Source organism: Arachis hypogaea, chromosome 12 (genome assembly GCF_003086295.3).
Source record: "Arachis hypogaea cultivar Tifrunner chromosome 12, arahy.Tifrunner.gnm2.J5K5, whole genome shotgun sequence".
Taxonomy (NCBI): Eukaryota; Viridiplantae; Streptophyta; class Magnoliopsida; order Fabales; family Fabaceae; genus Arachis; species Arachis hypogaea.
In genome coordinates this window covers 40,948,099-41,020,187 of record NC_092047.1, presented here as the reverse complement: position 1 = coordinate 41,020,187, position 72,089 = coordinate 40,948,099, and the positions used below count along the sequence as shown (strand labels likewise).

Below are 72,089 nucleotides of genomic sequence, written 5' to 3'. Positions count from 1 at the left end.
CTGAAAGGACTCTGACGAGGAAGCTAAGAGAAGCTAAAGCACAACACTCTAGAGAGGACCTTACAAAAATTTTCGAAAAAGAAGTAGACATGGCATCCAAACCCAATAACAATGGTGGAGATGCAAGAAAGATACTTGGTGACTTTACTACACCAACTTCCGACTTCTATGGAAGAAGCATCTCAATTCCTGCAATTGGAGCAAACAACTTTGACCTTAAGCCTCAATTAGTTTCTCTAATGCAGCAGAATTGCAAGTTTCATGGACTTCCATTGAAAGATCCTCATCAGTTCTTAGCTAAATTCTTGCAAATCTGTGACACTGTTAAGACCAATGGGGTTAATTCCGAGGTCTACAGACTTATGCTTTTCCCTTTGCTGTAAGAGACAGAGCTAGGATATGGTTGGACTCACATCCTAAAGAAAGCCTGAACTCTTAGAAAAAGTTAGTCAATGCTTTCTTGGCCAAATTCTTTCCACCTCAAAATTTGAGTAAGCTTAGAGTGGAAGTCCAAACCTTCAGACAGAAGGAAGGTAAATTCCTCTATGAAGCGTGGGAAAGATACAAGCAATTGATCAGAAGGTGTCTTTCTGACATGCTTTCAGAATGGAGCATCTTATGTATATTCTATGATGGTCTGTCTGAATTGTCCAAGATGTCATTGGACCACTCTGCTGGTGGATCTCTTCATCTGAAGAAAACGCCTTCAGAAGCCCAGGAACTCATTGAAATGGTTGCAAATAACCAGTTCATGTACACTTCTGAAAGAAATCCTGTGAATAATGGGATGACTAAGAAGAAAGGAGTTCTTGCGATTGATACTCTGAATGCCATATTGACTCAGAATAAAATATTGATTCAGCAAGTCAATATGATTTCTCAGAGTCTAACTGGAATGCAAGCTGCATCCGGCAGTACTAAAGAAGTCTCCTCTGAAGAAGAATCTTATGACCCTGAGAATCCTGGAATGGAAGAAGTGAATTACATGGGAGAATCTATGGAAACACTTACAATCCTTCATGGAGGAATCATCCTAATCTCTCATGGAAGGATCAACAGAAGCCTCAACAAGACTTCAATAATAATAATGGTGGGAGAAATAGGTTTAGCAATAGCAAGCCTTTTCCATCATTTTCTCAGCAACAGACAGAGAATTCTAAGCAGAGCCTCTCTGACTTAGCAACCATAGTCTCTGATCTAAGTAAGACCACTCACAGTTTCATGACTGAAACAAGGTCCTCCATCAGGAATTTGGAGGCACAAGTGGGTCAGCTGAGTGAAAGAGTTATTGAAATCCCTCCAAGTACTCTCCCAAGCAATACAGAAGAGAATCCAAAGAGAGAGTGCAAGGCCATCAATATGTCCAAAATGGCCAAACCTATAGAGGAGGGAAAGGTAGTGATCTCCAGTGAGGAAGACCTCAATGGATGTCCACTGACCACTAAGGAGTTTCCTAATGAGGAACTAAAGAAATCTGAGGCTCATACAGAGACCATAGAGATTCCACTGAACTTACTGTTGCCATTCATGAGCTCTGATGATTATTTGTCCTCTAAAGAGGATGAAGATGTTGTTGAAGAGCAAGTTGCTTAGTATCTAGGAGCAATCATGAAGCTAAATGCCAAGCTATTTGGTAATGAGACTTGGGAGGATGAACCTCCATTGCTCATCAATGAACTGAATGCTTAGGCTCAACTGAAGTTACCTCAGAAGAAATTGGATCCCGGAAAGATCTTAATACCTTGTACCATAGGCACCATGACCTTTGAGAAGGCTTTGTGTGACCTGGGGTCATGCCACTCTCTGTAATGGAGAAACTAAGGATTTTTGAGGTACAAGCTGCAAGATTCTCCCTAGAATTGGCAGACAAATCAAGAAAATAGGCTTATGGACTTGTAGAGGATGTCTTAGTGAAGGTTGAAGGCCTGTACATCCCTGCTGATTTCATAATCCTAGACACTGGGAAGGATGAGGATGAATCTATTATTCTTGGAAGACCCTTCCTAGCCACATCAAAAGCTGTGATTGATGTGGACAGAGGAGAGTTAATCCTTCAATTGAATGAGGACTACCTTGTGTTTAAGGCTCAAGGATCTTCTTCTGTAACCATGGAGAGGAAGCATGAAAAGCTTCTCTCAATACAGAGTCAAACAGAGCCCCCACACTCAACTTCTAAGTTTGGTGTTGGGAGGCCACCATTAAGCTCTGAATCTCTGTGAAGCTCTCTAAGAGCTCACTATCAAGCTATTGACATTAAAGAAGCTCTTGTTGGGAGGCAACCCAATGTTATTTAATTATATTTATTTTTATAAACATTTGTTTTTCATTGTCATGTTATGTTTTCCTTAGGTAGATGATCATGTGGAGTCACAAAAACAACTGCAGAATTAAAGCGGAATCAAAAACAGCATCAAAAACAGCACACCCTGGAGGACAGGCTTACTGGCATTTAAACGCCAGTAAGGATAGCAGAATGGGCGTTTGACGCCCAGTCTGGTAGCATTCTGGGTGTTAAACGCCAGAATTGGCAGACAGACTGGCGTTTAATGCCAAAAAAGGGTGTCTGGTGTCTGGTTGGCGTTAAACGCCAGAAAGGGGCATCAGCTTGGCGTTTAACGCCAGAAAAGGTAGCAGAGCTAGCGTTAAATGCCATAAATGGCACACAGAGGGCGTTTAAACGCCAGAAAGGTGCAGGAAGCAGAATTCCTTGACACCTCAGGATCTGTGGACCCCACAGGATCTCCACCTACCCCACCTCTCTTTCTCTCCTCTTCACACCTTTCCATAACACTCTTCCCCAAATACCCTTTACCAATCACATCAACACCTCTTCCCCAAACACCATTCACCTATCAAATCCTACCCTCTTATCCATACTCTTTTCACCACTCACATCCATCCATCATAAAATCCCACCTACCTCACCATTCAAATTCAAAATATTTCCCTCCCAAACCCAACCCCTTCTTCCACGAATTCCCTCTCCCTCTTACCCTATAAAATACCCCTCCTTACCACCTTCATTTTCACACATCATACACACTAAAACCCCCTTGGCCGAATCCACTCCTCCCCTCCATCTCTTTCATTCCTTATTCTTCTCCTCATTTCTTTCTTCTTTTGCTCGAGGACGAGCAAACATTTTAAGTTTGGTGTGGAAAAAGCCCTGCTTTTTGTTTTTCCATATCCACTAATGGCACCTAAGGCCAGAGAAACCTCTAGAAAGAGGAAAGGGAAGGCAATTGCTTCCACCTCCGAGTCATGGGAGATGGAGAGATTCATCTCAAAAGTCCATCAAAACCACTTCTATGAAGTTGTGGCCAAGAAAAAGGTGATCCCCGAAGTCCCCTTCATGCTCAAAAAGAGTGAATATCTGAAGATTCGACGTGAGATTCAATGAAGAGGTTGGAAAACTCTCACCAACCCCATCCAACAAGTTGGGATCTTAATGGTTCAAGAGTTCTATGCTAATGCATGGATCACTAAGAACCATGATCAAAGTATGAACCCGAACCCAAAGAATTGTCTCACAATGGTTTGGGGAAAATACTTGGATTTCAGTCCGAAAACTGTAAGATTGGCATTCAACTTGTCAATAATTAGAGGAAATTCTCATTCTTTCACTAGAAAAGTCAACTTTGATCAAAGGTTGGACCAAGTCCTCATGGACATCTGTATAGAAGGAGCTCAATGGAAGAGAGACTCAAGAGACAAGCCAGTTCAATTGAGAAGGCCTGACCTCAAACCCGTGGCTAGGGGATGGTTAGAGTTCATCCAACGCTCTATCATTCCTACTAGCAACCGGTCTGAAGTTACTGGGGACCGGGCTATTATGATCCATGGTATCATGATTGGAGAGGAAGTAGAAGTTTATGAGATTATATCTCTAGAACTATACAAGGTGGCTGACAAGCCCTCCACTTTGGCAAGGTTAGCCTTCCCTCATCTCATCTGCCACCTATACATTTCAGCTGGAGTTGTCATAGAGGAAGACATCCTCATTGAAGGGGATAAGCCCATCACTAAGAAGAGGATGGAGCAAACAAGAGAGCCCACTCATGGACCTCAACAAGAGCATGAGAAAGCCCCTCATCAAGAAATCCCTAAGATGCCTCAAGGGAAGCATTTCCCTCCACACAACTATTGGGAGCAACTCAACACTTCTTTAGGAGATTTGAGTTCCAACATGGAGCAACTAAGAATGGAGCACCAAGAGCACTCCATTATCCTCAATGAAATTAGAGAGGACTAAAAGGCCATGAGAGAAGAGCAACAAAGGCAAGGAAGAGACATAGAGGAGCTCAAGCACTTCATAGGATCTTCAAGAGGAAGAACTAGCCGCCATCACTAAGGTGGACCCGTTCTTTACCTTTCTTGTTCTTATTTTTTTATTTTTCGGTTTTGATGCTTTATGTTTTATCTATGTTTGTGTCTTCATTACATGATCATTAGTGTTTAGTGTCTATGTCTTAAAGCTATGAATGATTCCATGAATCCCTTACATTTCTTAAATGAAAAATGCTTTATTTGCAAAAGAACAAGAAGTGCATAATTTCGAAAATTATCTTGAAGTTAGCTTAATTATTTTGATGTGGTGGCAATATTTTTTGTTTTCTGAATGAATACTTGAACAGTGCATATTTTTTATAGTGAAGTTTATGAATGTTAAAATTGTTGGCTCTTGAAAGAATAATGAAAAAAGAGAAATGTTATTGATAATCTAAAAAATCATAAAATTGATTCTTGAAGCAAGAAAAAGCAGTGAAAAGCAAAGCTTGCGAAAAAAAAAGAAGAAAATTTGACAAAAAATAATGAAAAAAAAGAAAGAAAAAGAAAGAAAAAGCAAGCAGAAAAAGCCAATAGCTCTTTAAACCAAAAGGCAAGAGCAAAAAGCCAATAACCCTTTAAACTAAAAGGCAATGGTAAAAAGGATCCAAGGCTTTGAGCATTAATGGATAGGAGGGCCCAAAAGAATAAAATCCTGGCCTAAGCGGCTAAACCAAGCTGTCCCTAACCATGTGCTTGTGGCGTGAAGGTGTCAAGTGAAAAGCTTGAGACTGAGCGGTTAAAGTCGTGGTCCAAAGCAAAAAGAGTGTGCTTAAGATCTCTAGGCATGACGTGGTGGAAATTGGCGGATTAAGAAATTAATATAAGAGATACGTTGCAAGTACAGTTCTTAACCAACAAAAATCCGCTTATCAATTTAGAAGGGTTGTCACAAAATTAGAATTAAAATACTGGGGGTATGAGTCCCAGGTCGTCTCCCAACGAGTTGTAGAAAGATATGCTATTTTATTAATCAGGTGTTTTCCAAAATGGTTTTGAGTTGATAAACAGGAAATTAAATCAGAGAATTTATGTAATTTAAATAAAAATCTTGACCGGGAGTAGATTAGTCGAAAGCTCTATCCTTGTTGGAGTTCTCCCAAGATTAATTGATAATTGAAGGTTATTCTGCTTAGTTATCCTCTACTAGATGGAGGAAAGTCAAGCAAGTTGGAAGTCTACTTCTATTCACAAGTTCTAATCCTCTCTCTTGGGAAGGATTAGTGTCAATGACTAGAGGGCGATCCAACAATAAACCCAATTACAATTTTACTCTTGAGCATTCCAACTCAAGGTTTTCCTTTCAATAAACTCCCAATCAAGTTAGGGAACTACTCGCTCATTATGAATGTAAACTTCACAAAATAAGAAAGGGAAATAAAGGAAGACATGATAAATAATAATCAAAAAGACCAATTAAAAATAAAAATAGTTCTTGTATTAATAAATTCTGAAAATAATCCAATAGTAACTCTGAACAAATTAAGGATATGGAAGAGTAAGAGACAAGTAAAGAAAACAAACTAGAATGATGAAGTCTTGGCGGAGGTAATAACTCTTCTCAATATCCCAATCCAAAAAGCAATAAAAAACAAAATCCTAAGAACTATGAATGTGTAGAGAGAAAAACCTAGAGGAGGAGTAAAATCAGATCTAAAACTAGAAAATTATGCGGCATGAATGTCTCCCCTGGCCTCTGCATGTTCCCTGGCTCTAATCTGCTTTTCTGGGCCAAAAACTGGGTCAAAACATGGCCCAAAATCGCTACCAGCAAATTTTGCAAATTCTACAGATCACGTACGTCACGCGATCGCGTCATCCACGCGTTCGCGTCATCCAGTGTTTTGCCTTGCCACGCGTGCGCGTCGTCCACGCATTCGCGTCACTTGTGCAGTTTCCAATCCATGCGTTCGCGTCAGGCACGCGAGCACATCACTACGATTTCTCCATTCGCGCGGTCGCATGAGCCATGCATCCGCGTCGTTTATCGCTGGTCATCTCCTAAATATTTTGTGTTCATTCCATTTTTGCAAGCTTCCTTTCCAATTTCCAAGTCATTCATGCCCTATAAAGCCTGAAACACTTAACACAGGGATCACGGCATCGAATGGAATAAAAGAAAATTAAAATACATAATTAAAAGTCTCTAGGAAGCAAGTTTTCAACCATGGAGTAATTTTGGGAAGGAATTGTAAATACATGCTAATCATATAAATAAGTGGGTAAAGATTTGATAAAACCGCACAATTAAACACAATATAAACCATAAAATAATGGTTTATCAACCTCCCCACACTTAAACATTAGCATGTCCTCATGCTTAGTTGAAGGAGATAAAATAAATGAGTAGGAACATGTAAAACTCATGCAATGCAATGCAACCTATACATATGAATGCAACTATATGATTCTTGTCCACTTGATTAAAAGAAAATAAGCTCTTCAAGGCAATCACAAATCAAATTCCACTAATTCAATTCTTATACAGTAAGAACAGATAAAAATGCAAGAAGGTAGCTCATGAAAGCAGGGAACATAGAATTTAAGCATTAAACCCTCACTATTGATGTATGTACACTCTAGTCTCTCAAGTGTATAGGGTAATCACTCTACTCCTCTCTAATCATGCTTTCTAAAACTTGTTCTACACCTAACCAATCAACAATATTTAACGTACCAATGAAAACATCATGAGGTCTTTTCAAGGTTGTAATGGGGCCAAGGTAAGGGTAAGGGTACATATATGGCTAAGTAAGCTTATAAATTGAATCTTTAATTAACCTAAGCTTTCACCTAACACATATATATTCTATATAACTTTAAATTTCATACCTAGCTGCCCAAAATTTCCCTTTCACATTCCATACTCGTGTATCAACTTTATTTTAATTTTATCATATATGCATTGATATTTGAATTTTAAATTAGCATTGGGGTAATTTTGTCTCCTTATTTATTTATTGAATTTTTTTTTGAACATGAAAATAAACACAGCTTATCAATGCACATGGATTTTCAATTTTTATAGTTTCACATGAGTAGGTACCCAATTTCTCATTATATTATCATGCAACATTCCCTTATTATCTTTTGCTCCCATAATCTTCCCATACTCAATTAACTCACAATTCTATCTTAAGCTAACCAAAGATTCAATTGGGATATATAATTATTTTTCCACTTAAGGCTAGTGATGTGGTAAAATACAGAACAAATGGGATTTAGAGGCTCAAAGTGGCTAACAAAGGTAACTTAAGGGGTAGGCTTAATTAGGGTAAGTGAGCTAAGCAAATAATGGCCTCAATCATATGCAAGCATATAAATAAATTAAACATTGGACATACAGGATGAAACAAAATATAGATTACAATCATAGAGAAGTAAACACACAAGAATAAAATATTTATAGTTAAATAATGTAACCATGTAACTAAGCTCAATTCTTACGGGTTGTGTGTTCTTAGCTTTTTTAAACTATGTTCCAAATACAACTCCAAGCAAATTTAACATAAAAGTTTTGATTAAAATTAGTAAAATTTTGTTCAAAAAAAAAATAGGGTCTTAGAAGAAACTTATTATCTTTTCAATCAAGTAGAACATGCATGCAACTAACCTATTACTATGCAATTTATCCTATTCTACAAAAAAAACTAACTAAATATCCTATTTTATTGGTGTTAAGGAAGAGAAATTACATCCGAAAGTCAGGTATTGACCGACCTCCCCACACTTAAGGCTTCACACCGTCCTCGGTGCCATCTGTCAGGAATAAAGGGGGGGTGGTAGCAGTATCTCCACCATCGGGACCGTCATGGCTTCCTGTGCTGGTAAATGAAGTGGAGTCCGAGGTGTTTGGGTCTTTGTAGTTCCCCATAAGTAGCTCCTTGAGGTATGTGAATCGGCGCTTGTTACAGCGCTCTTTTAGCTTTGCTTTGTGTTCTTGTCGGTCCAACCTTTCAAGTATCTGATGGAGCAGTTGGGTTGTTGTGGGTGCTTGTGGTGTTGAAGGAGGAATGTCTTCATCCGGTTCAGTAGGTTGGCTTGTAGTGGCTGCTGGAGGCCTGATATATTTCCCGTTAGGGACGTATTGATCATCCCGTGGAAGCATGGCTTTGGTGTCCCCAGCTCTGTAGGAGACTCCGGCTGCTGAGACGAGATCTGAAACCAGGGCGGGGAAAGGTAAGTTGTTCGCAATTTGTACGTGTCCCATTCCATTCCAGATGTGTCTTGGTAGGTTTAGAGGCTGGTTTGTAAGGATGCACCACGTCTGCAGTAAAGGAGGATTCATGAGTGCTCGGAAAGACATAATGGGACATGATCTGTGCCCATACTCGAGCCTGATAAATCCCGATTTTTTGGTTTATCTTATGCTTAATTTGGGGGATTTTATCACATTTTCTCACATTTATTCAATGAAATAGCATGGTTTTGTAATTCTCCCTTGATTTGTGCTTAAATGTGAAAACATGCTTTTTAGGCCCTAAAATTGGTGATTTTAATTTACTTTAATTCTATTTGATGCCTTGATATGTTTGTTGAGTGATTTTAGGTTCATAAGGCAAGTATTGGATGGAAGAAGTGAGGAGAAAAGCATGCAAAGTGGGAGAACTCATGAAGAAATGAAGGAACCGTAAAGTTGTCAAGCCTGACCTCCTGGCACTCAATTGACCATAACTTGAGCTACAAAGTTTCAAATGAGGGGGATTCAGTTGCATTGGAAAGCTAACATCCGGGGTTTCAAAATGATATAAAATTTGACATATGTTACTTCGCTTTCAGGGGCGCACACGCGCCATGTACGCGTGCGCGCCGATGCTGCTCGTGGCCTACTAAAGTGAAATCGCCCCCAGCGATTTCTAAAGCACTTTGGGCCCAACCCAACTCATTTCTGAAGCTATTTCATGCAAAATTCAAGCTTGGGAAAGAGGGGAGCAATTGTTTGTAGCATTAGCATCATATAGGTTAGTTTCTAGAGAGAGAAGCTCCCTCTTCTCTCTAGAATTAGGTTAGGTCAATTCTTCTAGATCTAGGTTCAATCTCATATTTTCATCTTGTTTCTTTTATGATTTCTTACTTCTACTCCTTCATTCTCATGATTTGTAGTGTTAATTTTACTTTTATACCTCTTTTATGTTCATGGATGCTCTTGTTGGATTTGATTTACTTTTAATGCAATTTAATGTTTGATGTTTCTTTATTGTTGATTTGAGTTGTTGATCTTATTTTTCTTGCAATTGGTAGTTGGTAGATTTATTATTCTTGCACATTTATTATGCTTTCTTTTTATACACCCACCAAGTGTTTGACAAAATGCTTGGTTGGGCTTTAGAGTAGATCTTGAGCATTCTTGGCTTGGAAAGAGTAATTAGGCAACCTTGAGTCATAAAAACCCAACTCATGTTGGTGATCTAGAGTTGTTAGCTAATATTGTTTCCATTGACGCTAATCTTTTGCTAATTTAATTAGTAAGTTGATTAGGACTTTTGGATTGAGATTAGCTAGTCTTATTAGACTTTCTCTCATGGAAGATAACCTATATCTTCTTCCAATGTTGGAGATGACGTAATAAGATAAATTCTTGTTTATTATTGTGATATGATTGATTAATCTTTTTTGACTTTCTCCCTGTGTGTTGGAGTTGACTAAATAAGATGAATTAATCATTGTATGACTAGGATAGAATGCCTATGATCTCAATTCTTGCCATGAATGTCTCTCTTTATTACTTGCTTTCTTTAGCTACTTGTTTGATTTACTTTTCTTGCCATTTAAATTCTTGCCTCTTTAATTTCTTGCCCTCTTGTCAATCAAAAACCCCCTTACCCCTTCATAGCCAATAAGCATACACTTCATTGTAATTCCTCGTGAGACGACCCGGAGTCCAAAATACTCCGGTTATTTCTTATTTGGGGTTTGTTCTTTGTGACAACCAATATTTTTGATGTGGGAATTGTTTGTTGGTTAGAACTATACTTACAACGAAGTTCTTATTTCTAGAAGAGAAATTCTAAACCATCGAGCAAATCTCTATCATCAAAATGGCACCGTTATCAGGGAGTTACAATGGTGTTTGGCTATTGTGAATATTGTGAATATGTTTGCCTTTTGCTTATTTGTTAGTTTTTGTTAGCTTTAGGACTTTGTTACTTATTTTTGTTAGTTTTTGTTTTTGTTTGCTATTATGAATTCTCATCCTCACTTTGGCTATGAGTTTGGCTCAAATTATGTTGTAGGAAATGAGAGCTTCAATGACAATATGCATCAAGGATGGAACAATCGAAGGTGGGAGGAGCCTCAAGGGATTGATCACCCTTCTTGGCAACAACAACCTCCGGTTTCTTATGGGTATAATTCTAATCCTAATGCATATCAATCTAATGGATGTGGTGACTCTTATTGTGATTGTCAACAACCACTACCACATGCCTATGAACCACCCCCTCAACATGATTTTGAACCACCTTACTCACAAGCCCCACACCACCAAACACCTCCATATGGCCATAATCCTTATCCACCATACCAACCACCTTATGAGACATATGAACCATACATAGAACCACCACCATTCCAACACAATTACTCTCAAGAACCACTTCAATATACACCATCTCCATACCCTTACCAAGATGAACCAACTTCCAATTATGAAACTTTCCTCCCAAACAATGAACCTTCTTTTTCCACACCATCTCCAATGGATGATTCTCTCCAAGAATATGTTAGTTCTTATATTCGAAGGCAAGAAGAGAACCAAAAGAAGTTTAAGGAGCTAGGAGCCCAGATGGCTATCCTAGTGGAAGCCGTTAGCAATATAGCCTCCTCCCGGCTAAGCCTAAGCAACCAAAGCACTCCCATTGACGAATGTGGAGAATCAACCAAGGAGATTAGTGAGGGAGTGAGTTTAGAGCTTCAAGTCGAAGAAGAGGAGTTGAAGCAAGAATTACCACAAGGGGAGGAAGTCGAGATAATTGAGCCGGAAGAAGTGGTTGAAGCCTTTGAAGAGGTTGACCAAGAGATGGATTCAATCATTGAGGAGTTCCTATCTACAATTGAATTCTCTCCCATTGGGCTTAACATAGAGGGTAAGGAAGAAGATACCTCACCTCCCATACCCTTGGTAAGCAATGAAGAAGAGATTGAATTGGAAGGAAGCTACCAAGAGGAGGAGGTTGAGCAAAGAGCAAGCTCCATCATTGAAGATGATTCTACACCAACTAATGAGTCTTTTGGAATTGATGAATCCCCTTCATTGTGTTGTGAAATTGATGACAAGGAGGACCGTGCACAACCTCCAACACATGGTTTGAGCAATGAAGGGTGTATAGAAGAAGTTGGTAAGCAAGGAATTGAAATTGAAGAAGCTTGCAAAGAGGTGGAAGATGCAAAGAAAGAGCACAAGGGAATGGATCTCACATTGGCTAAGTGTGGGGAGGTCCCCCTTCCTAAGTCACCATCCTACACAACATTCAAGTGGGTAAAATTCTTATTTCTAATCTTTACTTTCCCACTTGAATATGGTTTGATTGAAAATGATGGTCAACTTAGAGCTCTTTGTGGAGTTAAGAGTAAGAGAGAGTTGTGTAGTGGTTGGAAACATCACTCTAAGTTCATGATGGTTGTATGCTCAAAGTTGAATAGCAATGGTTGGTGTAGTACCAAATTGCATGGGTCTAGGAGAATGTTTGGATGCTTAGTTGAGAATTCACCCCTCTTGCCACCCGGAGGAAATCACCATGATCAACACAAGGACGGGTGTCAAAACAAAGTGTGGAATCCGGATCGCACAAGGAGAATCAAATTTGGGAGCTCATGGTTTGTGAAGAACTCCATCAAAGCTTGAAGATATTAAAATTGAAGAATGGAGCTTATTGGAGACTCAAGCATTGGTGGATGTTCAAGGATAGCTTCAAGCACAAGCCACCTTAAGAGGAGCTCCCCATAAGTCCAACTTAAGAACAATAAACAAAAGTGCTAGGTGGGAGACACCCCACCATGGTAACATCCTTCTATTTTTTTCTTTTGTATATATTGGTAAAACTAGTTTAATTTCATGTTTTGATTAGTTAGTTGAGTTTATTTGGGAGTCTAGTAGGTTAAATAAGGTTTTATGATGTTTTGGTAGCTGTTTGGAGGTTTGGAATGCTTGCATTGGTGCAAAAACATAGAAAATTTTGAAAAATAGAGCACCACCCACGCACACGCGTGGTTCACGTGTACGCGTGACCCAAGTATTTTCGGCCATCCACGCGCACGCGTCATGTATGCGTACGCGTGGATTGAGTTTTTTCCACTTCCCATACATTTACCCGAGAGTTGTGCCTGGAGTGTGCCAACCTTGTGCCCCAAGGCACGCGCACGCGTACCTTGCGCGTTCACGTCAACTCTCTGCCTTGCCATGCACGCGTCCGCGCACTGCGCACATACGCGCCGCTTCCATTTTATCAATCCACGCTTGCGCACACATGACGCGCACGCGTGGATTGCCCTGTTTCACTCATCTTCTTTTCTTCTCCTCTTTCCACTTCTTTCCTTCTTCTCTCTTCTCCTCTTTTCTTTCCACCCTTCAAACATCATCCAACACTACCAAACATCATGTAACACCATTTCTTTTAGTTAGTTAGTTAGTTTAATTTTTGTTTTCCATTATAAGTGTTGGAATACTAATCTTGTTTACTGTTTATTGCTGCTTATTACTAATAGGATGTTAGTTTAACATCATTAATGTTAATCATCATTGTTGGATTCTTTGTTGAGGTTATATTCGGTTATTTGGTTCGGAACTTTTCATGTTTAATGCTTTTGAATACCAAGTACATGTTACATTGCCTTCATGCATCTTAACTCTTTGAATTGCATGTTTTGGCCACCATGCATTCATCATCCATTGTTAGGCAATTGTACATTATCAATGTATTTTTTTATGATGCTTGTTCTAATTGATCATCACCTATTTCATGCATTGAGATTGTGGAATTGTGAAATTGGATCGAAAGCTTATCTAATGACATATTTTTGAGCTTTATAAAGCTTTGTGGGCCATGCTTGCTATGTGATTGATTTTCACTTCTATCTTCTTTTTCCTAAGTTCCATAGCATCCATGTGTTTCACCTCTATGTCACTTAGATGTTGCAACAACTTTAATATGTGTCATTGATTATTGTGTGAGTTTCATATACCATTTTGTTCACTAAGTCTACCTACACATCAATCAATGTCCATGCATTATCCAATCTCACAATTGCTTGATTTTTGCTTGAATGCTTTTATGCTTCTTCACTACTTGTTTGGTTGCCTTAACCTACAAGTCTTTTAAAGTATCTCAAGCACACTAGAATGAGTGAAGTGCATGTTTTCTTTTGTGTAAATGTGACACAGCTTTTTATACTAGTATGTGTGTATGTATTCTAAACCGCGCACAATTTTAGAACCCACACACCTATTTTTCATCAATGTCACACCAATTCACCCGCTCAATTCTAGTGATTTACCTCATTCCAACAATACACGCTTCCTTGCTTTTGTATTTTCTCATCTTACGGTGTTTATTTTGTTTTTCATTATTGATACACCACAAGCAAAAACGGAAGCGGAAGAAAGAACACGCAGCATCGGTTGATCTACCAACTGAAGGTAGCAACTAGGAAAGTCACCGAACTCCCTTGTTCATCTTTGGATGCACCGAGGACGGTGCAAACTTTTAAGTGTGGGGAGGTCATCCGACCGCTCGGTATTTTTGGGTGACAAGTTTCTACTCCCAATACTTTTGTATTTCATTTTTAGGTCTTTTAGGATTTTTGGTTGCATTGTATATGTATATATTAAGCTTAGTCAAAATCATGATATTTTCCAAGGTTTTATCTATAGTGCACCCCAATTGAAAAAAAAATTTAGAACTTGCTTGAATTATATACTTTGTGGAACATGATTTTTGAGCTAAGAACACAAGCATGTGAGATTTGAGCTTAAGTGTGTGGTTACATCATATAACCACTTATTTTCATTCTTGTGTGCATTATTCTCTTCCTATGATTGTAATCTTTGATTTGTTTGATTCTATATGTCCATTATTTTGTGTATACATGCATTTATATGATTGAGGCCATTGTTCAAATAGCCCACTTACCCATATAGCCTACCTTCTATCTTCCATTGTTAGCCAATTTTGAGCCTATGCTTAACCCATTTGTTCTTAATTGTAGCACATTACAAGCCTAAGTGAAAAACAATAAATGTCCTTAATTTGGATCTTTGATTAGCTTAGACTAGTGAGAGTGTTTATCATTTGATTTTGGGAGAGTTGGGAATATTGGGTAGAGATAAAAGTATAGTTTGTATTTGTGTTGAAAATTTTGGGAATTGGGTACATACTCATGCATCAATCATGTTTATACCATATGCATTGGTGTTCTTGTATATATTTTAGTTTGAAAAAAAATGAGAAAAACAAAAAGAAAAAAATTATATATATATATATATATAAGAAGAAAAAGAAAACATATAGAAAAGAAAGAAAAAGAAAAGCAATAAAAAGGGGACAAAATGCCCCAAAGAAAAGCTCAATAAAAATCAATGCATATGTGTGGTGACCAAAAATAGAATGCATGAGTGTGTGAAAAAGTGAAAAAATGGGTAGTTAGGTTTGTTTAGAATTGTATAGGTTATCGTAGGTTAGGTGGGAAGTTTAAGTTAATCAAAGATTCAAATCTCAAGCTCACTTGACCATATGCATCCTACCTTGACCCTAGCCCCATTACAACCTATGGGAAAGTCCTCATGATTTTTGTATGCATGCATGAAATAATTGTTGATTGTTAGATGAAAAACAAATCTTGGAAAGCATGATTAGGGGAGAATTGAGTGAATTAACCCCATACACTTGAGCGATTAGAGCGGATACACATCCGGTGAGGGTTCGATTGCTCAATTACATGTTTCCACCCATGATCATCTGTTTTCTTGCAAGTTTGTAAAATCTTTTTAATAATTCAATTCAATTGTGGGTTGAGTGATTGCTATTGCCTTATCCCTTGTGTTTGTATATGTATTCTTGGAAATTGATTTATTTTGACTAAGTGGATGCATTCATGTAGATAGATTGCATATAGATAGGTTGCATGTAGTTAGTTTGCATTGAATAAATGTTGATGTCCCTTTGCTTCTTTCTTGATTTTAGCATGAGGACATGCTTGGTTTAAGTGTGGGGAGATTTGATAAACCCCGATTTTGTGGTTTATCTTGTGCTTAATTTGGGAGATTCTATCACCTTTTCTCACATTTATTCAATGAAATAGCATGGTTTTGCAATTCTCCCTTGATTTGTGCTTAAATGTGAAAACATGCTTTTTAGGCCCTAAAATTAGTGATTTTAATTCACTTTAATTCTATTCAATGCCTTGATATGTTTGTTGAGTGACTTCAGGTTCATAAGGCAAGTATTGGATGGAAGAAGTGAGGAGAAAAGCATGCAAAGTGGGAGAACTCATGAAGAAATGAAGGAACCGTAAAGCTGTCAAGCCTGATCTCCTAGCACTCAATTGACCATAACTTGAGCTACAGAGGTCCAAATGAGGCGGTTCTAGTTGCGTTGGAAAGCTAACATCTGGGGCTTCGAAATAATATAAAATTTGCTATATGTTACTTTGCGTTCAGGGGCACGCACGCGCCATGTACGCGTGCGCGCCGATGCTGCTCGTGGCCCACTAAAGTGAAATCGCCCCCAGCAATTTCTAAAGTACTTTGGGCCCAACCCAACTCATTTCTGAAGCTATTTCATGCAGAATTCAAGCTTGGGCAAGGGGAGAGCAATTGTTTGTAGCATTAGCATCATGTAGGTTAGTTTCTAGAGAGAGAGAAGCTCCCTCTTCTCTCTAGAATTAGGTTAGGTCAATTCTTCTAGATCTAGGTTCAATCTCATGTTTTCATCTTGTTTCTTTTATGATTTCTTACTTCTACTCCTTCATTCTCATGATTTGTAGTGTTAATTTTCTTTTATACCTCTTTTATGTCATGGATGCTCTTGTTGGATTTGATTTACTTTTAATGCAATTTAATGTTTGATGTTTCTATATTGTTGATTTGAGTTGTTGATCTTATTTTTCTTGCAATTGGTAGTTAGTAGATTTATTATTCTTGCATATTTATTATGCTTTCTTTTTATACACCCACCAAGTGTTTGACAAAATGCTTGGTTGGGCTTTAGAGTAGATCTTGAGCATTCTTGGCTTGGAAAGAGTAATTAGGCAACCTTGAGTCATAAAAACCCAACTCATGTTGGTGATCTAGAGTTGTTAGCTAATATTGTTTCCATTGACGCTAATCTTTTGCTAATTTAATTAGTAAGTTGATTAGAACTTTTGGATTGAGATTAGCTAGTCTTATTAGACTTTCTCTCATGGAAGATAACCTATATCTTCTTCCAATATTGGAGATGACGTAATAAGATAAATTCTTGTTTATTATTGTGATATGATTGATTAATCTTGTTTGACTTTCTCCCTATGTGTTGGAGTTGACTAAATAAGATGAATTAATCATTGTATGACTAGGATAGAAAGCCTATGATCTCAATTCTTGCCATGAATGTCTCTCTTTATTACTTGCTTTCTTTAGCTACTTGTTTGATTTACTTTTCTTGCCATTTAAATTCTTGCCTCTTTAATTTCTTGCCCTCTTGTCAATCAAAAACCCCCCTTACCCCTTCATAGCCAATAAGCATACACTTCATTGTAATTCCTCGTGAGACGATCCGGAGTCCAAAATACTCCGGTTATTTCTTATTTGGGGTTCGTTCTTTGTGACAACCAATATTTTTGATGTGGGAATTGTTTGTTGGTTTAGAACTATGCTTACAACGAAGTTCTTATTTCTAGAAGAGAAATTCTAAACCATCGAGCAAATCTCAATCATCAGAGCCCCCAAGGTAAGTGCGGAAGCCGATATTCCCTTAGGTCGGGAAATATGGTATCCATAAATCCATCTGCTGCCAGGTAGTGCGATAACTCTAAGAACGGCGTCCCAGTCAAATTGGTATGTCTAGCGCTTGAGTGAGGCTTCTTGGAATGCGTCCAATCCTTCTAAAGAAGGGGGAAGATCTAAAGCTCGCTGAATGGCCTCTTCAGTTATGGAGACTTGTTTCTGACGGACATAGACAGATTGCAAGGTCTGCATGTGAAAGTTAGAGTAGAATTCTACTACCCATGAAAGATTAACCTACCGTGACTGTCTTTGTAAGAATCCTTATTGTTTTCGTTCAATTTGTGGCTCAACAAAGGTAGCAATTTTGGGCGGGAGGATAAGAAGGTGTTCGTTGTTGTAATTCCTCTCAGCCAGGATAGGGAACATCTGCTCACAGTAGCGGTTAGAAAACCGCGCAGTGTCCTTTGCTGGGTAGGCTTTTTCTTTTTCATCGACCTTAATGATCCTCTTAATTCGTTTTGTTGAGGGCTTAACTGCAGTTGAAGATGGCTTAGCCACTAATGCTCTTTTTGTTCCTCTTCTTGCTGTTGATTTGGGAATAGCTTTTTCTTTTCCTTTCTTGGTGGCCATCCTGAAAGGGAAAGAGTAAGGATGTTAAAACTTCAAATGATAGAGCAAGGAAGAGAACGGGAAGTGTGGTAATTAATGCACATTAAAGATGAATGATGTTAACACATGGTCATGACTACATGTGAAAAATCATCAATGAAAATATAGCAAGTGCATATGCTGACAATTAAATGCAAGGTGTTTATTGGCATGCTGGCAAAGGCATGAGTAGCATATAACAAGCATTCAATGTCCAAATTAGATTACCAAGTCTGTCAAACTAGCAATGTATTTTTAATAACAATTATATTTAAATAATATAATATAAAAAAGGGTTTTGTGAAAGGCAAACATTTAGAGTAGTAGATTAAAAGAAATCTAAAAATAGTGCACAATGCCATATGGGCGTTTTCACAAACACATAGCATGCATGTTAACTAAGGTATTGAAAATATTGGATTGAACATGCAAGCACCCTTAAAAAAATAATATATAATTGTCAAATACTTCCTTAACAATCCACAAGCATATCATAAGAAACAATGACCCAAACAAATTTCCAACACTAATTAAAAGAAAAAGAAAGAAAAAGAAAACATGGATAATGAAAGTAAAAAGAAAAAAAGAAAAGAAGAGGAAAACATAAAAACAAGAAGAAGAATAGAAAAGTAAGGAGGGAAGAAGAAAAGAAAAACCTTGATAATGGTGGTAAGAGAGAGAAAGTAGAAAGTGAGAAAGAAGGAAGAAGGAAGAAAGGGGAAGAAGGAAATAAGAAGGGAAAAGAAAAAGTAGGATTTGGGGAAGAGAAAGATAAGATATTTTAGCAGATATGGATATGTTGTGCGGCGCACGCAATGCGGACGCGTGGGGTACGCATTCGCACGAATGGCGCCTATATGAATCGACGCGGACGCGTCGGTCACGCGGACGCGTGACTCGTTCTGTGCTACTGGCGCGAGGGCAGCCTCACGCTCGCACAACTCTCTGTTCGAAACTCATTATTGCCAAATTTCAGGGTGACGCGTTCGCGTGGTGGACGCGATCGCGTGAATGACCAAGATTGGAAGACGACGCGGACGCTTGGGGCACGCGTACGCGTGGTAGAGCTTGTGCGTCTAGCGCCATTCCAGCCTCACTCCAGCACAACTTGCTGCCATGCACCCTTTCTTACGTCGATTTTTAGGGCACGCGTTCGCGTTCTTGACGCGGACGCATGGGAGGTATTTTTCCTCATGACGTGGACTCGTTAGCCACGCTCTCGCGTGACTCTCTGTTCGATTTCTTTTGCTTCCTTACGTACCGGTGACGCGGGCGCGTCAGTGACGCTGCCGCGTCACATGGTTTTACTTTTTTTTATGCAATTATGCAAATGAAGATGCAAACTATATGTGCTAATAATGAAAAGAGCTATTGACAAAGAAAACTAAGAAGAAAGAAGGGAACAATCATACTGATGAGCGGATAATTTATACGCTTTTTGGCATTGTTTTTAGTATGTTTTTAATAGAATCTAGTTACTTTTAGGGATGTTTTCATTAGTTTTTATGTTAAATTCACATTTCTGGACTTTACTATGAGTTTGTGTGTTTTTCTGTGATTTCAGGTATTTTCTGGCTGAAATTGAGGGACTTGAGCAAAAATCAGATTCAGAGGTTGAAAAAGGACTGCTGATGCTGTTGCATTCTGACCTCCCTGCACTCAAAGTGGATTTTCTGGAGCTACAGAACTCAAAATGGTGCGTTTCCAATTGCGATGAAAAGTAGACATCCAGGGCTTTCCAGCAATATATAATAGTCCATACTTTGGCCGATTTTAGATGACATAAAAGGGCGTTGAACGCCAGTTCTACGCTGCTGTCTGGAGTTAAACGCCAGAAACACGTCACAAGCCAGAGTTGAACGCTAGAAATACGTTACAAACTGGCGTTCAACTCCAAGATTGACCTCTACACGTGTAACATTCAAGCTCAGCCCAAGCACACACCAAGTGGGCCCCGGAAGTGGATTTATACATCAATTACTTACTTCTGTAAACCCTAGTAGCTAGTTTATTATAAATAGGACTTTTTACTATTGTATTAGAGATCTTCGGATCATCTTTGATCAGTTTTATGCTATCTTAGACTTTCATGGGGGCTGGCCATTCGGCCATGCCTGAACCATTATCACTTATGTATTTTCATACGGTAGAGTTTCTGTACTCCATAGATTAAGGTGTGGAGCTCTGCTGTTCCTCAAAGATTAATGCAAAGTACTACTGTTTTTCTATTCAATTCAACTTATTCCGCTTCTAAGATATTCATTCGCACTTCAACCTGAATGTGATGAACATGACAATCATCATCATTCCCTATGAACGCGTGCCTGACAACCACTTCCGTTCTACCTTAGATTGAATGAGTATCTCTTGGATCTCTTAATCAGAATCTTCGTGGTATAAGCTAGATTGATGGCGGCATTCATGAGAGTCCGGAAAGTCTAAACCTTGTCTGTGGTATTCCGAGTAGGACTCTGGGATTGAATGACTGTGACGAACTTCAAACTTGCGAGTGCTAGGCGTAGTGACAGACGCAAAAGGAGGGTGAATCCTATTCCAGTATGATCGAGAACCTCAGATGATTAGCCGTGCTGTGACAGAGCATTTGGACCATTTTCACAAGAGGATGGGATGCAGCCATTGACAAGGGTGATGCCTCCAGACGATTAGCCATGCAGTGACAGCGCATCGGACCATTTTTCAGAGAGGATAAAAAGTAGCCATTGACAACGGTGATGTCCTTACATAAAGCCAGCCATGGAAAGGAGTAAGACTAATTGGATGAAGACAGCAGGAAAACAGAGGTTCAGAGGAACGAAAGCATCTCTATACACTTATCTGAAATTCTCACCAATGATATACATAAGTGTTTCTATCCTTATTTTCTATCTATTTATTATTTATGTTCGAAAACTCCATAACTATTTTATATCCGCCTGACTGAGATTTACAAGGTGACCATAGCTTGCTTCATACCAACAATCTCCGTGGGATCGACCCTTACTCACGTAACGTTTATTACTTGGACGACCCAGTGCACTTGCTGGTTAGTTGTATCGAAATTGTGAATGAAAAACGATTTATTAAGACGTGCGTACAGAGTTTCTGGCACTGTTACCTGAGATCACAATTTCATGCACCACATACCATGGTGGGTTGTCTCCCACCCAGCACTTTGCTTTAACGTCCTTAAGTTGGATGCTCCACTAGATTAGTCTTCTGCTGTTGGTGGATCTTCCAAGAGGAAGATCTCTAGCTCCTTATTTTTCTTCACCATCTCACCATGATATAGCTTTAAACGGTGTCCATTAACTTTGATGAATTCAGAGCTTGAAGGATGACTTAGGTGAAAAACTCCGTATGGCTCAGCCTTCTCTACTCTATCTGGACCTTCCCATCTTGATCTCAACTTGCCTGGCATGAGCCTCAGTCTGGAGTTGTAAAGGAAGACTAAGTCCCCAGGTTGGAACTCTCTCCTCTTGATGTGCTTATCATGCACAGCCTTCATCTTTTCCTTGTACATCCTTGAGTTCTCATAAGCTTCTAGGCGAAGGCTTTCTAATTCTTGCAGTTGCAACTTCCTTTCAGCTCCGGCTTTCTCAAATCCCATGTCGCATTCTTTCACTGCCCAGAAGGCTTTGTGCTCTACCTCAACTGGGAGGTGACAGGCTTTTCCATAAACTAAGCGAAAGGGACTCATCCCAATGGGTGTCTTGTATGCTGTTCTGTATGCCCAGAGTGCATCTTGTAGCCTGGTGCTCCAGTCTCTTCTATGAGGTTTGACTATCTTCTGCAATATATGCTTTATTTCTCTGTTAGACACCTCGGCTTGCCCATTAGTCTGGGGATGGTAGGCTGTTGCCACTTTATGAATTATCCCATGCTTTTTCAGTAATCTGTTAGTCTCCTATTACAAAAATGGGTGCCTTGATCGCTCACGATTGCTCGTGGTGATCCAAAGCGACAGATGATATGGTTTCTAACAAAGGAAACAACAGTGTTAGCATCATCAGTGTGGGTAGGAATTGCTTCCACCCATTTAGAAACGTAATCCACAGCTAACAATATATAAAAGTAACCATTAGAATTTGGAAATGGACCCATGAAGTCAATGCCCCAAACATAAAAAATTTCACAGAAAAGCATAATCTGTTGAGGCATCTCATTCCTCTTGGATATATTACCAAACCTTTGGCATGGGGAACAAGATTTACAAAATTCAGCAGCGTCTTTAAAAAGAGTAGGCCACCAGAATCTACAGTCTAAAATTTTTCTAGCTGTTCTTTGAGGGCCAAAATGTCCTCCACTCTCAGATGAGTGGCAGGCCTCTAAAATGGACTGGAATTCTGATTGAGGCACACACCGTCTAATTACCTGGTCAGCGCCACACCTCCATAAATATGGGTCGTCCCATATATAATATTTGGACTCGCTTTTCAGCTTGTCTCTTTGATGCTTAGTAAAGTCTGGAGGAAAAGTGCGGCTAACTAGATAATTAGCTACAGGCGCATACCAAGGGACTACTTCAGATACTGCTTGCAAGTTATCAAATGGGAAATTATCATCTATAGGAGTGGAGTCATCCCTAATGTGCTCAAGGCGACTCAAGTGGTCTGCCACTAGATTCTGGTTACCACTCCTATCCTTAATTTCTAAATTAAATTCTTGTAGTAGCAGTATCCAAAGTATAAGCCTTGGTTTGGATTCCTTTTTAGCTAATAAATACTTTAAAGCTGCGTGGTCTGAGTACACTACTACTTTAGCACCAAGTAAATAGGCTCGAAATTTATCCAGAGCAAAAACAATAGCAAGAAGCTCTTTTTCAGTAGTAGTGTAATTAGACTGAGCGGCGTCTAAGGTCTTAGACGCATAAGCAATTACAAAAGGATCCTTACCTTCACGCTGAGCCAGCGCCACTCCTACTGCATGGTTGGAGGCGTCGCACATAATCTCGAAAGGCTAGCTCCAGTCTGGTCCTCTCACAATTGGAGCTTGAGTCAGAGCAGTCTTCAACTTATCAAACGCTTGTTTGCAATCCTCACTGAACTCAAACTCAATATCTTTCTGCAGTAGTCTGGATAAGGGTAGTGCTACCTTACTGAAGTCCTTAATGAATCTCCGATAAAAACTTGCATGGCCAAGGAACGAACGGACTTCCCTCACAGAGGAGGGGTAAGGTAAACTAGAAATAACATCCACCTTTGCTGGATCTACAGAAATGCCAGTATTAGACACAATATGTCCTAGTACAATCCCTTATTTTACCATAAAGTGACATTTTTCAAAATTCAATACAAGGTTCGTACTAACACATCTATCTAACACTCTAGATAAATTATCCAAGCAAAGGCTAAATGAATCACCATAAACGCTAAAATCATCCATAAAAACCTCCATACAGTTCTCAAGAAGGTCAGAGAAAAGACTCATCGTGCACCTTTGGAAAGTAGCTGGTGCATTGCATAAGCCAAAGGGCATTCTCTTATGAGCATAAGTTCCAAAAGGACATGTAAAAGTAGTCTTTTTTTTTATCTTCAGGAGCTATATGAATTTGAAAGTAGCCTGTATAACCATCTAAAAAGCAATAATGGGATTTACCTAACAGGCAATCAAGCATCTGATCAATGAATGGCAAGGGGTAATGATCCTTGCGAGTGGCTTGGTTGAGATGCCTATAGTCAATGCAAACCCTCCATAAATTCTGCACTCTAGTTGTCAGAAGCTCTCCATGCTCATTTCTTACTGTTGTGATTCCAGACTTCTTGGGCACCACTTGTACTGGACTGACCCATTCGCTATCTGAGATGGGGTAAATGATATCTGCTTCAAGTAGCCTGGTCACTTCTTTCTTGACAACTTCTAAGATGGTGGGATTCAATCTTCTTTGAGGTTGGCGGACAGGCTTTGCTCCCTCTTCTAGGAATATTCTGTGCTCACAAACTTGAGGGTTGATGCCTACTATATCCGCTAGGCTCCATCCAATTACTTTCTTGTATTTTCTCAGCACACTGAGTAGATGTTCTTCTTGTTGAGAAGTGAGTTCCCTTGCAATGATAACTGGAAACTTCTACTCGTCCTCAAGGTAAGCATACTTGAGGTGTGGAGGAAGGGGTTTTAATTCTAATTTCTGCTCATGGCCAGGCTCTGGATCATCCGGAGCTGGTGATAATGGCAAACTGCCCTCATTGTCCTCTGAAAATGTCCCCACACTTGGACCTTGTCCTATGTACTTCTCTTCTAATTCCTCCTGGTGAACTTCAGCCACGGTTTCATCTATGATGTCACACTGGGAGATAGAATGATCATCCGAAGGGGGCTTCATAGCTTCATTTAAACTGAATTTCACTATTCTGCCATCTATTTCAAAAGAGTAAGTTCCTGAAAATGCGTCCAGCTTGAACTTTGAAGTCTTTAGGAATGGCCTTCCAAGCAGGATTGATGATGGCCTCCCGGAGTCATTAGGGGGCATTTCCAGGATATAGAAGTCAATGGAAAATGTGAGCCCCTTAATGCTCACTAATACATCTTCAGCAATTCCAACCACTGTAATAATGCTTTTATCTACTAACACAAAACGAGCTGCCGACCTTTTTAAGGGAGGGAGCCTTAAAGCATTATATATAGACAAAGGCATTATACTAACACACGCTCCTAAATCACACATGCATTCAGAAAATATCACACCTCCAATGGTACAGTTAACCATACATGGACCTGGATCACTACACTTTTCAGGTATACCTCCCATTAAAGCAGATATAGAACTACCTAAAGAAATAGTTTCTAATTCATTAATTTTGTCTTTATGTATACATAAATCTTTTAGAAACTTTGCGTATTTAGGTACTTGCTGAATAACATCAAAAAGGGGAACAGTTACCTCAACCTTTTGAATATTTCTACCATTTTGAGGTCAAGTTCCATCTGCTTCCTGGGCTTCCTTGCAATTTGTGGAAATGGAATAAGAAGGGCATTTTCTGCAGCGTCTACATCCTTTGGTGCTTCTTTCTGTGGGTGAGCTTCTTCTTCTTCAACCATGTCTTGTACGTCCTCTTCCTCTTCAGCATCTTCTACTTCCACCACCTCTTCAGCATCTTCTACTTCCACCACCTCTTCAGCTGAGGCGTGTTCTGGTGGGTTTGGCTCCTCCTGATTCCTCTCTTGCAGTGTAGTTCTAGACCTTAGGGTGATGGCATTGATGCCACCCTTTGGATTGGGTAAGGGTTGAGAGGGAATACCACTGGAGCTTGCATGTTGAGTGTTTGAAGTATTGGATGATCCCATCTGAGAGATGAGAGCTTGTATAGCGGATGTTAGACCGTTAAGTGAACTTTCCACATTCTTTTGTCCTTGCACAATGGATTGAAACATCTCGTCATTCGGAGAGGGATTAGAGTAAGTGATCTGAGGAACTTGTTGTTGGTTGTGCTGTGGTTCTTGGGATTGCCTCAGGTGAGGTGCTCTGTAAGGCTGGTTCTGGTTCTGCTGCCTGTTGTTGTTATTATTCCACCTCTGATTTCCTTGATTGTCTCTGCCTCCTCTGTTGTTATTGTCCCTCCAACCCTGGTTAGAATTATCCTTCCAACCTTGGTTGGAATTGTCCTGCCACCCATAGTTGTAGCTGCCACCTTGATTGTATCCTTGATTGGGGCGGTCATAGAAGTTATGAGTGGCTGCCACAGTGTTGTCTTCCTGCTGGAGCTACAGGCATTCATCAGTATAATGACTATAATTAGCACAGATCCCGCATACTCTTTGTGGAACCAACTGTTGGCTTTGCTGTGGTGGAGAGGGCTGAGCTTGCTGAGCTTGTTGTTGACTCAACTGCATCTGCTTCAGTAAGTTGGTCATTTCACATATACTCTGAGTCAGGGAAGTAGTCTCTCTGCTAGAGGATACCTCTGCAACAGCTTTTGACCGGTTTTGTTTCTGCCTGTGATTCTGAGTAGATTCAGCTAAATCGCTGATCAATTGCTATGCCTCATCAGTGGTCTTGTACTTTTTCATAGACCCATTGCTAGCACTTTCCAATGTGGTCTTATCTTGAGGCCTCATGCCCTGTGTGACGTAGCTGAGCAACACTATCTTGTCAATCATATGGTGGGGACATGCTTCCAGAATATTGTTGAAGTGCTCCCAGTATTCGTAGAGAGTCTCGGATTCGTCCTGAACAATCATGAAAATGTCTTTCCTCAGTTTATCAGTAACTTCAGCTGGAAAGAATTTTTCCAAAAATTCTCTTCTGAGCGTATCCCAGTTAGAAACAGTTGCTGCGGGTTGAGTGTAGTACCACTCTCTCGCCTTTCCCTCAAGAGAGAACGGGAAGGCTTTTAACAAAATAGAAGTTTCATCTGTACCATCACGCCTGACAGTAGAACAGGCTGCCTGGAAATCCATAAGGTGCTTGATAGGCTCTTGAGCAGGTAAGCCATGAAACTTAGGCATCAAGTTGAGTAGTGCAGTCTTTATTTTGAAATCTGTAGCCACCACTGGGTGATGCGCTTGATACGGTTGCAGTGTAAAATCAGGGGCTCCATCTTCCTGGATGTTAACTCTCCTAGGTGCTGCCATGTCACCTGCACGTATATCAACCAAATCAGTAGAAAGGGAGATTATTTCTTCCTTACGTAACGTTTCAGATTCGTCCTCGGAGAGGACTAACCGACGCCTAACTTGCCTTATATGTGAAATAGTTCTTTCAATCTCAGGATCAAATACTGGCAAGCTTGGATCAGGAAGTGAACGCGTCATTTAATGAAAGAAACATGCAGCTCATAGTAGCAAAAAAAAAAGAAATAAAATAAAATGCAAATAAATAAATTCAGCACTCTATTGCAACTCCCCGGCAACGGCGCCAAAAATTGATGTGGCGAAAATTGGCGGATTAAGAAATTAATATAAGAGATACGTTGCAAGTACAGTTCTTAACCAACAAAAATCCGCTTATCAATTTAGAAGGGTTGTCACAAACTTAGAATTAAAATACTGGGGGTATGAGTCCCAGGTCGTCTCCCAACGAGTTGCAAAAAGATGTACTATTTTATTAATTAGGTGTTTTCCAAAATGGTTTTGAGTTGATAAACAGGAAATTAAATCAGAGAATTTATGTAATTTAAATAAAAATCTTGACCGGGAGTAGATTAGTCGGAAGCTCTATCCTTGTTGGAGTTCTCCCAAGATTAATTGATAATTGAAGGTTATTCTGCTTAGTTATCCTCTACTAGATGGAGGAAAGTCAAGCAAGTTGGAAGTCTACTTCTATTCACAAGTTCTAATCCTCTCTCTTGGGAAGGATTAGTGTCTGTGACTAGAGGGCGATCCAACAATAAACCCAATTACAATTTTACTCTTGAGCATTCCAACTCAATGTTCTCCTTTCAATCAACTCCCAATCAAGTTAGGGAACTACTCGCTCATTATGAATGTAAACTTCACAAAATAAGAAAGGGAAATAAAGGAAGACATGATAAATAATAATCAAAAAGACCAATTAAAAATAAAAATAGTTTTTGTATTAATAAATTCTAAAAATAATCCAATAGTAACTCTGAACAAATTAAGGATATGGAAGAGTAAGAGACAAGTAAGGAAAACAAACTAGAATGATGAAGTCTTGGCGGAGGTAATAACTCTTCTCAATATCCCAATCCAAAAAGCAATAAAAAACAAAATCCTAAGAACTATGAATGTGTAGAGAGAAAAACCTAGAGGAGGAGTAAAATCAAATCTAAAACTAGAAAATTATGCTGCATGAATGTCTCCCCTGGCCTCTGCATGTTCCCTGGCTCTAATCTGCTTTTCTGAGCTGAAAACTGGGTCAAAACATGGCCCAAAATCACTCCCAGTGAATTCTGCAAATTCTGCAGATCACGTACGTCACGCGATCGCGTCATCTACGCGTTCGCGTCATCTAGCGTTTTGCCTTGCCATGCGTGCGCGTCGTCCACGCATTCGCGTCACTTGTGCAGTTTCCAATCCATGCGTTCACGTCAGGCACGAGAGCGCGTCACTACGATTTCTCCATTCGCGCGGTCGCGTGAGCCATGCGTCCGCGTCGCTTCTCGCTAGTCATCTCCTAAATTTCTTGTGTTTCTTCCATTTTTGCAAGCTTCCTTTCCAATTTCCAAGTCATTCATGCCCTATAAAGCCTGAAACACTTAACACAGGGATCACGGCATCGAATGGAATAAAGGAGAATTAAAATATATAATTAAAAGTCTCTAGGAAGGAAGTTTTCAACCATGGAGTAATTTTGGGAAGGAATTGTAAATACATTCTAATCATATGAATAAGTGGGTAAAGATTTGATAAAACCACACAATTAAACACAATATAAACCATAAAATAATGGTTTATCAGGGCACCTCTAACTGGGGACTCTAGCAAAGCTGAGTCACAATCTGAAAAGGTTCACCCAGTTATGTGTCTGTGGCATTTATGTATCACGTGGTAATACTAGAAAACAAAATGCTTAGGGTCACGGCCAAGACTCATAAAGAAGCTATGTTCAAGAATCAACATACTGAACTAGGAGAATCAATAACACTATCTGAATTCTGAGTTCCTATGGATGCCAATCATTCTGAACTTCAAAGGATAAAGTGAGATGCCAAAACTGTTCAGAAGCAAAAAGCTACTAGTCCCGCTCATCTAATTGAAACTAATCTTCATTGATATTTTTGAAACTTATTGGATACTCTCTTCTTTTCATCCTATTTTATTTTTAGTTGCTTGGGGACAAGCAACAATTTAAGTTTGGTGTTGTGATGATCGGATAATTTATACTCTTTTTGGCATTGTTTTTATATAGTTTTTAGTATGTTTTAGTTACTTTTTATTATATTTTTATTAGTTTTTATGCAAAAATCACATTTCTGGAATTTACTATGAGTTTGTGTGTTTTTCTGTGATTTCAGGTATTTTCTAGCTGAAATTGAGGGACATGAGCAAAAATCTTATTCAGAGGCAGAGAAAGGACTGCAGATGCTGTTAGATTCTGACCCTTCTGCACTCGAAGTGGATTTTCTGGAGCTATGGAAGCCCAAATGGAGCGCTCTTAATTGCGTTAGAAAGTAGACATCTTGGGCTTTCGAGCAATATATAATAGTTCATATTTTGATCGAGATTTGATGGTCCAAACTGGCGTTAAACGCCAGCCAAAAACTCTCTGGCGTAAAACGCCAGAACTGGCACCAAAACTGGAGTTAAACGCCCAAATTGGCACCCATGCTGGTGTTTAACTCCAAGAATGGCCTATGCACATGAAAGCTTCAATGCTCAGCCCAAGCACACACCAAGTGGGCCCCGGAAGTGGATTTCTGCACTATCTGCACTTAGTTACCTAATTTCTGTAAACCCTAGTATCTAGTTTAATATAAATAGCACTTTTTACTATTGTATTCGCAGGCTATCATAGACTATCATACCTTGGACTTAGAGGCTGGCCTCACGGTCATGCCTATACCTCTTTTCTCTTATGTATTTTTGATAAACCACTATTTTATGGTTTATCTTGTGCTCAATTGAGTGGTTTTCATCAACTCTTTACATTTTCCTTCCTAATTATGTGCTTTGATTGGAAACATGTTTCTTTCGACTTATATTTGCTAATATTAATCCTCTCTTATTACCATTAGATGTCTTGATATGTGTGTTAAGTGTTTTCAGAGATTATAGGGCAGGAAAAGCTCAGAGGATGGAAAGGAAGCATGTAAAAGTGGAAGGAATACAATAAGTTGGAGAAATTGCTAAGCTGTCCAGCCTGACCTCTTCGCACTCAAACGGCTATAACTTTAGCTACAGAGGTCCAAATGACGCGGTTCCAGTTGCGTTGGAAAGCTAACGTCCGGGGCTTCGATTTGATATATAATTTGCTATAATTTCCCCGACGCCAAGCGACGCAAACGCGTGGGTCACGCGGACGCGTGACCTGGCCAACACCCAATCCGCGCGGCCGCATGGACGACGTGGCCGCGTCACCTTTTCGCGACCTGAACGTAACAGAAATTATAAGGGGTGATTTCTGGGCTGCTTTTGACCCAGTTTTCAGCCCATAACACACATATTAGAGGCTATAAAGTGGGGGAATGCATCCATTCATGAGGAGCTTTCACATTCACAAATTTAGGAGTAGATGTAGTTTTTTAGAGAGAGGTTCTCTCCTCTCTCTTAGGATTAGGATTTAGGACTTCTCTTAGTTTTAGGAGTGACTCTCAATCCCAGGTTCAATGTCCCTTTCTATTTACTTTCGCTTCTATTTTTATTGACTCTAATGCTTTTATTTGTATTTGATTTATGTTGCCCAATTGGCTTATGAACTTTTCCATGTTAGATTTTACTGCTTTGAATGTATTTTATTTGAGGTATTCCAGATATTTATGATTTTAATTTAGCTTTCTACATTCTTGGCTTTGGTTAAAAAATTAGTAACTCAGGAGTTATCTTAACTCAACATAAGTGATAATTGTTATCTTTGCTAATTGAACTGAACTTCGATAATCCCAATCTTTCCTTAGGGATTAACTAGGATTTGAAGATCAAACTAATTAGTCACTTGACCTTCCCTTGCTCTAGTAAAGGTTAACTAAGTGGAATCAAGAGTCAATTTTCATTATTGTTGATAAGGATAACTGGGCTAGGACTTCCAATTTCTCATACCTTGCCAAAAGTTTATTTTACAGTTATTTATTTATTTTAATTGCAATTTAAATTACTTGCTCCCTATTCTCAAAACCCCAAATTTACAATCTCCATAACCAATAATAAGAACATACTTCCCTGCAATTCCTTGAGAAGACGATCCGAGGTTTAAATACTCGGTTATCAATTTTAAAGGAGTTTGTTACTTGTGACAACTAAAACGTTTGTATGAAAGAACTTTTGAAGGTTTAGAAACTATACTTGCAACGAGGATTTATCCGCAAATTTCTAGATCACGCAAAAGTTCTCTCATCAAAATGGCGCCGTTGCCGGGAAATTACAAACATGTGCCTTATTATTGGTTATTGTAAATATTTTTAAAAAAAATCAATTTTCAATTTTCAATTTTAAAAATTTAGTTTTCAAAATTTAAAATTCTATTTTTTAAAAAAAATTTCAAATTTTAATCTTCAAATTTCAATTTAAAAAAAAATATTCAAAATTCAAATTTTAATTTTCAAATTCAAAAATTTGAATTTAAAATTTGCTTTTATTTTTGTTTTTAAATTTTTATTAACTAACTATGAGTTCTCACCCCTCTCGCTTCAAGTTTGATTCCAATGTTATTGTTAGGAATGGAAACTATAATGAGAACAGGCATCAATGTTGAAAGAATCAAAGATGGGAGGAGCCACAAGGATTTGATCAACCCTCATGGCAACAACCACCTCCAATGGACTATCAACAACCATTCTGTGATGCATATCAAGGCAATGGCTATGGTGAGCAATCTTTTGATTATCAACAACCACCACCATATGCCTATGAACCCCCTCCTCAACATAACTTTGGACCACCAAACTCACAAGCCCCTTTCCGCCATTCACCTCCATATGACCCTAACCCTCAACCACCATACCAACCACCTTATGAGCCATATGAACCATATATAGAACCACCCCAATTCCAACCCAATTACTCACAAGAACCACCACTTCAATATTCACCATCTCCATATCCATCAATCCAAGAGCACTATGATCCTATTTATGAAAACCGAGTGCATCAAGAGACAAAGGATCGTTTCAAGAAAACAGTGGATCGATTTCATGCAACCATTCGTCAATTTGAGCAAGCGATAATTCAATTAGCTTCCCGACGTTCGAACACTCAAGGAACCCCCATGGCTTCATGTGGACAATCTAATGAAGAACGTAGCATGAAGGAGATACTAGAAACTCCAGTGAACAGTACGGAGCATGACTTTGTACTGGAACAAGTGGAGGAAGCCGGAATTATTGAAGAAGAAGAAGTGGTTGAAGACTTAGGAGATGCAGAACCTCCATGGGAAAGTCCAGTCATAGAACCCCCTTCCAAGATGTTTGAAATTGATGCTGAGGAGGGTGTACAACCTCCAAGGCATATCACAGTCGAAGACTTGGAAGAGGTTGATCAAGTGATGGAGATTCAAGAAGAAGAAGCACAACCTCCCATGCCCTTGGAAAGCAATGAAGAGGAGATTGAATTAGAAGAGAGCTGCCAAGAGGAAGAGGTTGAAATTGAAGAAGCTTGCAAAGAGGTAGTAGTTATCAGAAAAGAGCACAAGGGAGTGGAGCTTGCAATTCCATTAAAGATGCCTCCCCCTAAGTTGCCATCATCCTTCACAACATTCAAGTGGGTAAAATTCATATCCCTTAGCTTTATAACCCCACTTGAATATGGGCTACTGGAGACGGATGGTCAACTTAGAGCTCTTTATGATATTAAGAGTAAGAGGAAGATGACCAGTGGGAAGAATTGTCCTGCAAGGTTCATCATGGTTGGTTGGTATAAAGCTCAACTGAATGGGTCTAGGAAGATGTTTGGTCACTGCAGTGAGAATTCAGATCACCTTTTACCCGGCTGAAAAAATGCAGATCGAGACAAAAACGGGTGTAAAAGTAAAGTTTGGGATCCTGGAATCTGTTCTGGCATTTGTCACCCCGGGAGCCTAAGAATCTGTTTGAAGCTTCTTAAGGGCTTTACATGCTTAGTTTGGGACCCCGGAGGCTACTGGAAATACAAACATTGGTGGGGATTCCTGGATCAGTACAAGCACAAGCCACCATAGCAGGAATCTCATCAAATGTCCAACTTAAGGACTATAACTAAAAGTGCTAGGTGGGAGACAACCCACCATGGTATGATCGTTCTTTTTCAATTTTATTTCATGTTGTTTATTTTTATTTTATTTTATTTTCATTGAACCTGGAATCATGCATAGCATTCACATTAAGCACTGCATTTGCATCTGCATATTGCATTAAAAAAATAAAAAAAATGGAAAAATACGCACGCGACGCGGCAGCGTCGCTGATGCGTCCGCGTCACCAGTGCAATGGGTAGAAAAGAAAACGAACAAAAAGTCACGCGAGAGCGTGGCTGGAGGCGTGCCAATGGCACAAATCGTCCCACGCGACCGCGTGCCCCACGCGGCCGCGTGACCAAGATTTCGACGTCAAAGTGGTGCACACCCGAAAGTTGTGCGAGAGTGGTGTTGAACACATAATCCTTCCCACGCGGCCGCGTGACCCACGCGACCGCGTCATATTCCTTTAAATCCTACTCACGCGATTGCATGCCCCATGCGATCGCGTCACTTAAAATTTGGCACTAATAAGATTTTGAACAGAGAGTTGTGCGAGCGCGAGGCTGCACTCGCGCCACTAGCACAAATCGAGTCACGCGATCGCATGACCCACGCGTCCGCATCGCTTGACCTTATTGCACACCACGCGGCCGCGTCACCCACGCGACCGCGTCGCCAGCGTCGCACACCTTAACCTAATATGCCAAAATATTTTATCTTCCCCAATCCTAATTTTTCCTCCCTCCTTTCTTACTTACTTCTTTTTCCCTTCGTTCCCTTCTCATTCTTCTTATCTTTTATTTTCTTTTGCTTACTTGCATACTTTCATTCATTGCACTATTTTCATTAGTGTTGGAATTTTATTTGGGTCATTGTGGATTGTTGCATAATTATTTGACAATAATATATTACTTTTTAAAGGATGCTTGCATGTTCAATTTAATACTTTCAAATAGCTTATTTACTATGCATGCTATGTGTTTGTGAAAAATCCCATATGGCATTATGCACTTCTCTATTTTACTTTATACTATTCAATGCTTGCTTTTCATAAACTCCCTTTACTATTGTATTAATTGAAATTAATTGTCAATACAAACATGATGGTTTGTTACGAGTAATGCTTGATCTATGCTACTCATGCCCTTTGCCGGCATGCCAATAAACACCTTGCATTCACTTGTCCTTATATGCACTAGCTATTTTCCATTGATGGCTTTTCACATGTACTCGCGAGCATGTGTTAATGTTAGTTATATCTTAATGTGCATCCATCACCACCTTTTCCGTTCTCTTCCTTGCTATATATATCTCTTTGAATTTAATTTACTTTCTCTTCCCTTTTTCAGGATGGCCACCAAGAAAGGAAAAGAGAAAGCCATTTCCAAATCAACAGCAAGGAAAGGAACAAAAAGAGCCCCAACTGAGGAACCACAACCCCCATCCACTTGCACATCTTAGCATGCACCGAGGACGGTGCAATCTTTAAGTGTGGGGAGGTCGATACCGATTTCCATGGTTAGTTATTTCCTATTTCAACACCAATGTTAATTTGTTCATTGTTGCATCTGCATATTTGATTGCATGTTTATTTGATTTTGTGCATTTAGTTACTACTTGGTTAAAGTAATAAAATTCTTTTTAGGACCCTATTTTTGAAAAATTTCACTAATTTAAAATGAAAATTTTTGTGTTAAACTTGTTTGAAGTTGTATTTGGAACATGGTTTTTGAGCCAAAGAACACACAACCTGTGAGACTTTGAGCTTATTTACATGGTTACATTATTTAACCATAAATTTTTATTCTTGTATGTTTCCTTCCCTATGATTGTAATCTATATTTTGTTCCAATCTATATGTCCATTATTTAGTGTATTTACATGCTTGCATATGATTGAAGCCATTGTTTGATTCTAGCTCACTTATCCCAAATTAGCCTACCTTTTACATCACCCTTGTTAGCCCCCTTGAGCTTCTAAATCCCTCCTTGTTTTAATAACCACATTACTAGCCTTAAGCAGAAAAACAAAATAAAAATTCCAAGTTGAATCCTTGGTTAGCTTAAGATAGAAATTGTGTATTGTTTAAGTGTGGGGAACCTTATGGGAACATGGATGATAAAAACAAAGGTAGAAAATTAAAAAGAATAAAGACATTTCAAAATAAAAGTTTTGGGAAGCATGCTCATGTAAAATCAAAATAATCAAATTACCATGTGCATTGAAAAAAAAAATATTAAGTAATTAAATAAGGGGATACAAAAAAAAATAGTGGTTCTTTTTAATATATATATATATATATATATGTTACCCCAAATGCAAAATAAAAAGAACCAATGCACATGGGACAAAATTCAAAAGAAAAAAAAAATAAGTTTGATACATGAGTATGTAATACAAAAGTGGGAAAATTTGGGTAGCTAAGTATAATTTTAATAGAGTATGTATATGTTAGGTGAGATCTTAGACTACTCAAGGATTCACTTCACTAGCTCACTTAGCCTTATATATATATCCTCACCCTTACCTTGGCCCCATTACAACCTTGAAAAGACCTCATGATGTTTGCATTGGTACATTAAATATTTGTTGATTGGTTAGATGAAGAACAAAGTTTAGAAAGCATGACTAGAGAAGAGTAGAGTGATTAACCCTATACACTTGAGAGATTAGAGTGCATATACACTTCCTGTAAGGGTTCAGTGCTTAATTCTATGTTCCCTGCTTTCATGAGCTATCTTCATACAAGTTTACTTATTTTTACTGTATAATTTTAATTAGTGAAATTTGATTTATGTTTGTCTTGGGGGAACTTATTATTTTTAACCAAGTAGGTAGGAACATTTTTTGCATGTAGTTGCATTCATATAGATAGGTTGCATTTCATACATCCTACCATTCCTCTTCATCTTTATAGTTCTCTTAAGCTTAGCATGAGGACATGCTAGTGTTTAAGTGTGGGGAGGTTGATAAACCACTATTTTATGGTTTATCTTGTGCTCAATTGAGTGGTTTTCATCAACTCTTTACCCACTTATTCATACTATGTGCATGGTTTTACATTTGCCTTCCTAATTATGTACTTTGATTGAAAACATGTTTCTTTGGACTTATATTTGCTAATATTAATCCTCTCTTATTACCATTAGATGCCTTGATATGTGTGTTAAGTTTTTTCAGAGATTATAGGGCAGGAATGGCTCAGAGGATGGAAAGGAAGCATGCAAAAGTGGAAGGAATACAATAAGTTGGAGAAATTGCTAAGCTGTCTAGCCTAACCTCTTTGCACTCAAACGGCTATAACTTTAGCTACAGAGGTCCAAATGACGCGGTTCTAGTTGCGTTGGAAAGCTAACGTCCGGGGCTTCGATTTGATATATAATTTGCTATAGTTGTCCCGACGCCAGGCGACGCGAACGCGTGGGTCACGCGGACGCGTGACCTGGCCAACACCCAATCCGCGCGGCCGCATGGACGACGCGGCCGCGTCACCTTTCCGCGACCTGAACGTAACAGAAATCACAGGGGGTGATTTCTGGGCTGCTTTTGACCCAGTTTTCAGCCCATAACATACAGATTAGAGGCTATAAAGTGGGGGAATGCATCCATTCATGAGGAGCTTTCACATTCACAATTTTAGGAGTAGATGTAGTTTTTTAGAGAGAGAGGTTCTCTCCTCTCTCTTAGGATTAGGATTTAGGACTTCTCTTAGTTTTAGGAGTGACTCTCAATCCCAGGTTCAATGTCCCTTTCTATTTACTTTCGCTTCTATTTTTATTGACTCTAATGCTTTTATTTGTATTTGGTTTATGTTGCCCAATTGGCTTATGAACTTTTCCATGTTAGATTTTACTGCTTTGAATGTATTTTATTTGAGGTATTCCAGATATTTATGATTTTAATTTAGCTTTCTACATTCTTGGCTTTGGTTAAAAAATTAGTAACTCAGGAGTTATCTTAACTCAACATAAGTGATAATTGTTATCTTTGCTAATTGAACTGAACTTCAATAATCCCAATCTTTCCTTAGGGATTAACTAGGATTTGAAAATCAAACTAATTAGTCACTTGACCTTCCCTTGCTCTAGTAAAGGTTAACTAAGTGGAATCAAGAGTCAATTTTTATTATTGTTGATAAGGATAACTGGGCTAGGACTTCCAATTTCTCATACCTTGCCAAAAGTTTATTTTACAGTTATTTATTTATTTTAATTGCAATTTAAATTACTTGCTCCCTATTCTCAAAACCCCAAATTTACAATCTCCATAACCAATAATAAGAACATAGTTCCCTGTAATTCCTTGAGAAGACGACCCGAGGTTTAAATACTCGGTTATCAATTTTAAAGGGGTTTGTTACTTGTGACAACCAAAACGTTTATATGAAAGAACTTTTGAAGGTTTATAAACTATACTTGCAACGAGGATTTATCTGCAAATTTCTAGACCACACAAAAGTTCTCTCATCAATTTTCTACGGTGAAGTTTCTACACCTCATAGATTAAGGTGAGGAGCTCTGCTGTTCTTCATGAATTAATGCAAGTACTATTGTTTTTCTTTCAATTCACGCCTACTTCTTCTCCAATATATACTCTTGTACTTAATTCAGTTAAGTCAGAATGAAAGGGTGACCCGTGACAATCACCCAATATCTTCGTTACTCGCTTAGCCAAGATCCGCGTGCCTGACAACCACAAGCGGTCTACATGATGTTCAACGTAGTCATTGGACGACAGCCGAAATATATTCTCTTGGGTATCTAATAAACGGGCCGAGTTCATGAGATTAGTATCTTCGTGGTATAGGCTAGAACCATTGGTAGCATTCCTGAGATCCGAAAAGTCTAAACCTTGTCTGTGGTATTCCGAGTAGGATATGGGAAGGGATGACTGTGACGAGCTTCAAACTTGCGAATGTTGGACACAGTGACAGTGTGCAAAAGGATAGAGAGATCCTATTCCGACGCTAGTGGGAACCGACAAATGATTAGCTGTGCGGTAGCTGTACCTGGTATTTTTCATCCGAGACGAGAAATCTGACAGTTGATTAGCCGTGCAGAGATCATACCTGGTATTTTTCATCCGAGAGGATCATACAGCTTGCCATGGAAGGGAGCACGCATGATTTGAAGAAGACAATAGAAAAGCAGAGGTTCAGAAACAACAAAGCATCTCCAAACGCTTATCTGAAATTTCCACTAATGAATTACATAAGTATCTTTATTTTATTTTTTGTTTTAATTATCTTTTAATTATCAAAACCTCATAACCATTTGAATCCGCCTGACTAAGATTTATAGGATGACCATAGCTTGCTTCAAGATGACAATCTCCGTGGGATCGACCTTTACTCACGTAAGGTATTACTTGGACGACCTAGTGCACTTGCTGGTTAGTTGTGCGGAGTTGTGAAAAGTGTGAATCACAATTTCGCATACCAATAGCCGCCAAGTCAGGAGTATTCTAAGGTTGAGCTTGTGGCTGTTATGGTTGAGAAGATTGAAACTGGCGGTTATTAAAATTATTCTGATTAAAATCAACTTGGGAATTATTAAAATTTTGCTGCCTCTGAGGTTGATCTCTCCACCCAAAGTTGGGTGATTTTTTCACCCTCGATTAAAGGTCTTTGAATATGGATCATTATTGGGGTTTCTAGGAACATTCCTCATAAAATTAACCTGTTTAGGAGGCACTGAGCATAATCATAGGTCTCACCTTAGGTATAGCCACCACTCATGTCATAGGAGGCATCTTGAGGAGCATTTTGAGTATTGACAGCAGAGACTTGCATCCCACTCAATTGTCGAGACAAAAGTTTGTTCTTAGCAAGAATAGCATCTCCAGCATCTAACTCCATAACTCCTTTCTTCACAGAAGACCTCTCAGAAGAGTATAAATATTGGTTGTTAGCAACCATCTCAATCAATTCATTAGCCTCTTCAGGAATCTTCTTCATGTGCAGAGATCCACCTGCAGAATTATTCTAAGACATTTTAGCCATATCAAAAAGTCCATCATAAAAAATCTGCAACTGGATCTAGTCTGAGAACATATCCAGATGACACTTCTTAATTATCAACTTGTATCTCTCCCAGGCTTCATAGAGGGATTCACCATCTCTCTGCCTGAAAGTCTAAACATCCGTCCTCAGCTTAGTCAGCTTCTAAGGAGGAAAGAACTTGGTCAAAAATTTGTTGATCACCTTATCCCAAGTATCTAAGCTCTCCTTGAGTTAAGTGTCAAGACACTGCTTTGCTCTATCCCTCACAGAAAATGGGAAGAGAAGTAACTTGTAGACATCGGGATTCACTCATTAGTCTTCACAGTATCATAGATCTGCAAGAAATTTGAGATAAACAAGTTTGGGTCTTCCTATAGGAGTCCATGAAACTGACAGTTCTGTTGCACTAGAGTGATTAACTGAGACTTCAGCTCAAAGTTATTTGCACCTACAGGAGGTACCACAATACTATTCCCATAGAAATCCAGGCTAGGTGTGGTGTATATGAGCCAAAGGTCCTCCTAGGTTGCCCGTTTGCATTTGGATTAACAACATTTGCATTAACCGCATTGTTGTTGTTAGAATCCATGGTGAACTCTTCAGCTTTCTCCTCAAGATTATCTCTGAGATTCTCACCGGCTTTGTAAGCTCTAGCTTGTTGTAAACGCCTTCTCAACATCCATTCAATCTCAGGATCAAATTTGTTCATGTTCCTGCTTATAAACAAACAGAAAATAAGAAAAAGTGAGAATCTCTATGTCAGAGTGCAGAGAATTCCCAATGAGGCAACCTAAGTAAAAAAAATAAAATGAACTAAACTAAACAAATAGAGCAAAAAATTCAAAAATTGCGAAGTAACAATGAAAAAAACTTCGAAATTTATATATAAAAAATTAAACATGGAAAATAAAATAAAATAACTAGGGGACACCAAACTTAATTTCATAAATTAAGGAAAAATAATTGCTAAAATTTTGGAAAATTAAAGGCAAGAATTAAATAAAACTAAAGCAAAAATATCTAATCTAAGCAATCAAATAACTAGTAGTTATTAATTACAGTCAATCCCTGGCAACGGCGCCAAAAACTTGGTGCGAAATTCAAAGTCCACAAACTAACCGGCAAGTGCCCCGAGTTGTACCAAATAATACCTCAGGTGAGTGAGGGTTGATCCCATGACGATTGATGGATCAAGCAACAATGATTGAGTGATTTACTTAGTCAGACAAGCAAAAAATGGTGTTTGAGAGTTCAATTGCATTAAACAGTAAAATCAGAGAATCAGAAAGTAAACAATAAACGTGTTGTGAAGATTATATGAGAGAACAGTTAAGGTTTCGGAGTTATTTATCTTCCGAATTAACTTTTCTTACCAACTATTTTAGTCATGCAAGATCCAATTCATGGAAAACTATATGTGACTAAACCCTCCTTAGTAATTTAGTCTCATATAACCTAGTTAACCGCCAATTCCTTGGTCACTTAAGTTTAATTAGAGAGTTAAGTTCAATTCTAGTTTATATACCAGAAAAATTCTAATTATCCAAATATAAGAGAATTATATGTCACGTATCCCTTTAAGTATAGATAATAGTGATTTAGGAGAAATTATTTTCAAGCTGTTGTTCAAGTAAATTACTTTTCCAAGATTTAGCAAGAACACAATTAGAATAAGGGTTATTCTTCCGATCTACCCAAATCCTTAAGATGAAGAGTGAAAACAAATTCTTGAAATTGAAATCAATACATTAATTAAAATAGAAGAGTATTAGTATTAATTCATAGAATAAATAGAGCTCCTAACCTTAACAGTGGAGGTTTAGTTGCTTATGGCTCTAAGAGAAAACTAGGGTTCTAAAAACTGTAAAGTGCAGAATGAGGTGCGTAAGAGAGAAAAGAGTCCGAAGGGCTGAATCTTTTTTCTTTTATATCAAATCCTAATAAATGTAAAATATATTTTCTAAAGCTAAATAATATCTTTTCTTATTGTAAAATAAAATAAAGTTTAATCAAAATTAATAAAAATATCTCGTGCTGGCTTTTTTGGGGACGAATGGAGACCACCTTGCTCTCTAAGGTTGGCGTCAAACTTGGGTTGGGCCAAATTTGGCACCACTTCAACCACATGCAATCTCAATGTTCTTCATCCTGGCGCCAAACTTGGAAAATCCCAAATTTGGCGCCATCAAAGCAGTGAATTCTTGGAGATTATAGTGAGTATGGAGCCAAACTTGGAAAATCCCAAGTTTGGTGCTACTAAGGCCATATGCAATGGATGCTTGTAATGATCATGGCGCCAAACTTGAGGAATGCCAAGTTTGGCGCCACCTCCTGGGTTTGCCATGGCTTCGTTTCTTCCTTTTAAACTTTGTCAAATCCGCTCGAATGCTACCTGAAATAAATCAAATTTCACATAACTCAAAATAGCATTCATAGTGGCTTAAAGTACTTAAATCTTGATTAAACTTAACAAATTCAATTGCAAATTCATTAAAAAATAAGAAAGATGCTCACGTATTAGGGCACTGCCACGTGGCTGACGTCCCTGCTTCATCACGCCCCCCGCATGTTGGTCGAGCTCTGCCACGTCGCCGACGACCCTACTTCATCATGCCTCTTGCGTGTTAAAAGGCTATTCCATAAACCAGCAAAACACTTACCAATGTCAATAATAAGCAAAAACACAACTCTACTTTTCATATTAAAAATAAATTTTGACGAGAATTAATGATTTATCAAATTATCATACAATTGCATCAACATCATATCTATTAATTAGATTTTTACCTTTTCAAATTAATTGTTTTTATTTGTTTATGATTAGTAAAATAATTATTAAATTTACTTAAAAATATAACTAATTAATATAAAAAAATTATTATTTTAAATATTATTTTTTGTTTTATTAATTTTAAATTTTTTTATCCCTTTCTCAATTTAATAGTAGAAGTTATAATAAGTAAAATTTAACTAATGCTTTCATAAAATAAGAGATACACTAATTTCATTTTACTTTGATTATAAATTATCATTTTTTTTGATAAAATGAATTTAGTCTCATTTCTTTTTTAAGAAAGTATTAATTATATTTTACTTATTATAACTTCTACTGTTAAACAGAAAAGGGGTTAAAAATTTAAAAAAATTAATAATAATAAACTACAATGTTTAAATTAATATTACTTTTCCTTTGATTATTTCTATTTTTAATTAAATTTAATAATTATTTTACTAATTATAAACAAATAAAATAAATTACTTTATAATGGTAAAAATATAATTAACAAATATGATGCAGATACAATTATAAAATAATTTGTGAAGTTGTCACTTATCATAAAAGTAATTAAATTTTTTAGTTTATTTTTGCTGGCAATAAATTAAATATAAGAACAGAGAGATAAAATCAATCATATTTTCGCTAGCATAATCATAATCGTCTAAATTTAATTTTTGCAGTATCTAACTGCGAAAATGTCAATAAATACATAAATCGATAAATATCTTTGTATTTTGATTTAAATCAGTAAATAAAATTTTTTATTTAAATATAAAAATTTTAAAAACCGTATCACTATTTTTTAAGGTAAGAAACTCTAGTAGTAGCATAATTAATAAGAAAAGAGTAGAAGCTAAAATATAGAGGATGACTCCAATATTGCTACGTGATTCCTCAAAAGTCTTCCTTATTATTTTAGAGTGGTTTCCAACTCAACACAAAATCAAAATCTGAAGAAAAGGAAAAAGTTGGGGAAAAAAACCAAACGCAAAGCCAGCGAATGGAAACGAAGCATCCCATTCAAAGTCACGGTCACATCATCTTCTAACACCAAAAGCTAATGTGCTTCTCTAGTCTTCTACTACTACCGTTCGCCGTTAATCACGCCGTGTACTTCTCTCTCTCTCTCTCTCTCTCGCTACCATTCACCAACGACTCCTATCAACATCTTTCTCTACTTCAGATTCGTCTGAAATTCAAGGTTTTTGGAACACTTTGTTCTTAAGTTCAAATTTCTAGTTGACTGCTTGTAAGTTTTTTTTTTTTTAAATATAATTTTTTTACTTTAATTCGGATTACAAGTATCTTTAATTTTGTTTATATTTGTTTATTTATTGTTGGGTTTTTGATTCAATAGTGAGACATGTGGGGAAAGAAAAGAAAGAAAAAAGATTTTTTTTTTTATTTTTTGTTGTTGGTGATTCAGCACTGTAGCTTTACAAATGTTGAAAGTTTGACCATCTTCCTTGATGCTCAGATGAGTGATTTTGATGAGTGTATATGAAGAAATATTGATTTTTTGAATTGTGCTTTTTGAACTGTTTCAACTTTCAAGCATTGCTAATATGAAGGATGAGAAGGTTTTGAAATCTTTCTATGCAAGATGAGGATCTTGGCAGATTTGGTTTACATTTCTTAATTCCGTGACTGATTTTGTTTCCGCTTTTGATATGTTCAGGTTTAGTTAGTGCAGTTGTGCTTGACGTTGGATTCTGAATTATGATTAGGATTAGGATTAGGATTTACCACTTGGTATTCTTCATTTCTTCATTCTCCTAAGTCATAACAAATGAAGTAAGTAATCAACCCCTAATATGTTTTTTTTTCTTCGTTGTATTTTCTTTTATTAGCAGGCAAATGATGCTTCCAATTCAATGAAATTCTGGGGAGTAGTTGAATGCTCTGTCTCTGTGTTGAGGTTTTGCTTTTGATCAGCTAAAAACAATGATGTGAAAGTTTGCTAATTGGTTATTGCCGGTTATTGTGCTTGGACAGAAGTAGTGGTTATCCATGTTAAAATCTTGTGGTGAACAGCGACGCCTTGATTTTCAAGTCTGCTAAAATGAGATCCTTGTGTTGCAAAACTTTTTAGTCTCTAGCATTTGGTGTATAGAATATATAAAGCGACAGCTTAACTTAAGCATTGACGAAGAAAATGGAAAATACAAGGCGATGGTTTAGTAAGTTCAATTCAAAGGACAAAATGAAGTCTTCAAAAAATAAGGAAACTGTAGGAATGACAAAAGAAGGATCCAAACCCCCAACAAATGAAGAGGCACCTTCAAAAGTAACGAAACAGAAAGTTGAAGCAGCAAAGCAGTACATAGAAAACCATTATAAGAAGCAGATGCAGAACCTACAGGAAAGGAAGGAAAGGTATCTATAAATATGTATTTTAGGCAATCTAATGTTACTATTGGTGCATATCGAAATCTTGTTGCAAGTTTCTTTGGTGATTTAACGTGAAAATACATTATTCTTGGCAGACGTAATATGCTAGAGAAAAAGTTGGCTGATGCTGAAGTCTCTGAGGAAGAGCAGAGCAACTTGCTTAAGTATTTGGAAAAAAAAGAGACAGAATACATGCGGCTTCAGAGGCATAAGATGGGGACTGATGACTTTGAGCCCCTCACTATGATTGGGAAGGGTGCTTTTGGAGAGGTATAGTCTACCTTTATTGCATCCAAGTAAAACTTCCTCCTTACTTTAATGATTTTATACCAACAGAGTCTTTGTTTTGCACCATTAGCTCTTTGACATAGTTCTTTGGGACAGTTATGTTTACAGTTTTTCAATTTTTCATCCTTTTATAGGTCAGAGTCTGCCGGGAGAAGGCAACTGGTCATGTATATGCTATGAAGAAGCTTAAAAAATCAGAGATGCTTCGCAGAGGCCAAGTATTGAAATCATCACATTGTTAAAGTACATGTTGTGTTCATAAACGTATTGCACAATGTAAAAATGTGTATTTTCTTAATGTTTTCTAGGTTGAACATGTGAAAGCTGAGAGGAACCTACTTGCAGAAGTTGACAGCAATTGCATTGTAAAACTGTATTGTTCCTTTCAAGATGAAGAGAATTTATATCTGATCATGGAATATCTTCCTGGTGGAGATATGATGACATTGCTGATGCGGAAAGATATTCTGACAGAGGATGAGGCCAGGTTCTATGTTGGGGAGACTGTACTAGCCATAGAGTCAATTCATAAACATAATTATATTCATAGGTAAACTGTAGCAGTACACAATAGCTTTTAGTGAGAAAATGTAACATGGACCAGAGATACTTATGTTATAGTTGTCTCTGATTTGTATGCATTTCAGAGATATCAAGCCTGACAATTTGCTGCTGGATAGAAATGGTCACATGAAATTATCAGATTTTGGTTTATGTAAACCACTAGACTGCAGTAGTCTTCAAGAAAAGGACTTCTCTATTGGTGTTAACAGAAGTGGAACCCTCCAGAGTGACGGACGTCCAACAGCTCCCAGACGAACACAACAGGAGCAATTGCAGCATTGGCAGAAAAATCGGCGAATGCTTGTAAGTCACTTGGTAACATTGTATGTTAGGCTATATCTGTATTATAAGTCACTTGGTATAGATGGTCTGAAGCCTAAGGATTGCATTGTGCAATTGACAATCAACATAAGCAATATGCTATGTGGCTCGACTGTAGAATCATACGAGCAAGAACTGCTGCATCAATGACCAAGTGCAGTAAAGGTTAGGCTAGGATTCTCTTATTTCTGTGAATGGATGTGACTAAAAGAAGTTAGTTCATGAGAGTATGATACATTTGGTTATTTGGAACGTAGGCACACTTTTAATAAATCAATAGATGGGATGGCTAAGAAATTATATACTTCAGGGTTTAAACTTTGATACCCCAGTAGGGTAAAATATAGAAATAAAGTAGGCATAATAATAGGGATAGGCTAGAGAATGTAAGTTAGAGAAAATAGAAAAATGGTATAATCTGAATGTGATATGGTAAGGTGATGAATGAGCAATGAGATATAAATGTAGTGTGAGAGTTGGGTGCCTTTACAGTTGCAATGCAAACTATAAGAGATTGGTAAATGGTAATTCTAGGAATTCTAGGCTTGTTAGGTAATTCTGTTACTCCTAGCTAACTATGATAGCTATCACATCAGGAAGAGATCCTGACCGATGCTACACACATGCTGTAAGTCCTATACTTAGAGTTTTCCCTTAGCCAACAGAAACTTCACATTTGAGACTGCCTTTTGTAAGCCGATTAAGTAGCTGTTCAAACAATGGGATATGTGCAATACTGCAATTAACAGTTTACATTGCATGATGTTCTCTTACAACAAATAGGCTGATTCCAAATGTTTGGTTCTAGAGTGCAGAACTAGGTTGTGGGAGAGCATAGCCATGCTTAAATTATTACAGTAGACAATTGGTCTTGGTAAGGAACTCTTTATGATGGTATTGGAGCCTAATGATTTCACCTATAACATTAGATAAGTTTGATACTTGGCCTCTTTGTAGGACCAAGCCACCCAAGGTTGCTTCTTGGACCTAAAAGATATATGATTTGATAAAGGAAAACACAAGCATTCAATATCGACTTTCTGTAACCAACTTCTGATTCCCAATCAACCTAAAAAAGAGCTTCTTAGGCCCAGATGTTGCACTCCACATACCTGCAATATTCCGTCTATCAAGCGGTAAAGTGTGGTGTTTTCCCTGGTGTCAGGTGTCACTATCATGTTTAGATAAATTTGAACCTGAAACCATAGAATTAGCATCCCCTTAGCCTTATCATCCTGCTTTTCATGAGAAGATCCTTAATGTGTTTCTGCTATGATATCAATAGGGATCCATCAGACAGCCTGTGAACTCAAGACCCAAAAGATACCGCAGATGGGCAAGATCTTAGAAAAAATTCAGCAGAACCCATGACAACGTGATAAGAACCTACAGGGAATTGGGCTAGTTATAAGGGGCCTTAGTGGTAACTAATGGCTGAGCTGTCAGCGGTGAGTGGAAGAGTGATTTGAGCAGATTGGGTATATGATGCAGGGATGGTTATGTTCCATTTTGTGCAAGAATTGAGGTTTAGGCTTGGGAGAAACATTGAGCAATTCGAAGACGGGTTTACATGAAAAAGGGTTTCAAAGGGAAATGGGTTAACAGGAGTAGGAATCCTATTGGCAGTGGGAAGGACTGTAGCCACAGACGTATCCCAAATGGTGAGAGGCATGGCTGCCTGGGCAAGCAGGGTTAGCCCAGTTTCTGTTAAATGGAAGTGCTCCTTCAACCGTCCCAATTCGACAATGCATGTGCAGACAAATGAGATGGTGCATGATGCCATGAGTTTGAAAATATCTAGTGAACGCCCAAAAATCATTTCCCCACATTCAAATTGTACGGATTTAATAGGAAAACCAAGTTGTATTTCAGCTGCTGCCATCCTGTAGGAAAGCATAAAATCGTGCATACTTCTTTAAGAAAATAAAACCATTTGAATAGAGAAAATGCATCAATGAAAGCAATGTGGTAGTACCTATAATTTGACTAGAAACCCCTGGTTAGGTACACAACAGGTCAATTAATTCTCATTTTATTAGAAATCGGTGTTTTACGTTGGTGGAGAATATGACGTACAACATGGTTATAAGCATGGAACTTTTGATGTCAAGATGACCCTCTAGAAATTCGATACATCATATTGATCTTTGCAGAAATTGTAGAATCAACATCAGAGTCAAAGCCAGTAAATGTAATTCCTGAACCAGGGAATTGAGAGGATGGAGTTGAGGAGATGTAGCAGAAATTGATTAAAGAGATACAGCCATTCTTTCCAAAGTGCCTTGCAGTAGGTCAGTAACCCCTGTGATTTGACAAGCAGTGAAGCAACATAAGTAGGAGGAATTATATGATGTAGATGTATAAAGGTTAGGAACTTAGGATATAGCAAAATAATTTTATACTTTGTAGTGGAATGGAATATTATTGTTTGCTATTAGTGCATATTCATCACAAGCAACTTAATTGCACTGCAAAATAAATTTTAGATGGATTTAAAGGACTTATTCAAAGCGGAACTTGATGAAAAAATGTTTTCACAACCTTGGGGGAGAGCCTTGGAGCAACAGTTGAGTTGTCTCCGTGTGACCTCAAGGTTATGAGTTCAAGCCGTGGAAACAGCCATGTAATTATCAGGTTAGGCTGCGTACATTACGCTCTTTGGGTGCAGTCCTTCCCTGGACCCTGCGTTAATGTGGGATGCTTGTGTACCGGGTTGCCCTTTTATAGTTTTCACAACCTTGACTGCATGGTTCATTGGTTTCTTGATTGCCATGGTTAAGCTCTTTAGGATATCTGACATGGTCTTTGAGATAACACAATGGGAACATCCTAGTAATAGTTCTAGTGGTGATGATGAAGATGCTGGTAGGTTTACATTTGAGGAATCACCAGTTTTTGTGACACTAGCAACAATTTTGCTGGTTAAAGTAACAGCCTATATATATTCCACAATAACTAATACATGCTTTTGGTTGTGTTTTTTTTTTATAATTCATATTGTGCATTTTCTAACGTTGGATTCTTTTGTGTAAATTTTGTGATCCCAAGTTTTTGCTTCTGGTTGTGAAACTCTCCCCCATAATTGTTGTGTGATGGTGAGTCTATTTAGCATTATGGAAAATTTCAATTTCTCTTACTGCAGGCTTATTCTACTGTTGGAACACCTGATTATATTGCTCCAGAAGTTCTGTTAAAGAAAGGATATGGCGTGGAATGTGATTGGTATTATAAAATATATATCTACATACTACTTTCCAAACTTCTCTCCGATTCCCTTGTGTTTCTTAACTTCTTATTCTTCCAATATATTATGATGCTATTTTGTCAATACTCACAGGTGGTCTCTGGGGGCCATAATGTATGAAATGCTTGTCGGGTATCCACCCTTTTATTCAGATGAACCAATGTCAACGTGTAGAAAGGTAATGCCTTGACGGCCTATTGGTGGATGGCCAATGCATCATGCATTGTATGACTCGAATTTTAGCACTTACATAGGAATTCTAAGTAACCTGAATTTTGTGAGTTTCTAAAAATAAAATCCTACAAAATGTACCCACAAAATATAAATTATCAGTTTCTCTAGATGAACTTGCCATTGATGTTTTGCTCAATCAATCTGTTACCTTTAACCATTTATTGTAGCTTAAGCTTTTAGGATCAACAGTTCATAAAATGAGAGCAAAACCCCTTTGACCAATTGGTCTAGAGTTCAATCTTCGTCATCTCCTATTCTATGTACAACTCCAATGTGATCTTGCATCAATGGGTTTTTGTCTTTAGATATATCTACTTTCTGCCCCTTTTTTTAACAACTCAAACTTATAGGAAAGATGTTTTATGGCTATAAGATTTTTTTTTTTTCTTTTGATAACATAAACTATAAGATTTATCACCCATTTGTGGAAACTTTGAAGACATTTACCTTGTTGTTTATGCTCGACATGCAAAGCAGTGTGTCCAACACTATATATGTCAATTCAGGATGCTGTGCTACACAAATCAATTACTGTTTGAATAAGATAAATATTTTTAAATTATCATATTGTATAGGTGTTTACAGAGTACTTCTAAAAGACATGCAGAACATGACTGCAGTTGGTAATGTCTTAAGATAAAACATATCTAACAGACTGCATGAAGTTCACGAAATGTTTGAATTATACACCAGGATTATTCAATCGTGGTTTATTTTCGTTAGTAATTTCTTGTTAAGTATTTCTTGATCATCCTTCTACTGCAACTTTTTGTATATTTTATGGTGTTAATGATATAGTTAGGTGAAGACATAATAATGACTTTTATATATCTATTCAACTATTTCTTCCATGGGCTTAACATGACATTTTTTGCCTTCAGCAATTCTAATCATCTGAATTTCCTACTTTGGAATATGCAGATAGTAAATTGGAGAACTCATTTAAAATTTCCTGAAGAAGCTAAACTCTCAGCAGAGGCAAAGGATCTTATTTGTAGACTCCTCTGTAATGTGGAACAGAGGCTTGGAACCAAAGGAGCTGACGAAATAAAGGTGTTGTGGTGTGTTCTTTTCTAAGTTGCATAATTGATAATTCAGTATCGGATATGTTTGCATAGTAAGTAACAAGTGGTTGGTCATTTTATATACAGGCTCACCCATGGTTCAAAGGTATTGAATGGGACAAATTGTACCAAATGAAAGCTGCTTTTATACCTGAGGTCAATGATGAATTAGATACTCAAAATTTTGAGAAGTTTGAAGAGGTATATTATATATCTTTATGCTCAATGATATGTAAAAGTTGCTTATTATATGTTGCTAGCAAGTGTTTTGCTTTCTTGATTTACTAATTTTGTGCAGGTGGACAAGCAAACTGAAACTTCATCAAAGGCTGGCCCATGGAGAAAGGTTGGTTCTTGTTATTCAAAATTCATAAGCAGTTTGTCTACAAGAGTCTAACTCATTTCTTTGGTGAATCTTATATGTTATGCAGTTGGATTTTTCGGGTTATTTATCAAAAGTTATTTCCAATTGCTCCTTTATATTTCTTTCAGCATAATATTCTGTAGGTTTGATTCGCCTTTTTGCCTATCATCTTTACAAAAGGTCTTAGTTTTTGCCTTTCTTCATTTTTAAAAGAGAGGTTTTCCTGAAGTTAAAAAAATTGAAAAACTAAGAGTTCAGTAGACATTTGTTGGTCAATCACTGAGTCTTTTATGACATTAATAAGAGATGTTGTTGTTGTTGCAATTCATCTTCCTTACATTATTTTTCTTCTACTTTTTAACGAGAGAAGAACCTAAACTCTTGATCCCTTGGCAGTTTCAACTTCTAAAACTTAAGTTTAGTTCCTGACTTGGTCTACTATAGACTTTTATTTGACTAACCAATTTAGAAGTCAAACTCCTTCAAAGGTTAAAATTTTGATTCTTTGGTTCAATGGCTATTCTTAATAGAGTTTCACATAAATGACATGTTCTTCATGTCACTTTTGGATTCAAATTGGCATCTCAATTCTATATTCTTTAATGGTAAGATGTCTTTGGGACATGCTTTTGGGATCTTTGGAGAGTCCTCTGTTTGACGAATTAGGATCAACATCTTTAATGACTATTAGAGATATAACTATTCATGTGCCTTCTCATATCAGTTTAAACTTTTGGGACAAGTGGTTTTATGACATGGTGTTAGAACTTCTATGATTAAAAAGTCTAGTGTTTGATCCATGTTGGCCCGAAAAAGAAAGAGTTTCAGTGTAAAGCAAATAAAAAAGAGAAAGAATGTCTATGCAAAATTCACGAAAATCCAAAAGAGGCTTTTGTGCGAGGGAGCATATTAGAGATATAACCATTCATGTGTTTCTTCCTATTAGATTAAGTTTTTGGAACAAGTGGTTTTATGATAATAGCAATGGCTCTATAGTATGGGAACCCTTATCCCCAATTTTTATTATCCTTCCCCTCATCTTAATGAAATATATATATATATATATATTAGTTAGCATAAAAAGGCATTACTAAAATAAAATTCCAATGTAAACAAAATGAACTAAAATTATAACCAAATTTACCTGTATTCCTCGGACATACCAAAATGTACTCAAAACAGCTTTCATGTGTTAAAAAGAAGTTCGGAATAATTAATCTTTGCGAAATAGTTTAATCACTGGATTACTTGACTAGATTAATTAGTTCTCTGTTTTCTGTGAATACTTTCATAATCATGCTTACAGCATAGTTTCAATAAAGGTAATTATTCGCAGTTGAATCAACTTGAAAGATATTGGAACTTGAAAGTGATGTGAACACAAATTCTGAATGTGGTTGCATATTGATTTGAAAATCATGTCTCCTTAATGCTTACAAGAGGAAATTTACTGCAGATGTTGCCATCTAAAGATGTCAACTTTGTTGGCTACACATATAAGAATTTCGAAATCGTGAAGGATCATGAACTACCTGGAATTGGTATGTACATATTAATCCTCTAAACTTACCCTCTCTTAGTAAAATTCTTTCCTTTGAAAAAAATAAGTATCATTATATTTTCAGAAACAAAACTTATCCTCTCTTAGTAAAATTCTTTCCTTTGAAAAAAATAAGTATCATTATATTTTCAGAAACAAAAAGTTAGTATTTTTCTTAAAAGGTTCCTCTTTAATTCATTATTTTATTGTACTATACAACAACAACAACAACAACAAAGCCTTGTCCCACTAGGTGGGGTCGGCTACATGAATCAAACGACGCCATTGTTTTATTGTACTATGATATTCTTTAATTTAGTTTGATTTAAAGGTCGTTTAATTGAGATTTCATGTATACAAATGCATTCTTGCATAGTCACTTATATGAGAAACAAATAATAATAGCCAGTTTAAAATCTGATTCATCAAGCAATTTTTATTCAACTACACTATGATTTCTCTGAAAATTCTGCTGGTTTAGCTTTCTATGCTGAAAAAGATATGGATATTTATGTAGGCATTGTTTTTTCAGTTTGTAATTGATTCATAATTGCACTTCTTTTTCACAATTAATTTGGGCATATGTTACTTTATCAGCTGAATTGAAGAAAAAGAACACAAAACCTAAAAGACCATCCATTAAAGCCTTGTTTGGTAAGAATATCCCTTTCTTTTTTCCCTTTTACTTTCCTATTCCTTGAAGATATTTCTCTTCTATAAAGTATAGATGGTTCACTATACTGATATCAATTGGTGCTCCATTGTAGAACTGTAAACAACTCTTCTCTACCTAGCATCACATGGTAGCACTTTGCATCTTAACAATCGTAATTTGAGGATATTAACTAACTAGCAATATATAAAATGAAAAAGAGAACAAGAAAAATATGAAAAAGAAAAGCTTGGTCATTTGAAATATAAAAGAAATCCTTTTCCTCCTAAAATTCCCATCTCCACATTTCTCAAGTTTTTTTTTTATCGTAAAATTAATGGGTTAATGCTCACTTTGATCTCTGTAGGTATACATGTGAGTCATTTTGGTCTATGTAGGTAAAGTGTCGAAATACTACCTAGAAATCATGAATCAAATTAGTAGTTCCTTAACATAAATGAAGTTAGTTCTTGAAGGGACCAATTTGACTCACTTGTTACCTACCGGCTAATTCGGACTATTTTGATTTATAAAAACCTGTACAGACCAAAGTAAACATTAATCCTAAAATTAATTATGGTCTTCGTAATTATTTATCTCTGATTTATGCGCATCCTATAATGTAAAGAGGTTGACTTAATTTTTTTTTTCAAAATATATTAGAGTAAATGGTCAAATTCTTCCCTGAAAACTTACTCATTCTCCAAATTGGTTCCCGAAAGATTTTTTAATCAACTTCGTTTTTCAAAGATTTTAAGTTGGTCGCATTAGTCCCTCCCTCACTTCCGTTGCTCATGGTGTCAAAGTTTGCTGATATGGCACTTTAAGTGATGCCACAACAGACATCTGACAATCCTAATTAAGTGCTAACATGATAAATTTATGAAATTAGATCAAATCAATTTTAATTTGAAAGAGGAATTTCAATGTCTCAAAGTCTTGCTCAATTGGGGTTGATTTGATCTAATTACATAAACTTAGCATGTTAACAGTCAATTAGCACAGCTAGGAGTATACTATGGTCAATATGGTGTCACTTAACGTGCCACAAGAAATTTTGACGTCGTCAAACAACGGAAATGACAAAAGGACTAATGTGACTAACTTAAAATCTTTGAAGGACGAATTTGATAAAAATATTTGAAGGACGAATTTGATTAAAAAATCTTTCGGGGATCAATTTGGAGAACGATTGATCTTTTCAGGAATGAAATTGACCATTTACTCAAATATATTTATTTCTCATATGCGGATAGGCACAAATATTTTTGTTTATCATTTAAGAATCATGCCAATAAGAAGCTATAATCGTAAAACATTTGGTGTGCTAAGCATTTAGTTTACCGGCTAGACTATTTTGTTATGGTGTATGATGACAAAGTTGACTGAGTTAGACCGCACCATATGATGCCGCAACTGAATTAAACGGGGCTTTTTGCATCACTTGATGGTTGTTTCTTTATGGAAGAATTTTTTTCAGCATCTTCCTTTATGAATGTTGGGTGTGTCCCGCAACCCTAGACCAATTTCGATTGACTAGATTTGTTGGGTTTGGTAGTAGAAACGATGCAAAACTTTTGTGGCACGGTGCAATTTCCACCACCATTTAAAGTATATGGTTGAAGTATAATGCTTTTTCAAATGTTCATAGCATGAATAACCTTTTCAGATGTGTTCATAAAGACATGTCAGTCTAATTCTCTAATTAAGTCCTAATCATGTGCCTCCAGGAGCATGCAAGCTAGTTTTGTGAACATTGTTCCATCGGCTTGATTAGTTTTATTGTTTAATACAGATGATGAATCAGCTATGGCTGCGAATCAACAGGCAAAGGGGAGCTTCTTAAACCTCTTACCTCCTCAAATGGAAGTTCCTGAGAAAAGTGGATCACAGTGAACTGTACTGATATTTTACTGGACTTGTGGATTGCCACTGATTGTTTTAATATTTTTTCACAATTCTTTTTCAGCTTGCCGTTCAGAGTTTAGTTTCGGAAGCAAAAGTGTTTGGCTAACTGGAATACGCTTCTGTAGAAAAAAACTTAAATTTGTATATTCTTTGGTTCACCTTTTGTGAAAGCTGATATGTTAAAGTATTCAACTTATTTCTTGTAATTAATGTTACTGATACAAGTGTTGATAAGGATGTACAAATTTTCATAAACTGAAACAACCATTACTCCGTTCACTTCAAACCATTGTCCCAACTAACTCATTACAGTTTGCTTCAAACAGAATAGTTACTCTCTTCTACAATACAAGATGTCAAGTTTCGAAAAGGAAACAATAGAAGGTAAAACCATCACACCGGAGAACACCGGAGAATAGAGAGCAGCATATTCAAGACTGATTGTATTAACTTGGTTGGGAAGATTATCTCGAACCCGGAGCTCCCATTCAAGATCATCAAAAACACATTGCTTGGAATATAGGGCAATCTAGAAGGCATATGAATTTCTGCAGTAGAAAGAAATAAAATTTTAGTCAGCATCAAAGATATGGGAAAAAGGGTTACAAATACTAAATGGAGGACCTAGGAGCATAAGGGGACAAATTCTCAATCTTCAAATATGGTCCCAAGGGGTATCTGTGCATGAAGTAGCACATGATTACTTGGAGTTCTGGGTTCAGATTCACGGACTCCCGCAGGAATATATTAATGCAGACACAACAAGAGACATTGGTAACAGAATGGGAATTGTAGCAGAAGTGGAAGATCCTAGGGTGGAAGAGGTATTGGAGAGAACCTTTCTCAGGGTTAAAATGGCAATCGATATATCCAAACCTCTCCCTACTGGTTTCTGGATGAACAGAAATAACTTACCAAATCTATGGATTGAATTCAAATATGAAAGGTTACAAGATTGTTACTGCCTAAACTGTGGTGTCATAGGTCACAAGGAGTGCAAGAATCCAATAGCAATGGCTTGTTGGAATCCAAGAGAGACAAAATACTCAATGGGTCTGGGGTGGCGCAGGCTAGGCGGCTGAAACCGAGGGAGGAAAGAGGTAGCAAAGGAACAAGTTCTACGTGGCTGAATGAGATGGAAGCAGCGCGTGAAGCTCATGACTTGGAAAGCGAGGATGGCTTACCACAGGGAGCAGAAGAAAGAGAGGTGGAAGTGAACAAGGGAGCAGAAGAAAACAGAGGTGGAAGTGAACAGGAAAAAGGAAGGTGCATGAAAAGTGCTGCTGAAAAGAAGGCTCTAGAAGTAGCAGATGGAGATAGTCATAGAGTAGAAGAACAGGTAAAAAATATCCATAAATCTTCGTTGAACATAGGTAAAGAGAAAGAAGGAAATAATGACAAAGCTGGTAGGAAATTAAAAATGATTACTAGGATTTTTGAGGAACAAAGAAGGATAAATAAGACGGGAAAAGAATGGGATGGCCAAGCAGAACACCTATTAGAGCTGAATTGAAGGAGGATTGGGCAAAAATGATAGGCTAGTTCAAAAGGAAGGAAATAGGTCTATTGGGCAATTTTTGAAAGATCATTTGAGCAATAAACCTAAAGAAATTATGGGGAGGAGTTTAGAGGCCCGTATTAATTTTACAACCCATCAAAAGATTATAAGCAAAGACACGAAAATTTGCTGGGGACATAAGGAAGAAAATAACGAGATGCTACAAAGTAACAAACAGATTTATAAGACACTGGATGGTGATACTTATTTTGTGGAGCTGGTGGATGACGACAAAAATCAAACTACAAGCAATGACAAGGCGATCACGATAGCAAAAGATTACGAAATGGAGTTGGCTTAGAGAATGCAAAATCATCTAAGGCTGAAGAGAAGAAGAAATGAAGATCACTTGCAAATGGAAGATATATGTGAAAAAGAAGAAACAATGTTGTACTCTCAGAATGTGTCAAAAAGGAAAAAGTGCTTAAACGAAGAATGGACAGGGACTAGCTATCAGCAGTTACAGGGGAGAAGTCGTATTTTGAAATACTCAATGGTTGAGGAGGCGGGCCTTATCATGCCCTCAACTCAGCCATGAGTATTATTAGTTGGAATTGTCGTGGAGTGACGGCCTCTGCGACAGTTTCAGAGTTACATAGTCTGTGTAAACAAATTAAGCCCACCATAGTGTTTCTTATAGAGACTAGAGCTAAGGAAAAAACTATTACTAGGCTTAAAAAAAGTTTACATTTTGAAAATGCTTTTTGTGTAGAACCCCGGAGTTTGTTAGGAGGGCTATGTCTCTTTTGGAATGAAATATATAAAGTTGATGTTTATTTTTGGTGTGACAATTATATTAAAGCTTGAATTGAGAATAAAAATAGAAACTCATGGATAGGTAGTTTTGTGTATGGAAACCTGAATTTTAACAAGAGAAAATATCAATGGAGGGGCATTCAGCTGGCAATAACTATGAAGGAGTCCCTCAGCTCTTTATCGGAGAATTTAATGACATTTTAAGTCAGGAAGAGAAAGTTGGACTACACCCGAAACTGCAAAACCAAATACGAGATTTCAGAAAGTTTGTGCATTCTAACTCTTTGATGAACCTTGATCTAAAGGGAGGAAAATTTACCTGGTTCAGCAATCCAAGGAATGGATTTGTGACGAGAAAAAATAGATAAGGCATTGGCGAACTGGGAATCAATGTCTATGTATAAAAATGCATCATTATCATTAATGCCAGCTGTTAGTTTAGATCATTGTCCTCTTATTTTGGATGTGATTCCTGTTCATAAAGTAGGAAAACACTTCAAGTTTGAAGCCTATTGGGCTGATCACGAAGATTGCTTTAATGTGGTCAAGAGGGTTTAGAGTAAGGAAGAGAAAAATAGCGATGAATGGGACAAAATCAGCAGAAGAACAACAATTGCAAGGAGGAATTAAAGAAGTGGAGTAAAGTTACCTTTAAAAGAGCTGATAGAGAGATCCAGAGAATGAAAGAGGAATTGAAAAGACTACAGGGTTTGGACTTCACAGAGGAGAATCAAAGAAGGATGCAACTTCTGAAGGAGAACAGAGCAACAATATGGAGACAATAGGAGAAGTTTTGGGGACAGGGATCTAGATTTAAATGGCTGAGATGGGGGGACAAAAATACGACTTTCTTCTATGCCACCACTATTCACATAAGACAAAGAAACAGAATAGAAAGGCTGAAGAATGGCTCTGATAAATGGTTAAATAACAAATGAGATTTTGGAGCATATTGAAGAACATTTTCAAAACTATTTGCTTCTTCTACTAGACATGGATTTGAAAGCACAATTAATAAGATTCCATAGCGAGTTACAGAGGAGATTAACAAAGATCTGCTCATGGACATTACGGATGAAGAGGTAAGAAAGGTAGTGTTCAGTATGGGTAGCCTTAAAGCTCCAGGACCTGATGGATTGAACGGGTTATTCTACCAGAAACATTGGAAGATAATTAGTAAGGAAGTTTGTGCAGTAGTGAGAGCTTTTTAGTAGCAGACATATACCAGAAGAGATAAACGAGACAACAGTGGTTCTTATCCCGAAAACAAAGAATCCAGAAAGTTTAAATGAGCTTAGGCCAATTAGCTGCTGCAATTTCATCTGTAAAATAATCTCAAGAATAATTACGCTAAGATTGAAGAAGTGGTTGGAAGCTAGTGTCTCGCCAACGTAGAGCGCGTTTGTGGGAGGAAGGCTCATTCAGGATAACGTTGTTATTGTTCAAGAAGTTTACCATAGCCTGAATAGCTTGGCAATCAAACTTGACATGAATAAAGCATGTGATAGGCTAGAATGGAATTTTCTGGAAAAGGTTCTTTTGGCTTTTGGATTCCAAATAAGATGGGTAAAGTTAGTAATGGAATGTGTTAGAGGTACAAACTATAGGTTTAAAATTATGGAAAGCTATCAAGGAAGATAAAGCCTCAGCGAGGTCTTCAGCAGGGTGACCCGCTCTCGCCTTACCTATTTATCTTAGCAGCAGAAGTGTTTACTATTCTTATGGATGAAGCAAGAAGAGAGGGAAGAATCTCTGGGTTCAGGATTGTCCCTACAGCCCCAGATATCACTCACCTACTGTTTACAGATGATTGCATCATCTTTTCGGAGGCAAGCGAGGAAGAAGTTTTTCAAATCGTGACAATTCTTAATGAATACATAGAGGCTTCAGGTCAACGAATAAATCTCAATAAATCAGTCATCACCTTTGGTAATCAAGTATCCATTCAAAAGAGGGTTAATATTGAAGAAATACTAGGGATGCCGACGTGGGAATCACCTGAAAAATACCTTGATCACTTGCGATATGGGGGAGATCTCTATACAAAGCTCTAGCATGGATTGAAGATAAGATCATTAATAAGTTGGAGGGTTGGAAAGAGAAACTCCTTAACCAGGCAGGCAAGGAAACACTCATTAAGACAGTAGTTCAAGTGGTGCCTGCTTTTGCTATGAATATCATCAAGTTTCCAAGAGTCTTTTGGAGGAAAATTAATTCTAAGGTAGCTAGATTTTGGTGGGCTTCAGTAGGAAAAGAACGAGGTATACATTGAAAGGAATCAGTCACAATAAGTAAACGAGATGGTGGTTTGGGGTTTATAGATTTAGAATTTCAAAATACTGCGTATCTGGCAAAACAAGCTTGGAGAGCCTTGAAGAACTCGAACTCTATTTGGGTTTAGATTTTAAAGGCAATCTATTTTCCAGATGGTAATTTTTGGGAAGCTAGAATCAAGAAGGGGTCATCATGGGTTTGGAAGAGTTTAGTACATGGACGAGAACTTCTTAGGAAAAAAGGTAAATGGAGTGTAGGGGATGGATCGCAAATAAGTATTTGGAGGGACACTTGGATCGAGGGAGCTAGCCAACCATTGGAGAGAGAAAGTCAAGGTGCATCCAAAGTTAAAGAGCTTATTGAAGAGGGTTTAATCCTAGCTGGACAATTAAGAAAGCTAAACTATTGGAATACACTTATTGGAGTGCTGCAGAAAAAAGAGCAGAGACTAGGATTGGAGAAATAAGAAGAAGAAATGTTAACCTGGCCTGTTGGAGACCGCCTCCGAATGATTGGCTAAAAGCAAATGTGGACGCTACCTTCAAGAAGGAATTGGGCAACGGAACTATTTCTGTTGTAGTTAGAGACAAAGAAGGAAAGGTCTTATTAGGATTCACTGGTAAAATTTAAGCTAACTCAAGCATTATAGCTAAAGCCATGGCAATAAGATAGGCCATAATCATCGTAAATAATTTACAATTAGGAAGGACATTAATTGAATCAGATAATAAAAAATTGGTGCAAACTATCAAATCCAAAAGTTCTATTGGCAGAGCATGGGCAATAATTCAAGATATCCATATACTTTTAGAAACTTTACCTGAAAAGGGTTTAACGTGGACTCCCAGGGATGGTAACCTCCTAACACATGCAGTGGTTAAAGCAGCAGAAGCGGAAACTCTCTATCCAAATTGGAGCCTTCAACCACCTGCAGAAATTCGTAATATAATACGAAAAAAAAGTTTGAGAACACAATCTTGAGGAAAAACATAGTATTCAATACAACAAATTTTGAGGTAAAAAAAGACAATGTTAAAAGAAAATGCAGTTAACTGGATTTCAAGCAGAAGGGACGCGTCAACAATGCAACCCTTCTCAGTAGGAATTCCTATCCTCCCTCCTACACAGAGGAACGGCGAAGTTCTCTTCATGGAGGAGACCAAATCGGACGTCTTAGAGCAACCTTGAAAGACCCACCTCGTCGTCTCTGTTGTTGGCCCCGTCAATGATCACTGCGCTGAGGAGCTGCTCGTCGTCTTCGTCGCTTACCTTGGCGAAACTTGCTGCACAGAGGAGCTGCCCGTCATCGGAGTATATTGCGCATCGGAGCTCATCTTGGTCATCGTCATTGGCTTTGTCGGACTTAGCTGAATGGAGGAGCTCACCAAGCCATGTAGAGGATATCATCTGCAACAATAAGATAGCTTAATTCATGGCTATGGAGTTTATTCACAGTAACGGCGGCCAAGGAACAACACCACCGCAACATTTAGTTTAGGGAGTGGGTTGTTGGGTGGTTCTTGGAGTCAGGTTTGGGTTGTTGGGCATAGCCCAAGTCCAAAAAAAAAGAAGTATAATTTTTTTTTGGTTATACAAACACACTCACGTACAACTTAGCTACTGCTAGGAATCAAACATGGGTTGGCCGTTTGTGAGACAAATACCTATGCCACTTGAACACTTGTCACAGAAGCATATTTTTTTTTTCAGTTAACAGATGGGGCAAAGCCCAGACATTACAAGATCGAGACTACACGGGATAATAAGACTCCTCTAGCATCATCACCAATGATTCCACAAAGTTCCTGAACTGGGTGGGTTATCCACAAAATGAAAACCCTCACTTAATCTAAGACTCCTCCTAGCAAGAAATTCTGCTGCATAATTTTCTTTCCTGTAATTATGCACAAAACATAGCCTCCAATTTCGCTGCTTGAGTTGATTGATTTTTCTTACTAAAGCATCTGAGTGCATTGAGATATTCTCCTTATTTAGGAGAACATAGATAACTTTGGAGTCCACCTCAAGCTCAATGCTTTTAAGTCTAGGTCCCATGCAATCTTCAACCCCTTAATCACTCTCCACAGCTCTGCTTGAAATACTGTACACTCTCCAATGTTGAACATGTATCTCGCTAACCAGTGTCCCTGGTCATTTTTTATTAATCCACCATACCCTGCTTTGCTAGGGTTATCCACAGAAGTTCCATCCGAATTGATTTTTATCCACCCTAGGAGAATAAGTCTCCATTTTATCTGGCACTCAAATCTTCTTCTAGGATTCTGCAGGAAGGTATGCTTTTTAAAGACCTCATGGATGCTTTGGAACAAAAGGGATTATGGAGTCCATGGCATGGATTGGTCTTTTATATGGAGCGGAGAAAATTTTTCTATTCCTCCAGTTTCACATTTCCAAACAAGTTACCATGAAATATGATAATCATGTTCCCTTTTTTGAGTTTTGAAGTGCCAATTTCTAATGTTAGATTCCATCTAATACATAGATCAAAGGGAGCTCTAAGAAAAAAAAAATATAAGTTTTGGGGATGCACCATACGCACCGAAATTTTAGTCGCTGTTGTGCAATCTCTTAACACGTGGAGGAGCATTTCTTGCTACCTGTCACAAAGGTGGCAATTCGGACAGCTTCCAAACAGCTTTGCTCTCCAACTTGTAGTCATCAGTTTCTTGTAAATGATCATCCACATAAAATATTTTATGCGTTGTGGAACTTTCCATTGCTAGATAATTTTCCATGCTATATCTTCCTCTCCCTTCTCCTTTGTAATCATAGAGTAAGCACTTGCCACAGTAAAGTTACCATCTCTTGCTCCTTTTTGATAGAGTTTGTCTTTGCCCATTTCGTCATTGGGTGGCAACAAATGTAACATCCTGATTTTTTGTAACTAAACGATGTTTTGATTTTTTCAATGATTAATTTTATTTAGTCGTTTTTGAGTCCAACAAATAAAATAAATGATAATATAATTTTATTATTATGTTATTTATTTATTTTATATGCCATAGTTATAATAAGTTTAGAAAATAATATTATTTTTCTTATTATCCTAATCGAGTTCAATCCCTAATATAAGTAAATATCAGTACATTTTGATGAGTTTAGAGTTGCTAATGCTCCATCATATACCTTTTATCATTAAGTTACTAATGTCATTTATATTAGTAACTCATATATATTTAACTCTATATATATATATATATATATATATATATATATATATATCTAGTTTTTATAATTATCCATTTAAGATATTTATAACTTGAATAGCTGACTCAGTAGCTTAAGAACGTGACACCTAACACCTCCCTTACCAACATACCATCATCATTAATTAACTAATCCTATCTCATGAACCACCGAAACCATAAGGAAAACAAGAGAGAAAGACTGTGAGAGAGAAATTGAATACCTCCATGAAATTGTGACCTTCAAGTTTCGATTTTTTTAGATTCGTAACTACTGTAAAAAACTTGAACCAATTAAAGTGTTCGTAACTTTTTTCTCTTTACATTGACATCACTTTTTTTGGGAGAAATCGACAGAGAAGTCGCTATTCCCCTTGTATGTGTAACACCCTAACTTTCATCACGTCATGATCGTACCAAAAGTGAGGTGTTACTGACCTATTTTCCGTATTTACTATTTAATACTGAGCCTTTAGTTCGATTTCGCGTTTCAATGTTTAAGAAAAGGCCGAAAATTTTTGTTTCTATTAATTAAAATCATATATCAAAGATCTCCAAGCAATACTAGTCACATAATTAGTAAGAATAATAAATATCCTACAAAAGAATTCAAATGAAACTCAGATACAACTCCTATCCCTTTGTATAAAATAAAATCTTAACTAACAAAGGAGAGGGAGTTCTAGGAAAGTGACTCAACATATAAACTTAAATAAGACTAATCATCGCCCGCAGTTTCAAACTGAGTCTTCGAACCTGTGTCACTGAAAGGGTGGAAGATTTTGAGGTGAGAACAAACCACACGTTCTCAGTAGGAAATGGGAATGCCGTAAGAGTAATGAAATAAAATGCAAATAATTAACTTTACTCAATAAAACTATATTTATCAAATCCCTGAAAATACTTAGTTTTACTTTAGATAACCAATTACTTTTCTCTAAATTTTTAAACTCCAACAGATTTTAATCACAAAATTAATCATATTAATCATCTCTCAGCCACATAATCATTTCTCAACCACAACATTACACCTCAATGCATCCGTGAACCAACGCACAAATAAGAGATCCAAACCAACACACAAACAAGTCAAATAGCACAATCACAGAGAAGTAATACAAGCAAACACAGCCAAATGCAAATGTGCAAACAAGAATGATGCATGACTAATCCTATACAGGCCATGATCTCACGTGTCGGTTTGTTGCTCGATTTCTGACACTGGTCCTGAGATAAGCGTCTCGTACCATCATCCTTATCTCAGCCAACGTCCCCTCCATGAGCGTTACTGATGGGCGGAAAATTGTCGGTTAAGAATTTATAGTAGAAATAGCATTGCAAGTACAGTTCTTAACCAACGAAAATTTCGCTTATCAATTTAGAAAGATTTGTCACAAATTGAGAATAAAAGTACTGGGAGTAGAAATTCCAAGTTATCTCCCAACGAGTTGACAAAAGAGTGCGAGTTATTGGTCAGGAGTTTTTCGAGAAATTTTAGAGTTGGAGAACAGAAAAATAAATAATTATAAATTAAAGCAGTGAAAATTAACAAGAGATTTTATGTAATTGAAATAAAAAGCTTTGACCCGGAGAAGATTAATTGGAGGTTCTATCCTTGTTGAAATTCCCCAAGTGTAATAGTAAGAGATTGTTGTTCTACTTAGTCATCCCTTACCTGATAAGGGAAAGTCAAGTAATTAACTAACCAACTCTGAACCTCAAGTCCTAATCCTCAACTACGGAAGGATTAGAGTTAGAGACTAGAGAGTCAGCCAACAACTTCCAATTAAAATTAACACTTGAGTATTCCAACTCAAGGTTCTCCTATTAATCAACTCCAAAGTCAAGTTAGGAGTCTACTCCATTGACATGAATACAACTTTCACAGACATATAAAGGGAATAAGAAGAAGACATGATAAATTAAATAATAACTGAAAATTAATTAAAGGTAAAAATAATTCTTTGCATTAATAAATTCCAAAACCATAAACATCCATATCTGAACAGGGTTAATGGGCAATTAAAAGAATAAGAGAATAAGGAAACAAACTAGAATAATAAAGGTTTCAACGGAGGTAGTAACTCTTCTCAATATCCAAATCAAAAGCATAAAATTAGAAATCTGTGAATGTGACGAACCCTAGAGGAAGTAGTGATTTTCTCTCTAAGATTCAAAACTAAAAACTAAAACTATGTGTAATGTCAATGTGTGTTGAGTCTCTGCTTGTTTCCTGGCTCTATTCTGTGTTTCTGGGCCGAAAACTGGGTCCAAACTCAGCCCAAAATCGCGCCTAGCATCTTCTGCGTTTTCTGCACGTGGCACAAGTCACGCGTATGCGTCAGGTACGCGCACGCGTCGATGTACAAAGCTTCAATTCACGTGCACGCGTCAGGTACGCGCACGCGTCGATCCTCGCTGGTCATCTCCTTTGTTTCTTGTGTTCCTTCCCTTTTTGCAAGCTTCCTTTCCATCCTCTAAGCCATTCCTGCCCTATAAAGCCTGAAAACACTTAACACACAGATCACGGTATTGAATGGTATAAAGAGAAATTAAAAATTGATAATTTAAAGGCTTAGGAAGCAAGTTTTCAACCATAGAACAAAATTGGGAAGGAATTGTAAAATCATGCAAATTGTATAAATAAGTGTGCAAAGACTTGATAAAAACCACTCAATTGAGCACAAGATAAACCATAAAATAGTGGTTTATCAGTTATGTATCACTGTCCTCATGGGAGAAACTTCCTTTCGGTCCCCGGTGAGCGTTACGCATCGCCGTCCTCACCAAGCCGTAACCTTCCTTTTGGTCTCCAGTGAGCGTTACGCATCGCCGTCCTCACTGAACCGTCCTTATAGTGTCAAGTGTGCGTTACGTATCGCCGTTCTCACTAGACACTTGGCACTAATGTCCAAACAACATTCAATTTCTTTTCAATCTTTGCTTTCTACTCTACTGTGGTAGAGATCCCTTTAATTATCTCTCTTTCCTTTACTCTTCGTTCTTCTTGTTTTCTTTCTTATCAACCGAACTCAAAACATAACTCAAAGTAAAATTCCTTTTCAAAAGATTGAGTTTAAAACATTATACTTTTCTTAACAAATCGATTTGAAGACAAAACTCTTTTCGTAATAAATCGAAATCAAATGATATTCTTAAATCAGATTTGCTTTTAAATAACGCTTTAAATAAATTCTTAGTTTTATAAAAATTCGACAGTATTTTCTCTAAAATTCGGACTATGCCGCCCTTCTAGGTCCCTACCAAATCATTTTCAATTATAAAAAAAAAATTGATAAATCCAACAAATCAAATCCATTGTCAAAGCATTTATAAATCTGAAAGCTAACTAGTTTCAATATCAAATTATTTTCAACCCTCCATTTGTTACCAGTAAATCAACCAACGCTTTCTCAAACTCTTTCCAACAGTTTTAAATCCAAGTCATTCCTTACTTTAGAAATATAAATCAAACCTTTCAATATAAAATTATTTTCTTGATATGTGTAAATATATAAACCTATTCTTTTCTCAACATAGAAATATTTCTCAAAATAAGCTTATCAGTCGGATTTTCAAATCAAAATCACTTTTTTTGTATATCTTTATAAAAACTTGGACATGACATCCCTTAACATTCAAATTCACCACCCTTACGAGCTCCTTCATTCTCTTATCGATCAATTCCCAAATCATGAATCAAACTAAGAAATTAACATGACTAGAAATTCCAGCAACATTCACAGCCTTAATCCAAACTCAATTCATATCTCAGTTTAACAAACAACGCCAATTAAACACCATTCACAACCATAATTCGACAAATTCACATCAATTAGTAATACTAGACTCTCATAAATTATTTGCAATCATTCAATAAGTTTTTTGGACATTTTTAAATTAAAACATTTAACTTTAAAAACAAACTCCATACCTTCGTATGAAATCAGAATCAACAAAAATTTTGGAGAAGTTTTCTGACCGAGCTGCTGAAGAAGAAAACGTCAGAAGTCGTCTGTACCTCCTAGAACTCCAATTGGCCGAACTCAAAGGGAAGAGGAGCTATGTCACGGTCAATTTCTACCGGACAAAAATAACATCAACGTGTAGAGAACGAGAATACAGACACTTTTATCGGATTAAATTTTTTATTGGAGTTACGAATAAAAAAAAATCAAAAAAAGAAAATAGAAGGAACTCACGGTTTCCACCATGAAATTCGGCCACTCTCTCCTTTGTTTGGATAACATGCAAGCTCGGTTATTGCACAATGAATGTGCTTAATGGATTTGATGATGATTTGGGCAAAGAAAGGTAGTTAGGTGTCACCTTTAGATGTATATATGTAATGAGGCATAAGCCACGTTTGGCTTTAATGAAGGATGATTATATTATTATATAAACTTAATGAATGAAACTAATGAAGTGTCATGGTTGTATATGGGCATTTATGCATAAAAGTCACGTTCTCAAATCCATTTTCCTTAGCTTGTTCCCTTTAATGATTTTGGTTAGTTAAATGAAAAAAGTATAAATATAATAATAAATTTAAATTTTATCAATTAAAATAATTTTTAATAAGTAATTTAAACTAATAGAATAAGTAATTTAAATTTAATAAATAATTTTAACAAAAATAATTTTCTTAAAAAAAAATCTCAATATAATATAATAACTTATAAATAACTAATTATTTAATTTTTAAAATTAGGGAGTCTTACAGTATGGCTTGGCCGAATTGAGGAGTTGGAAGGAGTAGTCAATTTTTAACGTTTTTGTCTTTAATTTTTGTCATAAGCTTTTTCTGGAGCTTCAGTTATTGTGATTTCTTATGGCGGTAGGGTTTGGTAATTTTGCACCGATTAATTGTTAATGGGATAAGTGGTTGTTGGTTTGATTGATTATTGGTTGAGTTTGATTAAGTTTATGTTAAAATTTTGTTGAATTATTGTTGTTGCTTGTGATTGTTGGTTTGGTTATGAGAAACAGTCTAGCTAGGAGTGTTTTAATGATTCTAGGGCTGTTGTGAATAAGAAATACTTTTAGGAATTGATGAGGTTTGATGGTTGAGAGATTAACTGAAAAACTGTGAAAAATCAGAAATTGTAAAGCACGGAAAAGGATTAAAAATCATATATATTTATGAACAGATTATGAGAAGAAATTTTTGGGTTTTAAGAACTGTGTTTGTCACCAATATAACATTATTATTTTGAGAATAAAAATGTATTTTGATAAAAATTGAGGTTGATTTTGAGTAAAAAATAAGTGCTCTGAGGTGAACAGGTATTTTATAAAACTCTAAATTACTTTGGTAAATATTAATATATGTGAGAGTTAATTAGTAATTTTTAAAAAAATATTAGGTCAAAAATAAAATAATTAAAAGCTTGAGATTTAAAGTATAATTTCTAAAAATTTAAGAACAAAGCTTTAATAAAACTAAGTTTTGGTATATCAAAATAGAAAAATTAAATATTAATACTCCCTTAATATTATTTTACTTATACCAACTTAATTAATATATATTTTTATTTATTTATTTTTACTAAAACCAATATTTTATTAAATAAGAAAGAAAAGTAAAATAATAAGACTATATAAAAGTACTAGAAACACAGAGTTATATTAAGAATTTTATAATTTTCTTTTCATAAGACACTTAGGGAAAGGAGAAAGAATAGTGCACATATGATTTGATATTTTGAGATTTATAAAGTAAAAGATTGAAGAAAGAAAAAGAAAGAAAAGAAAATAAAGAGAATAAAGAGGACATGGGAAGAAATAAATGTTTAAAGCTGAATACAAGCTGAGTTGACTATCTTCTATTGGAAGCAAGTAGAGATATAGTTGTAATTCCATTGAGAAAGTTGCTTTCTAAGGATGCAACGACCAGTCTGTAGTGATGGTCGCACCTGTAAGGCAAGGTTGCTTACAGAGGCTATGTTCAGCATTCAATGGCTAGGAAGAGCCACACCTGTAAGGCGAGGTCGCTTACAAAAGTTAATGCCAACTGGAAAACCATATCCAGGACTAGTACCGGGTAGTGTCGGGAGCGAGTTGAAACCGACAGATGAGCTCATTACTTGTACTAGGAATATACATGCATCATAATTGTTTACACATATTTCCTGTGAACTTTGTTTTTTGTGATTGTGTATATGCCATGCTTGATTTTCTATATTCTTTAGTTATTATGCTTTGTTGTATTTATTAGTTGTTGCTGTTGACTGGGTATAGTATTAAAACGAACTTAGCTAACTACTCCGACCCTACTAAGAACTTCCCAGTTCTTACCCCTTTACCTTTCCCCTCAGATGGAGACAGGGATCTTGTTCTATGAGTTAGATCACCCATACATATATGAGTATCCGGTGCATCATAGTTTTTACATAGTAGTCGCCGAGCCTTGAGTACGTCTATATGTGTTACGAGACCATCCTTTCCAGCATCTAATCGACACTCCTTTCTTTGACCCTGCTGTCCCTATGAGTTTTCTTTATCTTAGCTTTATCTGAACACTCCACATCATTCGATTTCTGATGGACCTGGACACCCTCATCCTATATAGCCTGAGGACCAGGTTGTTCCTCCACCGAACCCAGTTGGGCAGTACGTGTTTGAGCCAGAACCTGTGCCTGAGTGGGATATTACTCTAGAGCTGATTTCACCATCTTTGCTTAGCGCACAGATCGGAGAGCGGTCTGGACCTTCTGTTGATACATCAGATCAGATACCAGTGATCGATCCTTCATTCTCGATCGACGCAAGTGGTCCCGTGTTCTTGATGTGTGCGCATCTTTAATGCTTTTTCTTCTTTATTTTAATTGATTTATTAAGAATTTCTGTGGATAATCAATAAATTTAAGGTTAGAATGGATATTATTTTAATTAGTTGAATTTTATTAATTGCAAAAAATTTTAGAAGAAAAACAGAAAAAAATAGAATAGAAAGGAGGAAGAAGAGCAAGAAACAGAAAGCTTTCTATAATAAACTGAAAGCTTCCTAGAAGAAGAAGCTCTCTGGAAGAAGAAAGAGTGAAGGGCAACGGAGAACTCTCACATCACGCATACGCATGCCTCACGTGTACGCATGATCATCACACTCCACATACAACGCAGCTATCACGCGTACGTGTGGGCCACGCGTACGCGCAACAAGGAACTTTTCGGCCCTCACGCGTACACGTGAGGCACACATATGCGTCATCAGATTTTCGGAAGCCCTTCCAGAACCTTAACTCAAGACCTTCTACTTTTCAAATTTTAAATCTTTGAAGGATCATTTACAAGTTCATTAAATACTGACAGTTACTAAAGATCACAAACAATCAAGGGAGATCTTCTCTGTGAAAAATAATTAGGAAAAGATTTGATTCTGTTTAGTTTTAATTTAATTTTGAATTTTGAATTTTGAATTCGGTTATATTTCGGTTAGTATTTAAGGCAAAGGGAGACACTTTGTTAGGGATCTCTTCTCTTCTTCACCATTTTACAGTTTTTCAATTTCTTAAGGATTTTAAGAACAAGCATGAGTTTCTAATTCTCTTAGATTAAGATTAGGAGTTCTGTTAGTTTATGGATTAATGTAATTACTTTTTCTATTTCTAATTCTTGCAATTAATTCCTCTTTAAGAAACAGTTTTCATTCTTCATCTCAAATGGTTTGACGTATTGAGAATCAATTCTCCTCTTACTTGAATTTTATTAATCTTTTGGAAAATTGATTGATTTAATTAAGCTTGAAAACTGATTCTCATAATTTGTAAGTTTTGAAACTGGATTGATAACTGACATAGAATCAACTAGGTTAAACTCTTATAAATTGTGTGGTTTTATAAATCAAAAACGTTCTTCAACTCTTTTCTTGATTAAGTGACTAAGGGATTAGCATTAAATTAGGTTAAAGAGAAATTGAATCACCAAGAGATTAGGGTTTAATTACTAATAATTTTTCATAAAATAATCGTTGCATGATTAGAATGGAAATTAAAAAGTATTGATTCAGATAATTAACATCTCTGAAAGCTTAGCTTTCTCAAATATATATTTTTTCTATACTTACTGTTTGCTTTTGTTTTACTTCATTTAATTTCTGTTTATGATTATTTGCTTTCAAAATCCTTATTCATTAGCCTAACTAGATTAATCAATTGATTCTGCTTGCTTGATTCGTTAATCCTTGTGGGATTGACCCTCATTCACCTGAGGTTACTACTTGATACGACCCGGTATACTTACCAGTATTTTGTGAATTGTAAAATCCGCCATCAAAACTTTAACGCCGTTGTCAGGGATAAATTATTTAAATTTTTTGTTTTATAATTTTTTTCTTTTCTTGACGTCGTTTCTCCCCCTCCTTCCCCTCCTTCTCCGCTTTACCTTTTTCTTTTTGTTTTTATTATTTAGTTAAAAAAATGTTTCTTTTTATTTTATATTTTTTTAGATTTTTTTCTTTCTTTACGTCCCCCCTCTCCGCGTTCTTTTTAATTTTTTTATTTTAATTTTATTTTTGTCTCATTTTATTATTATTATTTTATTTTTTTCTTGTCGTTGTAAGTTCTTTTTTTTATTTTTTATTTACATAAAAAAAGTTTTTCGGTTTTTTTAAAATATTTTTGGTTATATCAAAAATTTAAAATTTAAATTTTTAAGATAAAATTTGAATTTAAGTTGGTGTCCTTTTTTTTTTTGAATTTTAAATTTAAATTTTAATTGATTTTTTATTTAAAAAAATATTTCTTAAATTTAAAATTTAAATTTTTTAAGATATAATCAGAATTTAAGTTTGATGTCACTTTTGAATTTTAAATTTATAAGTTAGTTTGTTATTTAAAGTGCATTTAATTGTTTTAAATTTTAAATTTATAAGTTTATTAGTTAGTTATTTAAAGTGCATAATTAATTTAAGAAATTAAGTTTGGTGTTTTAATTTTTAAATTTTAAATTTTTAAATCTATTTTCTGATCTTCTTAAAGGTTAGAATTAAGATTTAGTCTTTTTTTATTTTTTATTTTTTTTATTTTATTTCTTCTCAAAAAGAAATTTATATTTACTATTCATTTTATTTTCTCCCTGAGAATTTACTTCGGTATTATGAAGGGAGTTCTAGTTTGATTTTCTTGTTGTTTTTGTCTATGCAAAATAATAGGAATAAGGATCCGCTTTATTACGATCCTGAGATTGAAAGAACTCTTCGGTGACAGAGACAACAAACTAGAAACCAAAGAATCGTAGAAGAGACTAAAGAAGTGGTTGAGGAAGAATTCTCAGAACCACACATAGCTGATAACGTGAATGACAATGTCAACACACCTAGGAAGACTCTCGGGTCTTACATTAATCCGAACCCAGGGAGTTATGGAAGTAGCTTCATCACGCCGACTGTCAGAGCCAATAACTTTGAATTGAAGCCACAACTTGCCACATTTATTCAACAGAACTACCAATTCGGTTAAAGCCCACAAGAGGAACCTAATTTATTTATCTCCAATTTCTTGCAAATATGTAATACGGTCAAGACAAATGGCATCTCATCTGAAGTGTACCGTCTGCTGCTCTTCCCATTACTGTAAGGGATCAGGCTAAATAGTGACTGGAGAGCATAACTACATGGGAGAAAAATTTTTTCCACCTCAGAGGCTCACCAAGTTCAGAACCGATGTTCAGACCTTCAGACAGCAAGGTATGAAGCTTGGGAGAGATTTAAAGAGATGCTCAGAAAATGCCCTGATGACATGCTTCCTGACTGGGTCCAGCTGTAGATATTTTATGATGGGATCACCCCTACCTCACGGATGGCATTGGATACTTTGGCTGGAGGATCTTTGTATATGAAGAAAACCATTGAGGAAGCACAATAATTGATTGAGATGGTGTCCAACAATCAATACCTCTAATCTTCTGAAAGATCATCAAAGAAAGGAGTTATGGAGTTAGGTGCTTTGAATACACTCTTAGCTAAGAATAAAATTATGTCCCAGCAAATAAATGCAATTACTCAGCACCTAGGAGGAATGCAAGTGTCGGCAGTAAGCTTTCAAGATATTAATTCATATGGTGATGGTAATGGACTCTTTCAAGGTGAAGTCATAGAATATGGACAATCCTCTCTAGAGCAAGTGAACCATGGGTAATCCTTCAAGGCAACCTCAGAATGACCCCTACTCCAACACTTTCAATCCTGGATGGAAAAACCACCCAAATTTTGGGGGGAAAATCATAATCAGAAGCCTAATAATTTTAACCATAACCATCAACAAAACAACTTTAATTCCCAACATAACAC

At 36.9% G+C, this 72,089-nt stretch overlaps 1 protein-coding gene across 14 annotated transcripts; it reads left to right on the top strand.

Moving 5' to 3' along the window:
* The first annotated feature begins 42,262 nt into the window (after window positions 1-42,262).
* LOC112727341 (uncharacterized) lies at window positions 42,263-54,293 on the top strand. 14 transcript variants are annotated; one of them, XM_025777048.3, is made up of 15 exons: window positions 42,301-42,686; window positions 43,116-43,189; window positions 43,291-43,813; window positions 43,924-44,098; window positions 44,251-44,334; window positions 44,425-44,666; window positions 44,764-44,983; window positions 48,144-48,223; window positions 48,339-48,423; window positions 49,401-49,532; window positions 49,631-49,744; window positions 49,842-49,889; window positions 51,364-51,448; window positions 52,045-52,101; window positions 53,895-54,293. In XM_025777048.3, exons 3-15 carry the CDS (start codon window positions 43,593-43,595, stop codon window positions 53,993-53,995), a joined length of 1,644 nt encoding a protein of 547 aa, XP_025632833.1. In that variant the 5' UTR covers window positions 42,301-42,686; window positions 43,116-43,189; window positions 43,291-43,592; the 3' UTR covers window positions 53,996-54,293. The 14 variants fall into 14 exon arrangements, with proteins under 14 accessions (XP_025632832.1, XP_025632835.1, XP_025632833.1 ...); XM_025777052.3 differs by having other exon boundaries at window positions 42,302-42,638; XM_072209198.1 differs by having other exon boundaries at window positions 42,312-42,547; window positions 43,288-43,813.
* Window positions 54,294-72,089: the final 17,796 nt, after the last annotated feature.

Coding starts and splice junctions, on each gene's coding strand:
- LOC112727341 (XM_025777047.3), top strand. CDS start 43,593: ATGGAAAATACAAGGCGATGGTTTAGTAAGTTCAATTCAAAGGACAAA. Junction 44,335..44,424: donor AGATGCTTCGCAGAGGCCAA/GTATTGAAATCA, acceptor AATGTTTTCTAG/GTTGAACATGTGAAAGCTGA. Junction 51,449..52,044: donor TCATGAACTACCTGGAATTG/GTATGTACATAT, acceptor TTACTTTATCAG/CTGAATTGAAGAAAAAGAAC.